Source organism: Peromyscus leucopus, chromosome 2 (assembly GCF_004664715.2).
Source record: "Peromyscus leucopus breed LL Stock chromosome 2, UCI_PerLeu_2.1, whole genome shotgun sequence".
Lineage (NCBI taxonomy): Eukaryota > Metazoa > Chordata > Mammalia > Rodentia > Cricetidae > Peromyscus > Peromyscus leucopus.
In genome coordinates this window covers 41,738,329-41,810,417 of record NC_051064.1, presented here as the reverse complement: position 1 = coordinate 41,810,417, position 72,089 = coordinate 41,738,329, and positions in this window count along the sequence as shown.

The window sequence follows — 72,089 nt, the reverse complement described above, 5'->3', positions numbered from 1 at the left end:
GTACATTTTCCCAATGTGATCTCGATGTCCCTTGCTTATTGAATCCCTCCTCTCTTTCATCGATTGGATTTCTGGAGCTCAGCCTGGTGCCAAGCCGTGAATCTCTGCAGCTGCTTCCATCAATAACTGGATGAAGGCTCTATGGTGACAGTTAGGGTATTCGCCAACCTGATTACTAGAGTAGGACAGTTCAGGTACACTCTCAACTACTGCCAATAGTCTAAGGTGGGGTCATCCTTGTGGATTCCTGGGAACTTTCCTAGCACTGTTTCTCCCTATTCCCATTATGTCTTCATTTATCATGGTATCTCTTTCCTTGCTCTCCCACTCTGTCCTTGTTCCAGCTCAAACCTCCCTTTTCCTTATGTTCTCATCCCCCATTCTTTGTCATCTTTCAAAATGTCCAATCTTTAGAAACCAGAACAAGCATGTAGGTTGGAGCCTGAATGTCATATCAGAAAGGCATAAGGCATATTTTAGATTGTATACTATTATATCACAGAGTAATAACACTGAATAACTTTCATTTTCAGTAAAACAAAATAATTTAAAATATCGGGGTTATACTTTTCTATTACTACTAAAGGAAAAGTATAAATATCCCTCGGTTTTTGGGCTCAGTTTTCAGTCTCTAGCAAAAAGTATATGGACCTTTCTCCAGAATGAGCTGTGCTCTTTCTAGGTATCTAACTATGACTATTAGCATTAGATCTTCCTTTTCCATTGTTCACAAGCACTGACTGTTCTCAAAGGTGGGAAAACCTTAGGGGAGCTTTCTGTACTTTCTCAAGAAAATGAAATTATTTAGCTTTCTGCACCATGATATAAGGTTTGTCTAGGAAAGTTTAATTTTATTTTCTTCTAGTAAAATTCATATATATATATATATATATATGTGTGTGTGTGTGTGTGTGTGTGTGTGTGCATTTGATTTATAACTCAGATAAAGTTAAAATATGCCTTAATCATGTATGTATTACCCCAAATTGTCAAGCTTATTGTGAAAAATACAAAGTGAGTAATAACTTCTTTCAGTGGATATATGAATGAAGTTTGAAAATAACTGTTTTTCTTTCAATAAGTGTGTCACCTTTTATAGAACATAATGACATGTAATGGATTCATGTTTCTCTGCTTGTCACTTCACATACAGCATCCCCAAATGACACCACCCAGTTACCAGTGTTTGGTTTGTATAGGAAGCAACGTGATACTTTTCCTGAGGCTTAAAAGGCAGCCTAATTTTATGTTTTCCACATGCAATTTTAATACAAAAATAGAGTTTGAATAGAAAAAGGTGGAATAATAGACACTGATTATTTCTGACACTGGGCCAAAGCTTGAGAACCCTCTTAGGTGGACCTTTATTCTCACCTGCAGCCCCAACACATAATTGAATTGCCTGCTCAAGATGTCACACACATGCAATAAGGGGTGAATGAACAATTGAATTCATATTTTACCAGGTGTGCCTAGAAGCCCTGTGAATATAATAAATAAATTTATAACTAACTATTAAAAGTCAGATATTAGGCCAGTGTTTTATGTAGATGAATGTGACATACAAAGAAAACTAACATATTTTGTAAATTATTTCATTCTAATAAAATATGAATAGCTTCTAGTTAGAAAAAAATCTTAAAATAACAATTTTATTTTACTTAGAAATGTTCTTTATTGTCTATCTTTATTCATAATGAAAACTGCTCAATTTATCATTAATTTTAAAGTCACAAATTTTTTTTATAAAATGTCAGTTATGTGTATTGTATATATAAGCATTTCTCCTGTTATATCGTGCAGAAATTTCTCATAAATTAAAATGATTTAATGATGCTGAATGGAATGCAGAGTATCTAATAGCTGCTTACAACAATATGTTTGTTCCAGTGCAAGGATGAATAAATAAAAAGATAGTTACATAAACATTTCATCAAAATGTATGGAACAACCACCCCTTATTACAGTGATATTGTGTAAATTATTCTTTTACCCCAACCCATTTGTTATGATATATTTATCTATTGAATGTTTCAAGGAACAACTTATTGTTAACTCATATTTTAATAAATCTGTATCTAACTGCTGCACTTAAAGCCATGTTCAGCACAAGACTCATGACAGCATTTAACTGGCAAATGTTGGCCTATGGGGAAACAGCACTCTAGAATAAATGGAGGTATATTAGAGTTTCTGTTGCTGTGATAAAATACCATGACCAAATACAACTTGCAGAGGTGTTCTCTAGTTTCCATTGTCCAAATAAGATAACATAAAGAAGTCAACTTATAAAGGAAAGTGTTTATTTGGGTTTACAGTTCAAGAAGACTAAAGAATCATGACTATTATGGTAGGGAGCGTGGCAGTAGGCAGGCAGGCATGGCACTGGAGCAGTAGCTGAGAGCTCATATATTGAGAAATAATAAATAACCACGAGGCAGAGCATGCTGTGTGGAATAGCATGCTTTGAAACATCAAAGCAAGCCACCATCACACACCTCTTCCAAATAGGCCGGCCATACCTCTTAATATTTCCTGAAGAGTTCCATTTACTGGGGACCAAGTATTCACACATGTAAGTCTATGAGGGTCATTCCCATTCAAAGCACAATAGAAAGAAAAGGATTATTTAACCTAAGGACTCTCAAGTCAAATTATGTCCTGTTCATGGAAAGTCAGGGCACAACTCAAGCAGTGAAAAATCCTGGATTGAGGAACTGAAGCAGAGTCCATGGAGTAATGGTGCTAACTGGTTTGTTACCTGTGGCTTGCTCACCCTGCTTCCTGATAACAGCCAGGACCAACATCCCTGGGATGGCACTACCCATTGGAATCTGGGCTCTCCCATATAAATTATCAATCAAAAAAATGCACCACAGACTTACAGGGCAACCTCATAGAGATGTTTTCTTAATCAAGGCTCCCTCTTCCTAAATGACTTCAACTTGTGTTAAGTTGATGTAAAACTGGCCAGCATAAGAGTTTTATTTTCATTGTTCCCTTTATTTATTTATTTTTAATTTTTATTTATTTACTTATTTATTTTGGTCCTGGATCTTTATCTACTATCTTAATCATAGCAATCTTAATTCTGAGCCTGCTCAAAATAAAGCAAAAAATAAAGCTTGCTTCAATTTGTTTTAACTTGTTTAATTTGTTTATTTTACAATGGCATATCATTATCATGATAGAAAATTATATATAAAGTCTATTGAAATTAAACCCATGTTTTCATGGTTAGACACTATTGTGTTACAAGGTGCTCCAAGAACTATGAATTAATGTCCTGTAGATACAGCTTAAGACAGAAGTGTAGATACATTTCTAAACAGTCTTATTAAATAAGAAGCACAAAGCCAAATACAGTGCCAAAGAGATCAGAGAAATAGCTAGTAGTCATGACTAGCCTTAGCTTACCCAGAGAAAGCTTCTTCCTGTCTAACCTGTGCTTTTATTGCTTTCTTGTTCTGCCTTCTCATTGGCTCTAAGCCCAGTCACATGACTTCCTCGTCACTGCCTGTACATACAGACCTCCAGGTCTCTATGGTTGGTCCTGGGATTAAAGGCCTGTGTCACCACACTTGACCTTGTCCTTGACCACACAGAGACTCTGCCTGCCATGTGATCAGATTAAGGGTGTGTGCTACTACCACTTGACTACTGTTTATGGCTGGCTATATGACCTCTGATCTCCAGACAAACTTTAATTATTAACATACAAATAAAATATCACATTTCAGTACAAATGAAATATCACCACACAGAAGGAAGTACAGGGCATAGAAACTATCCCTAACCTTTAGCTCTGTGGTGACAGACTTTTCATATTCAGAATTGTTGAGTACAAGCTAGACACACACATGTAAGAATCCCGGTGTCTGGAAACATTTCCTAAGTGATTTGGAATTACTAACAAACTTTCCTAAAATAAATAAACAAGTAAAACAAACCTGGGAACACTGAGGAAGTACATAGAAGTCAGAACAGGCAGGTCTGGTTTCCAAATTAGAAGAGCTGACTCAGCTTAATGAGGTGCTAGCTGTGTGGCCACACAGTGTTCCTAGACATGGGACAAAAGAAATATATTTTGTTTGTTTTATTTTTCCAAATGTAAATTAAGTCTGCATGAGTTCCGTTGGGAGAGCTGGCAAGGGTCTACCATCAGTACTGTTTGCTCCTCTTTCCTTCCTGACTTTGTTCATCCCTAATACAGGTGGTTTCCATTCCTCCTGCTCAAGAGAGCAACTGTCTCTGATGGTCCTTTATAGTACTGCAGGCCCTGCTGCTCCAGAGAGCCTTAATACTTTCTGTAGATTGTGCTGAAGAATTGTGAGGCCCTGCTTTCCCCTGAATCAGTGTTCTGGCTTGTACAAGTCCATAAAATATAGGCCAAAGGCCATGTTACAGAAATACAGGAATTTGCCAATCTGAATCACAGGAAAATTGAATGAATGAACACACACACACACACACACACACACACACACACACACACACACACACACACACGGAAGGAGAGAGAGAGAGAGAGAGAGAGAGAGAGAGAGAGAGAGAGAGAGAGAGAGAGAGAGAGAGAGAGAGAGAGAGAGAGATGAACCCTAGATGGGCTTCCTGTGAGCCTGTGGGGAAAAGATCTTTCCATTTCTGCTGAGAGACACAACATTAATTTCTTCTATGCTGACTCCAGGAAGTGAATTTCTTCTACGCTGACTTCTTGCATCAAGAGAAAGCACCCATTCTCATTTTCTTATGGAGCAGGGTCTATTTAGGTAAAAAAAAAAAAAAAAAAAAAAAAAAAAAAAAAAAAAAAAAAAAAAAACATGTAGTCTCTTTGCATCTTTAACAGCCTCTACTCTTCTTTGTGTTTTTATCTTCTTGTTAGTTCATTGAGTCCATGAGTAAATGTGCTGTTAATGAACTTACATATGAAGGTTGCATTTAAGCTAAACATATGATTCTCTCTCTTGGCATTATTTATAACTTACATATGAAGGTTGCATTTAAGTTAAACATATGATTCTCTCTCTTGGCATTATTTATAAAGGAAAAACAAGCACCAGTATTTAACTGAACTCCAAAATGGTGTGGTCTTGAATTATTTCTTTTTCTTTTTATGTTTTATCTGCTTATTTATCAAAATTTCAGACTGCAAAATGAGGAAGCCAGAGCAAAGATACCTTGAGTAGCTAGTCAAAGGTACTATGTTAGATGACTAAATAGAATTAACAGTCTATCAGAAGTGCTCCGTCCACCACAGCTCTGGGGAAGAATTAGACAGGAGCAACATGGGAGTGAAGAAAAGACAAATACACAAACTCATACAAAAGGTAGGACAGGTGGATTGGAGTCTCAGTTGGAGAAACAGCAGTACCCTGGAATCTCAAATTATTTACTCGATAGAGCTAAACAGATAAATAGAGTTATTGCATACAGCTGAACAAGGAGGCAGTTATTACATACTGGCAAATAAGGAGGAAGAGTTATTATACACAGCTAGATCAAGGAGACTAGAGACAGGATTGGCTAATCTCAATACAAGAAATCTCTGTAGGGGAGCAGACTTCAGGTCATAAATATCTGGGAGGAGGTGGGATTATGATGGATACTCTACACACATTATCAATATCTACAGATAATCCACAGAAGTGTTTACTTTACCTCCAGCTCTCACCATAGTGGGAAGGCTTTGCCATTTTTCTCATTAGTCTGAGGCTACAAGTTCTTGTGATACAGCCACATCCATGTTAACAACATTCAGAACTCCATTCATTCAGGGTTTTTCCTGGCTCCACACATGGAAGGATTTTGTCAACCAGGCAGAAGACAAAAATGTAAGAACTAGAATAGAAAATCTTCATTTTATTTTATTTTGCAGCTATTTCCCAGTGGATTACAGTAAATAAAAATAGCATTAAAATACGCATAGTAGTGGAGTTATATATGATGTTTGAACATTTACATGTATCAGCTAATGTTTAAATAAGGCCAAACAAATTTATCTTCTCAAATATTTACTTGTGATAAAAATAATGTCAAAATCATTTTTTTTTAGATTTTCCAGGTGCAGGATAACCAATCATTATATATTCATCTTGCTCTTAAGTATACAATATAATATTGCACTGAAAATTTTTATAGTTGCCTGAAAATAATACCCTTTCCCTCAAAGACATGATCTCCATCCATTGATGATAAGCATTTTACATTTAATTCTATGATATCATGCTGTAGATGCTACATAACTGAGATTGTCTTGTGCCTATCATCTTTCATTCCACATCACAAACTCCAGTTCCTTTCAGATGGTTCCAAATGACTGAGATCATTCATGTTTTATTGCTGAATTTTCCACTATGAATATGTGCATATTTTCTCTATAAATTCATCAGTTGACAAACATTTAGGTTGTGTTCTTTCTTGGCTGTTTTGTTGAGGTCTGTAATGAGTACAGCTGTCTCTCTGATGAAGAAGGTGGCATTGACAGACTGATGTCAAAGGCAGGTTTGTACTAGGTGATACAGGGTAATGAGTCCCAAATTATTAATCTGACATTGAGTATTAAAAATGGACAATTATACCATTCTTATATTCTTTGTCAAGTACAAAGATATAAATTTGAATATGAACATGAAGATAGAAATTAATGAATTGAGTGCCTTGATAAACCTTTTATTTGATTGTCCTAGTAAATTTTTTATAAAACTAGATTTTTGAGACTAACAGTAAAAATAACTATTTCTTTTTTACGAATACTAAATATAATTTAAAAAGGAGAGCAATTCTAATATTAAATGTGCAATTTAAAATCCTGCAAAACTTAGGAAGATATTCATGAATGTTAACCGATAAATGCCTATACTGCCTCTCTCTAAGTAGCAGTCACCTTTCCAAGAACAATTCTACATTTTTTATGTTTGCCCTAAATTCGAGAGCAGAATAATCTGAGTTTTCAAGATTTGAAAACATTATCACATAAAACAAATATATTAAGACATCCAAATCAGTATCTCTGATTTAATTCCATTGAGGACACAAATTTCCCTTTAAATGCTGCTTCCTGTGTCTGACACAATTGCCACAGCTACACTATAGAAATCTGAAACCACGGAAACAGGTCAGAAAAGAATGAGTAACAGGGCACTCCTGACTTCAGGCATATCAAAAATGAAGTGCTCACAGATTGAGCCTTGAAGATTACAAGTACTGGTGATAAATTTCTATTTCATAAGAAGGATTGATGATGTCTTAATGAATAAAGAAAATATCTTCTTTCTGAAGATGAAGATTTGTCCCTATATAATACTCAAGTAAAAAAAAAATGACTGAGACTCAGGTATAAAAAAAAACCTGATTTATAGCTAGCTCATAAGGCAAGAGATTAGTACAAAATGTGGCAATATAATAAATGGTTGAGCCTGGATGGAATGCAGACTAACCAAATAGGATTTGAAATGAAACTGTTGATAAATTGAGATAAATAGTTGAGGCTGGTTTCACTATTAGTAGAGAAGATGGGATTCATAACAGTAAGGTTGGTTTTAATGAAGTTTTTTTCCATTTTATTTTATTTTATTTTTATCATTGTGTTCTAAGAGAATGCCTCAAACCAAGGATCCTCAAATATCCCCAATGTTTGGTTGATCCCTCTTTTCTCATGAAGGCTATTTTAAATTTACTTATCAGTCTTCCCCTAGTGACCTAGGACTGTTAGACTTGCTGATCTCAAGGCAGAAACTCTAACCTAACACAAGAACTGCCTAATTTCCTCCTAAGGAAATTTTGCTTCACCAATACTACAAAATGCTGGGTTATAGTTCTACTATTTACTTAACTAGCTACAGCAAACTAAGACTACACATCTCCACGGCTGTTTCTCATAAGAGAGTATGATTCAACATGTTCTCACAAGAAGGGTGGCAGTGTCTTAGAATGCCCATTCACATCCCCTGGAGTTCAGTGTCTTTTGGCAAGTCTTAATGATCAATGATTTCCCATCTTTGGCTTCATGTCAGCAGTCTTAGACTGAGCATAAAATGTAACTTTTCTAGTCAAACTGTATTTCATAGTTTAGGCGAACCTGAAATATTTAGAGCTTAATGACAGAAAAGAAGAAGTAAATGTGCACAGAACCATAGTTTTGTATGTTGCCTAGTGCTAGTTACTATTGCAATGTGGAGCCCTCTCCTGAGATGCGCTGGCATTAACCGTAGCTAGCTCCATGAGAACTCAATGAGGGTTTTTCCCTTCCACAACTGCAAAGAATTCCAGTAAACCCACAGAAACCACTAAAAATCCAGACTACAAAGAAAGCCAAGAGAAGCAAAGGGGGTCACATGACACACCCTTTGTCTCCCAGTGCTTCATTTGCTTCACATAGAAAATGACTTGAGGCTAAACAAACACACTCCACAGAAGGAAAAAGGGAAAGAGAGAGAGAGAGGAGAGAGAGAGAGAGAGAGAGAGAGAGGAAGAAGAAATCAAGGAAAGACATCATGAAAAATGAAGGTTGGGATTTATGTAAATATATTCTATTAAACATTGAAAAATTTTGCCAGATTCATTAATGAAAATAATGCAGATTAATGTGACTAAATTAAAAATACATGAATATTCTTTAATTTCAAAATTATATACACATAGAAATTCATCATTGCAAAAATGTATCAAATAAACACCCAATGTCCATTTTTTGTACACTCAATGGCAAAGGTATCCATAGACACCTGAAACTGTATATCAAATAAGTGACATAGTCGAAGGAAATATGATACAGTTGGACTCTGAAAGAATAATAAGCATTTCCACATGAAAGACAGAAGGTTAAATGGCTATAAGTGGTCAGCCACTCTAGGAGGGCCAGTTTGTGTAAACTGTATGTCAGTCAGGGGTATGGCCACAGTTCCTTTGAATCGCTGCTCATAGGCAATGTCCTGTTTCTCTGGTTGGGAATTCTATGTGGAGTTGAACCAGATGAAGGAAAAAACGCTTATTTAGATTTGCTGCTTACTTGGACTAACTTCCATCATTTTCACCCAGTCTCCATTGCGTCACTTACATGAAAACTGTTATAAAACATTCCTAGAACCTATGAATGAAAGTCATTCCCTGCACTTCCCAACACTTCTTTCAAGCATCATGAGTATTCTGCAAAACTCACTGCTTGCCACAAAGGAAGACATGCTGGGCAATTCTTGTTCCAATGTCTACATTTTTCCCTCTCAGGTTCAACTCAGAAAGCACTGATATGGCAAATATGGTCAACTAGGTTTGAGAAAACAAAGCTCTCAGCAGCTTTTTGTTGCTGCTTTTTCACTACAAGCACCTTATACCCACCCTACGCCATCTCTTATCCTTTCTGGTCTACGTTTCATGACCTGAGAATAGTGATGATGGCAGTATCTAGCTGGCAATATAGTGGAGATGAAATGATGCTATGGTGTATGTATGCACTATGTTATATAAGCAGGCATTAAATCAATTCTTGGAAGTGTACACATCAGAGAGTAATTTCCCAGTAAGTGGTAACAGAAAGCAGAAAACTTTTAGCAGAATTGAAATGTCTACCTTGCTGGTTCTGTGTGTTACATTCTATCTTTGATCTTCTCCTTCAATCTAATGATCTGTGTGCATATGGTTTTATGTTTTGTGCCATAGTTGGAAAAATAAAGCAATGATTATATTCATTATCTAGCTTCAAGATATTATGTTGGGGATTTCCCTTGAAAATAATGTTAATTGTTATACATGTCTCTCAAAGCAGGCACATACCATTTTTTCCACTAAAAGAAAACATAATCCAGACACAGAGCCTGTCTGGAGATTTTCAAACGTATAAACATGTGTTTACTGTTGTGCCATGCCTGGCACTGACTAATTTTGATTATGTTTGGTTTATGTCCTTTAGGGGCAATCAGAAAGATTTTATTTGCTTTTACATGTTTTTTAAAAATTATCTCCAGGAAGCCTTTACTTCTGGAATTCTTTTCCTTCCTTTTCGTTTCATTATTGTTTAGCAGAGCAATCATGTCATTCAGAATGGCTACAAACCCTACAATCTATGAAATCATAGGATGATATTATAATGTGTTGAAACTCAGAAGGAGATGAACTGTTTTGAGTCATAATTTTAAAGCTATTTTGGCACATTTATAAGGGAGTGCTGATGCTTCTGGTGCTATAAATGTATAATGTGACAAATACTACTTCAAGTTTACAGAGAAAACATAAGGAGTTAGTAAATCAGAATGAGACACTAGAGAATGCTAAGCAAAGATGTGTGTAACCTTATATAAGGTGCTTTTAAACAACAACTATGTTTTTCCTAACACTTTCAATGTTCACTGACTTATTACATACTTTTATTTATCCCTTTCTTTTTTATCATCCTCATAGACCATTTGTTTCTGAATTAAAAGTAATTTCTCATTTATAAATATTGAGAACAATTTGAATGTACATGGACGGGACCTTATTTTCACAGAGTTGTTTATTTTCTGAAAGAGAGAACTGTTTCCAAAGAAAAACTAATAATGTGGGTGTTGCTTCTGGAGAGCTCCTGACTGAGAAAGCAGCCCAGAAGTGAAGAGAGAGCATAACGGTGGTCCAAGGTCCATTCTGTTGTATGCCACCCTCCAGGGAGGGATGTAAGTCCTAACTGTTTTCCTATTCATGAAAGGAAGACTCTGACAGTAATACTTTAACATTAATATGCTGATGCAGAGTTTTGGGCATAATGAGAGCATCTTTCATGTGTCCTACTCAATTTTGATTATAACTAAATAAGTGAATGTGCAGATACATTGGAAAGATGAACTTTGTCATAAAGTTTCAGATTAATTGCCTAAAGTAGTTCTAGAGAAGACAACAGTTCAGTAGAAAAAGGCATGTCAATTAGAGGGTAACTTGGATACATAGTTCTGATACTAGCAATATTTGCTTCAGAATGTAAACAATAATTTCAAAACTCAAATTGACAGAAGTCCACTAAAATGACATACTATTCATATTTGTCTCTTAACCCCACACTAAGTGTAATCTTGATTATCATCTGACTAAGAAATTCCTTTGTTTATTATTAATTTTTTGAAAATACAAACTGTACATTAAAATTACTAAAAATCTATTGCTGTGGCTGTGACATGGAAAACATTATTTTATTGATCTTTACTGATACCCTTGCCTTTATGGAATTGCTATTTTAAAAGTGTATAACTAGCACCAGGTGAGAGACCTGCAGCCAGGATCACCTCTCCACCCCTGCCACCCCCTGGACAATGTTCCCCCATGACCAACTCCTCTGCCCATTCCTACCTACCACAACATCTTCCCCATGGATGGCCATTCCCTGCAACATCAGCAGACCCTATAGGAACAAGCACCCCTATACCAGTTGGAAGAACAGGTGATGACTGGACTCTCACCTTAAACTGCACCTGCTTCCAGGTCCTAAGACCCAGGGCACATCCTGTGGTCCTCACCCTCCCATCTTAGACCCAGCAAGGCAGCTTGGTCCTGCCCCCAACTCTGGTGGAACTCCACTGTTTTGGTGCAGCCACCAGCAGCTAGCCATCAGGTGAGATACCTGAGGGCAGGCTACACCACCACAGCTGCCACCACTGAATTCTGCTTCCTCAAGACCCACTCTGCTCCACAAAGATGCACTGTACTGCTCAACCCCATCTACCCCAGCACTGTCCCCATGGACAGCCTTTCCCATAACATCAGCAGACCCCAGAAGCACAAGCACCACCTGCACCAGTTGGAAAAACAGGCTGGAGAACAGGCACAGGTACACCCACACCAGTTGGAAGATCAGACTCCATAGGCACAAGTAAAGCCCATAGCAGCCAGAAGAACTGGAGGAAATGCAGGGATGAATCAATACACGAAAATCTGTCAATGTAATCCAACATATAAACAAACTGAAAGAAAAAAACTGATCATATTATTAGATGGACACAAAGCATTTGACAAAATCTAAGACCCCTTCATGATAAAGGTCCTGGAAACATAAGGGACACAAGGAGCATATGTAAACATAAGAAAAGTAATATACACCAAGCCCACAGTCAACATCAAATTAAATGGAGAGAAACTCAATATTCCACTAAAACCAGGAACAAGACAAGGCTGTGCACTCTCTTCATGTCCATTCAATATAGTATTTGAAGTTCTAGCTGGAACAATAAGACAAAAAATGAGATCAAGGGGATACAAACTGGAAAGGGAGAAGTCAAACCTTGGTTATTTGCAGATGATATGATAGTATACCTAAGTGACACCAAAAATTCTAACAGGGGACTCCTACAGTAGCTCGCAGCAGCTCTCCTATGTAGAAATGGACAGAAAAAAGAAATCAGGGAAACAACATCCTTTAAAATAGCCACAAATAATATAAAATATAGTTGGATAACTCTAACCAAACAAGTGAAAAACCTATATGACAAGAACATTAAGTATTTGAAGAAAGAAATTGAAGAAGGTGTCAGAAAATGAAAAGATCTCCCACCCTCCTAGATCAGTGGGATAAACATAGTAAAAATGGCAGCATTACCAAAAGCAATTTACAGATTCAATACAATATCCATCAATCCCAACACAATTCTTCATGGATGTTGAAAGAACAATATTCAACTTCATTTGGAAAAAGGAAAAAAAAAAAAAACATAAGAGCTAAAAACAATCCAGTACAATAAGAGAACTTAAAGAGGCATCACCATCCCTTACATCAAGCTATACCACATAACTATAGTAATAAAAATAACTTGGTATTGGCATAAACACAGATATGTGGATCAATGGAATTGAATAAAAGTCCCTAACATAAATCCATGTACTTATGAACACCTGATTTTTGACAACAAAGCCAAAATTATACAATGGAAACGAAGAAAACATCTTCAACAAATGGTGCTGGCACAACCAGAAGTCAGCATGTAGAAGAATGGGAGTAGATCCATATCTATTGCCCTGCACAAAACTCAAGTCCAAGTGCATCGAGGACCTCACCATAAATCCAGTTACACTGGATGTGATAGAATAGAAAGTGGGATGTAGCCTTTGACGCATTGGCACAGGAGACTGAGAGAAACAATAAATGGGACCTTCTAAAACTGAAAAGCTTCTGTAAGGCATATGACACTGGCAATAAGACAAGACAGCAGCCTACAGAATGGGAAAACATCTTCACCAGCCCCACACCTGACCAAAATATATAAAGAACTGAAGAAACTTGACATCAAAATACCAAATAATCCACTTAAAACTTGGGGTACATATCTAAACAGATAATTCTCAACAAAAGAATCTCAAATGAGCAAAATACACTTAAAGAATTGTTCAGCATCCTTAGTCATCAGGAAAATGCAAATCATAATTACTCTGAAATACCATCTTACACCTGATGACAGCTTATGTTGGAGAGGATGTGGTATAGGGGAACATACCTCTACTTCTGGTGGGAGTGAAAATTTGTACAGTCATTTTGGAAATCAGTATGTTGTTTTCTCAGAAAATTGGGAATTAATCAATCTTGGGCATATACCCAAGTAATGTTCAATCATGCCACAAGAATACTTGCTCAACTATGTTCATAGCAGCATTATTTATAATAGCCAGAACCTAGAAACAACTTAGATGCCCTTCAACCAAATTATAGATCAATAAAATGTGGTACATACACACAGTGGAGTATTACTCTGCTGTTAAAAAAACAATGATTTCATGAAATTTGCAGGAAAATGAATGGAACAAAAAAAAAATCATTGAATTAGGTAACCCAGACTCAGAAAGACAAAGATGGTATGTACTCGCTCATAAATGGATATTAAGAGTAAAGTATAGGGTAATCAATCTTCTATCCACAGTCCCAGAGAGGTAAAGTAACAAGGAAGGTCCAAAGAGGGATGAATGGACTTTCTTGGGAAGTAGAAATAGAGCAGATCTCATATGTAAACTGGGGTTTGGAGTGGGGGAGATGGCGGGATGGGAACTTGAACAAGAGGTTTGGGCCAGTTGTGAGTGGAGGGGCTGAGTATTCTTGGTAAGGAGGGCCATTTGGTGTTAGAGAGAAAGCTGGTGCCAGAGAAACAGCCAGGAATCTGCAAGGATGACCCCAGCTAAGACTCCTAGCAATAGTGAAGAAGATGCCTGAACTGGCCTTCCCCTGTAATCAGATTAGTAAATACTATATTTGTCACTGAATTGTCTTTATCCTGTAACTGAACAAAGAAGATGCAGAGATCCACTACCAATCACTGGGCCTAGCTCCTGGAGTCCTGCTGCAGAAAGGGAGGAGGGATTATAAGAGCCAGGGGAGTCAAGGTCATGACAGAGGAACCCCAAGAAACAGCTGACCTGAGCTTCTGAGAGCTCATGGACTCAGGACCAATAGTTAAGGAGCCTGCATGGGACTGACCTTTGCAGGTATGTGACAGTTGTGTAGCTTGGTCTGTTTGTAAGACTCCTAGCAGTGAGACCAGGACTTGTCCCTGGTGATTAGTTGGTTTTTTTGGAACCTATTTCTCATGCTGCATTACCTTCACCAGACTTGATGGAGGACGAGCTTGGTCCTGCCTCAACTTGATGCACCATGTTTTGTTCCAGCCCATTGGAGGCCTGCCCCTTTCTGAATGGAGACATGGGGGAGGAGGGGGAATGGATGGGGAGGAGTGTAGATGGGAGGCAGGGGCAGGAGCAGGATAGAGGAGGGAAAGGAAACTGTGTCCAGTATGTAAAATAAATGAAAACAGTTAATAAAATAAAACAACACTAAAGTTTATCACTATATTTTCCAGATCCAATATACATGTATCAATATATTTTGTTGGAATTTTAGATAGTACATTCTGTTTGACCATCATATATAAAGTAGGGTATTTTCAAAAAAGAAAAAGTCTAGTACATATGGTAGCCAGTAGAGAAGAAAATGTTTCTAAAAATCTCTAATGACAATAATATATTTGAGGCTCCTTATATGTATATTAATGAATTTGATTTTGTAAATAATATGCATTTTAGCATTAACAAGTATGTCTCTTTCTCATCTATAGTTTTTCTTATATTTTGATATTTTTCTGCTATGATTTCTACAACTATCATCTCAACATTTCTCTCCTGTTTTCCAAATTCCTTTATTTTTTAAGAACAGAGTCCAGTGTTATCACTATTTTATTTCAACCTGTTATGTATGGTTATGCTTACTTCTTTTCTATGTCCTTTCAGGGAAATCATATGACTTATCTCTTGATAAAATTATTAAGGCCACTCCACATAGTTAAAAGGAAGATTTATTTAGTGGGTAACTTACAAATGAAGGGATAGGTAGGTGGCGGGTTCTGGAAAAGACACAGCATAGTCCCATGTGTTCTCTGGAGAACTCCACTTGGTCTACCTCTATCATCCAGGTCCAGGAAACAAGAGAGCTTGGTGAGTTCCTATGTCGGGTCTTCAGGGCCCACCCTTGACCCCGCCTTGTAGGCATGATAGTTACCAAAGCCTCAATGGGGGATGGAACTTCCAGACCAAAGCTGGAATGGCTACACACTACACTTATCCAACTTTTCCAAAACTACAGTGCATTATCAGGGAGAAAATGAGGATCTGCAACTAGCATATGGTAGGAACTTAGTAAATGCTCCTCCTAGAAGTATTGACTTCACATACATAGTCTTATGTGTAGCAATAAGTTAACAGCACAACACTCTATCTATGTGTATTTACTAATGCAAATAGATACAATTCTCAAATTTGAATTCAGTATCAGCTAGAAATTACTTAATTCATCCTTGGAATTGATAAAATTACTATTTCTTGGTCATATTTGTCTGTTTTATTCATAAATATGCCAACACTTTCTTTAAGCCAAACTTTCTTTAAAAGGGTAAAGACACTCAAATTCCAAGATAATAATCTAAAACCTATGAAAAATTAAATGGTCATCAAGCAGGAAATAGTTTGTGTCTCACACATAGTAACATAGTATTCTATTTGGCCTAACCCATATTTCCAAAGGTTTCTCTCTCTCTCTCTCTCTCTCTCTCTCTCTCTCTCTCTCTCTCTCTCTCTCTCTCACACACACACACACACACACACACACACACACACACACACACACACACACACACACACACACACACACACACACACACACATACACAAATGCTAATAGAACCAGAAAACAAAATAGAAAATATAACTTTACTTCATGGAAGTTAACAGTATACAGTGAACATCCCCTCTTTAACAACTGATTGTGTGATCCCAATCTCTAGTCTTTACCAGAATCCACATCTGAAATATATCTATGTCTAAAGTACAGGAAACTTCACAAAAGAGAACAAGATTGTAAAACATCAGAATACCAGAAAATCTACTGTGAGACAGTATCTCCTAGAAATGATAGGTAAATTGCACCCATGATGCTTGAACAAGATAGGTGCTCTTAAACAAGATTAAAACATGGACAATTCCAATAGACATTACACAGAAAGGGGAAATCTCAAGGAGCTCTACCTCAGACCAAAAAAAAAAAAAAAAAAAAAAAAAAAAAAAAAAAAAAAAAAAACTAGTCTTCTCTAGTAATCAGCCCCATAATTACTTAACTAACCATAACTACCTAACTAATAACATGTAAGTGCTCAACTCTGAAATCATATGAATACAAGCAACACTGAGTGGACTCAGCGGGTTGTACACACACACACACACACACACACACACACACACACACACACACACAAATACACATATATGCATGTAACATTAACCATAAAAGAAAAAGAGGCCATAAATTTAAGAGGGAGTTATGAGGGTGGGGGGGTCATAGTAGGAGTTGGAGGGAGAAAAAATAAAGGGTAAATGTAGTTGAAGTTTTCCTGTGTCCAACCTGGCCGGTGGTCAGGACAAATCTCTCTCACCTGCTAGCCCTGCAGCTGGTTGAACCCAAGTAAACACACAGAGGCTTATATTAATTAAAACTGTTTGGCCTAATGGCTCAGGCTTCTTGCTAGCTAGATCTTACACTTAAATTAACCCATAATTCTTACTTATGTTTAGCCACGTGGCTTGGTACCTTTTCCAAGTTCTACCTTCACATCTTGTTTCCTCTGTGTCTGACTGGCAACTCCTGACTCAGCCTTCCTGTTCCCAGAATTATCCTCTCTGCTTGTCCTGCCTATGCTATACTTCCTGCCTGGCTACTGGTCTATCAGTGTTTTATTTATCAACCAAATCAGAGCACACATTCACAGCATACAGAGCGATATCCACAGCAGGTAAATGGTAAAATTATATTTAATTTTAAAAAAACATATACAAAAGTATGAAAAATTATGAGCTGAGTCTTCAAGTATATGGACAAAATATTCAGATTGTTTGGCTTAATGTTTCAATACCACTGCAATATTTTAATCACATAGTCAGTGGCAAAATAGAACTTTTATTTCTGTTAACACATGATACATTCTCCATTATTTCTAAGTAGTCAAGAGTGCTACAGCCATAATGAGAAAATGTTAAAGAAAGATCATCATTCAAGAACTTGGCTCTTATCTCTTCAGGATTCTAATCTTTATGTGAAGTCACAGTCATGTATATTGTGCAATATGCAGAAACTGAATGCCACTGAGAATGTTTCATGTTACCAATAGAAATGAGAAAATAAAAAGCAGCAGATGAACTTCCTCTAAATCATCTGCATTCAATAAATACTGAGGAAAATTCTTGTGTTATTTCTTCCTTATGACAAATATACTTAAGTAATTGGAAGTTTCCATTTGTGGAACTAGAATCTTCAGTCATAATGAAATCAGCAAGTGAGTCTTTTCATATGGAAATTTCTTTCTCAAGTACACCAGCATAGAAGTTTAGCCATTATTACTCTAGTCTTTGTAAGAAGGACCAGATCATGCTGTTACATAACTTATAATGCATCAATTAAACTACGGACATTTCAGATTAGAAAACTTTATTTACCACAAATATGGTGTCAATCCTTTAGAAAAAAAGTGAATTATTTAAAAATTGAATAAGAGAATCAATGCTAATATTTATAAAATATACTTAAGTACTATGCTCACTATATAATATTACTATTAATTATCTGCCTTTTATCTCTTACATATAACTGCCCATGTTGTCCAGGGCAAAACTTTGGTTACACTATGTCACAACTCCGTTAACTATGTTTTAGTAGTGAGTTATTTGAGAAAATGGCCAATCTTCTAAATATTTTCTTATCTTTGTGTTTTCACACAAATGAGAATTACTTGAGGTTTTACTTTCCCAGGTTTTAATATAAAGTGTCTAGAATTCAGGAAATCAGATAAATATTAAAAATCATATTAATTTTCACACTTGCTATTAGAATATTAGTAAATCCTTGCATGTTTGTGACTGCTGTTAAGAGGAATGTGCATATACTTGTGATGTTCAATGGTTTGTTGGAAAAGTACTTCAATGAGGATAACTACTGGAAAAATGATGGGAAGAGATAAAAGGATTTGGCTATAAGAGTATTGTCATGTAAAAATGAAGCCACATAAAGAGGGAAATTAGAATAAATAAAATTGATATCTTACGGGATGTATTGAAATTTTAATACAGCCTCACAGTGTATTTAGATGAATTTGGAAGAAAAATAAGCTAGGAATTTACAGTAAAATTATAGCAAACAAAAGCCAATAAGATATTTTGTTTTAAAATATTTAACATTGACAAGATCATTTCAAAATACACTATCACAATATTTGTGGATCAGTATTGTTTTCTGCTATTGTAGAAACACTATAATTTTGTGGCTTATAAAATTCATATTATATGTGAACTATGTCCCTGCTCTTATAAACAGGATGGTTATGTTTTGTATGCAGGACAAAGTAGATATTATGTAGGATGAGCAACAGGAATCATACAGGTGCATATAACTTTATTTTATTCCTTGAAATTCACATTCCATTGGCCAAATGTATGATATTTAGACAATCTTGAAGACCATAGATTAGAAGTACACACATTCTAGTGATGACAAATGGCACAGGAAAAATAAAATTCATGAAAATGTGTATTCTTACTTGTACATACCAAAACTTATGCTAATCTCTACACACACACACACACACACACACACACACACACACACCATATGAACACACACTATGACAATGGAGATAATATACATGGCAATGAGTAACATGTGTCTATGAGAATACAGATATTCATGTATGAAGATTTAGCATAATTTAGGGATACATTAAGATATTGTCCATGATATTCATACCTCAGTTAACTAAATTGTGTCATTGAGATGTGAATCTATAATCTTTAAATTTAGTATTGTAAAATATTTATAGTAATATAAAAAATTACATAGTGTGGCTGTGGGTGTGTCTGTATTGTTTATAAAGCACAGAGCTTTCAATATTCATTAATGTTTAGTTATGTTTTGAGTGATTCTTGTTTTCTGATAGTTTATATTCCTAATATGCAGGCATAGTCTATAATAATTTAAATGAGTGAGTAAAGATACCATGTTAGTCATTCAGGAAATACTCGAAAAAATAAAGACATAGACAAATAAGTGAAAATATATCGGAACTATGTTGAAAAATCATCTGTATCATATTTTTTGCCACAATATAGTATGAAATGAAATACAATTAAGGCAGCTAGTAGTGGAACTATATTGAAGTAATGAGTTAGCATTAGGCAGTGAAATGTGACACATTCCTATGTTTTCTGTTAACTGCTTCAGTAGTTAATCTTGTCAATTTGACTAGATTTTTAATCATATGGAAGGCTTGGCATGTCTGAGAAATTTTCTAGACTGTAAACTGAGATGGAAAACCCACTCTAAATGGGGCAGTAGTATTCTACTAGGTATACTGAACAAAAAGGAGAAGCCAGCTGGGTAGCAACATTTCTGTCTCTGTGTTTCCTGACTGCGGCGGTGATGAGACATGCAACAGCCATGATGCCCAGCCATGAGGGATTGTACCTTCCAACAGCAAGCCAAGATAAGCATTCCTTCTGTAAGCTGCTTTTTGTCAGACATTTTATTTAATTTACACATATTTTACACAATTTACACCCAGTACTTTCCATTTCCCATTACAGGCAACAACATATTTGAGTTTCTCTTTAATCCTACAGGGTCCAAATTAGAATCCTCAAAGCAGGACAACTAAGCAAGCCCATTGAGATGAAACAGTTTTCAAACACGGCATATTCAATCAGCAAGAGAGCAGTGATAACTCAGGTGCTCTAACTCAGAGTCCACTTTCAACGACTGTGGAAATCACTGAATTTGGGTATCATTTAAAATACTGTACCATTATCATGTGGTAGCATTCCATATGTGAACAATCTCACTAATAAAATATAGTTTTCTGGGAGTCCTGTTGAAGTGGGGCAGGAGGGATTGTATGAGCCAGGGGATCAAGGTCATGCTAGAAGAACCCACAGAGAAAGGTGACTTGAGCTCTTGTGAGCTCCTGGACTTTAGACTGACAGCCTATGGAGCCTACATGGGACCAACCTAGGCCCTCTGAGTGTGTGTGACAGTAGTGTGACTTAGTCTATTTGTCAGGCTCCCAGCAATAGGATCAGGACCTGTTCCTGGTACTTGAGCTGGCTTTTAGGAACCTATTCCCCATGCTGGTTTGCCTTACCCAGCCTTGATGCAGGGAAGGAGCTTGGTCCTGCCTCAACTTGCTGTGTCATGCTTTGTTGATGCTCATGGAAAGCCTGTCCCTTTCTGAACTGAGAGGGAGAAGTAGATAGAGAGAGGTATGTGGAAGGGGGAGAGGAGAGGAGAGGCAGGAGGGGTAACTGTGGTTGGTATGTAAAATAAATTTAAAAAAATAATTAATAAATAAAACAAATAAAAATCATACTTTAAAGATATTTCACAATTTAAAAATGTTGGAGTAGTTAAGACTAGACAACCATGCAGCCCACAAATTTACTTAATACTTTTCACCTCTCATATTTTACCTGCAACTACTCATATCTCTGACTTAAATTTAAAGATCTTCTTCAAAATTACTGAGAAGTCAAAATATTCATATAATTGATATAATGTTGAAGATGAAATAAGTGTTCTTATACTTAAACCTCACTTTCTGTATCTTTGCTCTCATAGATTCCATGCCTATGGTTGATAAGTGAAGGACAGGTTGGGATTTCATTAACCAGATCTTTGTCTGGGTGTAATTTAAAGTTTTAACAACTTTATTACTTCTGGATGGTTTAACTTGATATAGGAACAATTCCACTATGATTTGAAAAAAATTAGTTGTAAAACCATGTTCAGTTTACTGTCCAGTGGAAATGTTATACAAACTTCATATGAATGATTAAAGGCCAGTGGTGGCATCAGTCAATCACAATTGTCGCTCAGGGTCATGGAGATTAAACAAATATTCAGCAGCTGTTCAATTCCCTTTCATCTGCTACTTATGGTACTGTGAAGTCAGAGCCTTGACCTTCAAAAGGAATATATGCCTTGGTATGTTACAAATAAATGTTTATCATTCAAGTTAGAAACACTATCATCATAAACAAAGTAAAATACATTTATTTCTGGCCAGTCTCTTATTGGTCACTGATTTTAGCACAGTAAAAAATGAGCTGCCTCTAGAATAAACAATCTTTTTTTCTTTATTAAATATTTTATTCATTTACATACCGACAACAGATCCCCCTCTCTTCCCTCTTCCTGCTTCCTGCCCTCAGCCTGCTCCCCCTCAAACCACACCCCATTCCCTCCTCCAAAAAGGTAAGGCCTCCCATTGGGAGTCAGCAAAGCCTGGTACATTCAGTAGAGGCAGGTCCAAGCCCTTCCCCCTGCAGGCATCAAGGCTGCGCAAGGCCGCCCACCATAGGTAATGGACTCCAAAAAGCCAGTTCATGCACCAGGGATAGATCCTGATCCCACTGCCAGGAGTCCCTCAAACAGACCAAGCTACACAACTGTCTCCCATATGCAGAGGGCCTAGTCCAATCCTATGCAAGCTCCCCAGCTGTTGGTCTAAAGTTCATGAATTCCCACTAGTTTGGCTTGGTTGTCTCTGTAGATTTCTTCATCATGATCTTGATAACCCTTGCTCATAGAATCCCTCTTCTCTCTCTTTGACTGGACTCTTGGAGCATGGCCTCATGCTTGCCTGTGGATCTCTGTGTTGCTGGAGGGCTTCTCTCCAGGTTCCATCAAGCCCCGCAGTCCCACAATCCAAGTATAAAATAATCACTCAGATGCTTATATTACTTATAAACTGTATGGCCGTGGCAGGCTTCTTGTTAACTGTTCTTATATCTTAAATTAACCCATTTCTATAAATCTATACCTTGCCGTGTGGCTGGTGGCTTACCGGCATCTTTACATGCTGCTTGTCCTGGCATTGGCCACAGTGTGTCTCCCTCCTTCTTCCTGTTTCCCCAATTCTCCTCTCTCCTTGTCCCGCCTATACTTCCTGTCTGGTCACTGGCCATCGGTGTTTTATTTATATAGAACTATATCCATAGCACTTCCCCTTTTCTTCTTTTTTTAAAAAGGAAGGTTTTAACTTTAACATGGTAAAATTGCATATAACAAAACAATTATCAAGCAAGAATTACAGTTACAATATTAAAGAAGATGTCCTGTCTACCTTATATTTGTGAGTTTAAGGTTTTATATCTAACTTATCTTTTATCATAACTGAGGAAATTACAACTATCTAGTCTTTAACCACATCAAAGACCTGAGAAGGAACATAATGGTACCTGAGAAATGGTAGATGGATGCAAGCAACTTTCAGGAATCTTGCAAAAGTAGACCAAGACAGCTGGCAGCCTGGACAGTCACCTAATGTTTCTCAGCATTGTTGGTGCATTCAAATTGGCTACAGGCCTAGAGTATCTGACAGACCATTTTCATAAGCAGGAATTCTGAAAGACCATCTTACCCTGTCTTGGCAGAGTACAGTGGTCGCTTTCCTTGTGTCCCACTTGTCCAGAAAGGACAGCATTGCATTTGTACTGTCAGCCATCAAGGCAAGGGCAGTTCTTTGCACAGCAGGCCATTTTGTACCAAGAAGACAAACTTCCAAATGGAAATATCTTAGAAGCCCAACATTCTCTCCGGATCAAATTGGTGGAGCCAGGAGCAATTGTGTCTCATGTCAACAGAATTCTAAGTTATTTAAATGCCATATTCTCTAGGTCTATGAAGTGTTTGAAGATTACCTATATATCTGAAATATATCTATGAATACCTAGAAGACTTAACTAACATGGCTACAAATATGATTATCATAGATGACTAATTATTAATCTATTTTTAATTATCCATTACAATTTTACAATTTTAAATGAGTTACATAAACATAATACCTCAAACAAGAAAAGAAATATATATACATATATATATAGTATAACAAAATTAACTTCAAGTTTGTATCAATAAACTAAAATTTATACAAATGTAAAACATTGTAAACATAAAATAAAATCTATACCAATGTAAAGCATTTTAAACACGTTGTTCTTTAAAAGTAGGTTCATTAATCTACCCTTTTATCTTATCTCTATATCCTCCTATATATCTATATCATATCCCCTTTTCTTTTTTAGAAAGAGATCATATTTATAATCAACCTGGATGGAGGCTCTATAGTAACAGTTAGGGTATTCACCAATCTGAATACCAGAGTAAGCCAGCTCAGGTACCCTCTCCACTATTGTTAGTAGTCTAAGGTGGGGTCATCCTTGTGGATTCCTGGGAACTTCCCTAGCACCAGGTTTCTCCCTATCCCCATGATGTCTCCCTCTATTAAGATATCTCTTTCATTGCTCTCCCATTCCATCCCTGTTCCAGTTTGACCATCCTATTTGCCTATGTTCTTTCCCCCCATCCCTTACCCTCTATTGCCCCACTCACCCCCAGTTTACTAAGGAGAGTTCACCTGTTTCTCCTCATGGCAACCCATGTGTCCCTCTTAGAGTCCTCCTTGTTAGTTAGCTTCTCTGGAGTTAAAAAAATATCTTTGTGAGTGAGGTAATTCAGACTCAGAAAGATAAACATCGTATGTACTCACTCATAAGTGAATACTAGATGTAAAACAAAGGATAACTAGACTAGAATGAATAATCTTAATCTTGGGAAAATGCATTGTGGCAATACATCAGTTCCTCTGTCTTGTTCCTCATTTGACTAAACAAAAAAATGATTATATTTACAACAAATTAAGTATCATAATTTCTTCATTTTCATTCCTGGTGTTATTTTACATTCATCTATTATTGGTAATAAGTCTGTCTGGACTTCATTACCATCATCAGAAAAGACACATTTATTTTTAAATTTAGATGTACTATGTTCATCATTTGACTTCCTAAGTGAAATCAAAAAATATATCCTGTGAAGAAAAGGCTGCACAAATAATTTAAAGACAAATTATTAAATATTAATAATTAATGATTTGGAGCTAAGCTTTAAATATGGAAACCTTCAATGAATATATTGTACATTGCAGTTGGATTAATTAAATGTGGCAAAATTATTTTATAGTCATCAAACATTAGTATGGAACTCAACTGAATATATTCTGGATAATTAGTACAATACAATTTATGCCAGTAGAAATTTATAAAAAACTCAAATGTGTGTTTTTCATTTACAACCTGTAGGCAAAATTCATGAATCTGGATGTTAAACTTTAAATATTCAAATCTTATCAGTGATTTCCTACTGATATTCTCTTCTCATTTTAGTGTAGATGATCAAACACTGCAACTTTCTACATTAATCATAACTTTGAATTAAATTCTGAGTTCAAACATCTTTTTCTTATATTTATGAGGAGACAGAACTAGAGTGGCCAAGACATCTCAGTGGGTTAAAGCCCTTGCCACACGAATTTATTACCTCAATTTGATCTTTGAACCTACAAATGTCAGTTCTCTTTAAGGATGTGGCTGCTGGTTATTGATATCACTCCAATGAGTAGTCCCACACCCAACAGTAATACAAATTAGACTCATGTTTAACAAAACACAAAATTTGGTGTGTTAGATACATAGGGATGGGTCTGAAGGAGTTGAAGGATGGATATCATTGTTGATAACCCAACACGCCTATGGAAATGGAAAGCAATGGCAGGAGATCTACTTAGAAGATGATAAACTCCTGTTGGTCTGAATTATGAATCACATTAGAGAGAAACCCTGCTTCAATGACAAGGTGGATTGAGGCTTCCTGGGCATCCCCTTCAACTTCATCATGTCTATTGTTGCCCTAGTTGGGCTCTTTTTCAGGAAGTCATGTTGGTGAGACTTTATTGGTATAGATTCTGACATTCCTAGAAGACACAATCTCACATCAACCTTGCTCCTTTCCTGGCTCAATCTTTCTGACCTTCTACCCATGTTCCCTGAACCTTGGATGCTGAAGTTGCATTGTAGATGTATCCATTTGAACTGGGTTCAACAACTCTGCATTTTATTGGTTGTGGTCTTCTGTAATGATTTCTAATTGCTGCAAAGAGAAGTTTTCTAGATAAGGGGTGAGGAATACAATTATCTGAAAGTGTAAGAACAAATATTCAGATTGTAATTAGGAATTATCTAATATCTGATTTAATTAATTAGGCTTCATAATTTTCATAATTTGTTGGTTGTATGTTTTCTCCAATATTGAAGCTTTTACCAGCACTGGTATGTGGCTATTTCCAATACCAAGCACGATTTCCCTCTTGTTGTGCAGTCTTAAGTCTAATTAGAGGGCTGTTCATTTCCACTGAGGTATGAGTGATACTACTGCACCATTAAGGTTATCATGCCATGCTGATCAATGTGTAGTTTATAGGCATCATAGCTAGGTAGGAGTGTTGGTTCCTTATATCCTCTGGAAACTTGCTTGGTGCCTTCTGGTACAATGAAAGCTACTCTTCAGGAAGGAGGCATACAAGTCAGTCCTAGCTCTGGGCTCTCTGGGCCCTGTGTCTGAAGTGCATGAAGTCTTTGGCAATGGATTTACTTTCTACCACTGGAAAGGAAGCAATGGCAATAACAATAGGCTGTAATGTTTTGGGAGGCAACTTGGGAGTGCTGACAGTAGAAGAAATCGTCTTCCCCAGGACAGGCCACAAATTATTATTATTATTATTATTATTATTATTATTATTATTATTAAACACTAAACGGTCAGCCCTGAAAGCTTATATATTTATATAAACATAATACAGACTGAGAAGTTAATATTTATATATTGGTATTATATATGTATATACATATATGTGTGCTACAACAACTAGTAAAAATGGAGACCATAGACTTGAAAAAGGGCAAGAAGTACTATAAATGTGAGTTTGGAGGAGGGAATGGAAATTATATAATTATTATATAATTTAATACAAACAAATACAAACCAAGGAGGTGAGGACTGAGTTTTGAAGATTTTTCCTATGATCTACACATCTCTGTAACTAAGAGACCTTAGTCCATAGTCACTTGCTTCTCTGATGATAGCATAGGGTGAAGCAAGTAATCATGGCAAGGAGAACATGACCAAGAAAAGCACGTGGTAATCAGGAAAGAAATGTTCAGAAAGACTCTGGGGTCCCCACAGTGACCTCCATCCTGTACCATGCACAACTCCCTGCATTTCAGTTTTGCACATCCCCACATGATACTGAGTGAGACTGCAAACAGGTACCTCTGGAGTACACCCACTTTCAAGGTGAGAAGTCCTCTTTCAAGTAACTATTATAAATATTTATTATTAACTATCATGCAAATAAAACAATGATCACATAGCAAGCAACCATTGAAGAAGTGATAATTCTCTTCTCTCTCCAGATAACACTTTTCCCCATACTTTATTTTACCTATTTTTTTCAAAACTTATCCTTCTTTGAGAAATTCAATAATAATGTATACTTTGAACCTTGTATAGTGCAGCTAATGTCAGCTTTTACCACTGAATCCATCAATAACATGGATACGGTCTTTGAGCACTGTCCTAACCATGGCAGGCCTTGAATTAGTCTTCTGTGCAGGCATCTACAGGGCTATGAGATCACAGTTGAAATGGCTGTGTCATGCCAAGAGGATAATATTACATAATGCTCTCCTAAGATTCCATCTCTTACATTCTTTCTGTTCCCATCTTAGCAGTGTCCGCAGAGCCTTATAGGGGGTGGTATGAATGTTTTAAGTGGGCTGATAACACAACTATCACTTACTCTAAGCACTTTGATTAGCCAGGATTCTTTTAATTTTCTGCAGTTCACTGCATGTAGATGCCTCAGTGACTAAAGCTGAGTGTAACAATCATCTATCAGTACAAGCACAAATACCTGAGAAGCAGTTTGGTGCCATATCATTTTATATAAACAGTGATAGAAAGATCTACCTTCATCCTCAGATCTCAGCCATAGATTTATTTTTTAACTGTGTTTATAGTACTAAAAAGTTAAGTAAGGGAATACTATTCAGCTGTTATGAAAAATTAGATTACAAAATCTACACATAAATGGATGGAATTCAAGCCAATCATCCGGAGTGAGATAACACAAACTAAGAAAGGCATTGCATCTTTTCTTCTTTTTTCTTTTTTTCTGAGACAGGGCTTCTCTGTTTAGCTTTGTGCCTGTCCTGAACCTTGCTCTGTAGACCAGTCTGGCCTCAAACTCACAAAGATCCACCTGCCTCTGCCCCCCAAGTGCTGGAATTAAAGGTGTGCACTACCTCCACCCGGCTGCATCTTTTCTCTTAATTGTGGATATTATATTTATGCTTCAGATATGTGGTTTGTTTAGAACAGCCAGAGTAAAAATACTGTAAAAAACAGAGGTGGGAAAAAATGTCAGGAAATAGCATTTTCCAGGCAAAATACAACAGGCATACATATGAGTTCACGGTGATTATGACAGTATGCACAAGCTCTGCAGAAGATCAAGCCAGGCAAAAATCAGAGAATAGTGAAGGGTAGATGGGAACAAATTTTTACCCCTAGTCAGGAATGTATTTATAATTGATTCCTGCTGTAAAAGAGAATACTAATTTTCTACAATGGAGTGACACTGTGGATATACATCTACTTCTGGGCTAGACTCCTGCTAAAGAATGATTGACCAACGTAGTTAGAAATGGTGGCATTTAGAAGATGAGGCTTCAGTTCTAAGTGGGGAGCTACTGCCAACTGATAGTTGCTGAGAAAGAAAGAGGCAGTTTTCTTTACGGGTATGGCTCCTAGGAAGTCTGCAATACTATAATGGAAGGTCATAGAGTCAAGAATATAAACAGCAAGGATTGCCCTTGATGGGTGAAGCAAATAGACACAAAACTGCATAAGTTGAGAAGGGAGAGGAATCTGGAAGTAATTAGGGAAGAGTGAGTATGATCAGAACACATTGGAAAAAAAATCTCAAAGAACTAAAAAAAAAATCTTCGATGAAATCCTTGTACACCAACTTTAATATACATAATAACAAAGGTATTTTCATAAGAGAACTGGAAGGTTATTTCAACTTGTGACTATTAACTAATGAAATATGTGGTCTAAATACAATGAAGAAATAATCCATGCAGTCATTTTAATAGTTGCACTAATATTCTTTGTTCAAATTGAACAGCACTTCATAACTGTCTTGGTCAGTGTTCTATTGCTGGGAAGAGACACCATGACCACAGAAATTCTCATAAAGGAAAGCATTTAATTGGAGTTTGCTTACAGTTTCAGAGGTTAAGTCCATTGCCATCATGGAGGAGAGCATGGCAGCATTCAGGCAGACATGGTGTTGGAGAAGTAGCTGAGAGTGCTCCATCCTGATCTGCAGACATCAGAAAGAGATAGAGCCACTGGACCTGGCTTGGGCTCCTGAAAATCCAAAGCCCACCCCCAGTGACACACTGTCTCCAACAAGGCCACATCTACTCCAAGGTCTTATCTCATAATCCCTCTCAGTAGTGCCAGTTCCTGATGATCAACTATTCAAATATATAAGTGTAGGGGCAACATTATTTTCAACTACCACAATAATCAAACTTCAAAAAACAAAAAAGAAAGAGAAATATTGCACCATACATAAGTTAAGACAATGAATGACAAACTGATGGTCAACATAATACTGGATATAGAAAAGCTGAAATAATCAACAAAGCAGGGGTATTGGATATGTTTTTACTTGGTCCTTATTCTTCTTGAGTTTTCCAGAATAAGAAAGAGAGAGAGAGAGAGAGAGAGAGAGAGAGAGAGAGAGAGAGAGAGAGAGAGAATAAATAAAGTGCTATAAATATGTGAGGAAGACGCTAACTTCTCTTTCTACAAGGATATGATCTTATACTAAAAAGACCTCCACAATTTGGCAAAAGAGTTTGTATTCATAAAGAGTTTTAGAAAAGTCACTGGATATAAAATAAACATGTGGAAACTATTAGAATTTCTGTATAGTGACAATGAAGTTTCTGAAGAAATCCAGAAAGTCTCCTGTTTACTGCTTTAATTGGTGGTGAAACCTGGGAGAATGGAGCCTAAAAATAAAGTAAACTAAGTTTAATACAATAGACAATTTCATTCAGAGCATCAGACAATTTATACTCTGAGGGTGAAGAAAGACCATGAGTAATTTCACATAAGTCCAAGCTGTATATAATCGCAAGGATAGGCTGCACTTTTAAAATGATGTTTTTCCATAGAACATCTAAACAAACAACAGTAGCCAGTTATAATAAATAGACATGTGGTGATGTCTCAGGCCTTTAATCCCAGCAGTCTGGAACTCACTCTGTAGACCAGGTGAATTTCTGTGAGTTCAAGGTCATCCTGGGATACAGAAGAATTCCAAGACTGTCCAGGCAATGCAGAGAAACCCTGTCTTGAAAAACTAAAATAATAATAATAATGATAATAATAATAATAATAATAATAATAATAATAGCCAGCTGTGGTGAATAATCTAAAGTAAACTCACTCCTATTGGTCCTATTGGCTGTACCTGGGAGAGTCACAAAAACACATTCCAAGAACAATTCCATGTTTTTGAAGAAACAGGGGTCACAAGACTCTTGTCTTGTTTTCTCACCAACAATCAGAATTCTGCTTGCATAACTCCATCCTTAGACTGTGCTCTGACATTCTCTGTTTTAAAAATAAGTATGAGTTCACCCACGTATTTTAAATGTCTCTATAATGAAAAACATACAACACTGAGGAAGGAAACTTTAGAAAACAAAGAAAAATCTACTGTGTTTGTGGACTAGTAGAGTTAAAATTGTTCCTATAAGGACCAATTCAGTGAAAACTATGTGCAGAATCCATAAAATTCTTATAGCAATTATAAGGCCTTTTCACAGGAATACCAAAACAAATTAAGATGCATAAGGAATCACAATACCTCCACACTTAAAAAGAAGAAGAAGAAGAAGAAGAAGAAGAAGAAGAAGAAGAAGAAGAAGAAGAAGAAGAAGAAGAAGAAGAAGAAGAAGAAGAAGAAGAAGAAGAAGAAGAAGAAAAGAAGAAGAAGAAGAAGAAGAAGAAGAAGAAGAAGAAGAAGAAGAAGAAGAAGAAGAAGAAAAGGTCAAAGTCATCCTTAGCCAAAAATGTAATCTGCAATGTATTTTAATACCTGACTTCCAAAAACATTATAGAAAAAGAGTTTCTAAGAGAGCATATCTGCAAAACCATATTTAAACCAATGGAAATTGAATAGAAGGTATAAATACAATATAGGGGTACCTTCTAATTGTTAACAAAGTTACCAAGAACACACACTGGAGAAAAGAATGCCTCTTTAACAAGTGTTATCAGAAAAACTAGATACCCAACTATAGAAGACAAGAATTTGGTCCTTTTCTCCCACCTAGAATAATAAATAATGTAATACTAAAGTATTTGAAAATAATATTGAAATACACAGGGAAAGTACTTCAAGATATTGGCATGGCAATAACTTTATGAACAAGAATCCAAAACCTCAAGACATAGCTTCAGGGATTTATGAATGGTATTACATCCATCTAAAGCTTCCAAAAAAATCAAATGAACAAAGAGGCAGCATATAAAATGGTAGAAAACTGTAGTGAGTTTTTCATCCAATAGGAAACTACAATCCAGAATATATGTAACCTCCAAATTAAGAACACATTAATACAAGGTGAAATGATCTAAATATACACATTTCAAATAAATAAATATACATAGCCAATAAATAGATAAGTTTAACATCTTTGCTATCCAAAAATATAAAACTACATTGAAACTCCATCTTACCACAGTCAGAATGCCTATCATCAGGGAATCAAACAATAGCTCACAAAGTTTACATCAGAGGGACAATATTGATTTTTCTTTCTCAGCAGCATATACACAGTCTTTCAGAACTGTGAAATATAACCAGAAAGTGAAGATTTCTGATTGGCAACAGCTTGATTTCTTCATGTCCTATGGCTCAGGTATATTGTGTCTTCAGCCATTTAGTCTTGCCATCAAGTTCTAGATGATAAGTAAGAGTAATGACAATAGGCTGTTTCAAACAACTTAGAAGAGTTGTCTCATACAATAGCACTGAGTTTTTTATTTTATATAATATGCCTGGGTTTCTCAAAGAGACAATGCCCCCTTGTTATAGAGTATGGCCAATTAAAACCCCTGTATCCCATACATTATGACATTTCTACAATAGTAGGTGTTTGTATGGCATTTTCTAAGATCTTTAGTCTTAGTTACCCCTATTTTATGGTTAAATTTATAGGTCACTCTGCAAGATGGAAAAAAACTTTGTAAAATTAACTAGGTCAAAAAATTATGGCTGACTAAGTTCTAGGTCCTAAGGGATAATATAGTACAAAAATGGATATATTAATAATCAGCCTTCTAAGTTTTTGCTTTTTAGCCACATGTGAGGGTTAGTGTATCTCTCAAACCTCATCAGAGAATCTCCTTTTTGCAGTAGACAGTGGTTAATATAGACACAAAACCATTCAACATACAAAGAATAAGAGACCTCTGCAATAAAACTAGGGAGCTTAGAGTGTGCCCAAGTGTGAGTCTATTGCTGGAAATAATCTTACAACCTAAGCAGAATCTGAAATGATAGTTGAGGGTTTATGAATCAACTGTAATAGATGAATCAAAACAACCAGTTATACTTGTATCTGCTTGTGAAATGGGAGAAAGTTGGAGAACTTTTGGAATCATAAATTCCATTCATATGAGGAAATCGCATTGTTTTCCAGCTGGATAATCATTTCCTACCCTTTGTAGCAATCTGTGAATGAAATTTGAAAATTCATAGAATTTTAGAACACAAGATAATATGTGAGGACTATGCAATGCTGATTTCCTTCTAGAGTTTTAAATTCTTTGGTTAGTACATAATTAGGCATAAACAAATTCCTTTTTCCTGTCATGTCCTAACTTCCATAGGTTGTAAAGTTCAAATGTATAGGCTCTCACAGATCCTAATCAAGAAGGGGAAGAATTTAAGATTAGATTGTTTATCAAACTCTTTGATAAAAAGAAAAGTATCTGCTCAGTTCCCCCTAAGACCAAGCTCTCAATACAAAGGAGATTTATTTGCCCCAGAGGGATGGGGGCAGGAGTGGGGCAGGGAATAAGAGACAAAGACAGAAGGTAGAAGACAAGGGAGATGGGGGAGGGGACATGAGAAAGGAGGCAGGGATAGGGAGGAGACAGATGCAGTCCATAGGAAAATCGCAATTTATGAAGGAGAAAGGAGCAATCCCGTGTTAGGATGAGAGGTTTAATTTTAATTGGGCATGTTTTTTTTAGGTGAGCCAAAGGGGGCTTTTGATTATATTTTCATACTTTGATAGTTGGACCCTTGTAGTTGGCCTCAAGAGGAGGAAGTGGTCAAATAAGGGAATAGTCTTTGGGGGCTAGCTTTAAGAATGTAATCTAAGGGTTTTTAAGCAAGGCAGAGAAAATAGAAAGAAGAGCAGGGCCTAGTAGAGCCATGTGTGCCAGGCCCATGCTGGCCAGAGTCCCTTCAATCATCTCATGTTTCAGGATCATCTTCAGGCACCATAGGAGATGTATATAAAGGAGGCTCCAGGATGGGAGCTGAGGAAGTAGATAATAACATAGTTGTCTACTGTGGATATTGCTTTGTATAAATAAAATGCTGATTGGCCAGGAGCCAGGCAGGAGTATAGGCAGGACAAGCAGAGAAGAGAATTCTGGGAAGTGGAAGGCTGAGTCAGAGAGACACTGCCAGCCTCCGCCATGACAAGGAAGATGTAAGATACCGGTAATCCATGAGCCATGTGGCAAAGTATAGATTAATAGAAATGGGTTAATTTAAGATAGAAAAAGTAGATAACAAGAAGCCTGCCATGGCCATACAGTTTGTAAATAATTAACCGTCTTTGTTTATTTTATAAGTGGGCTGACAGACTGCCGGGGCTTGTCAGGACCTGGAGAGAAAACTAGAGCTACAGTTGTCTCTGCTGCTGGTTTTACTTTTTATTTGGCCTGAATCACAAAAATCTTTTTCACTTTTTTTAAACAATTTTAAGGGTTGATCATCCTGTTTATATTCAAGAAACTAGCCACCTTTTCCTTGTAATTAATATCCTCTTTATCTTCCTTAAGTACATTGATAATTAATGCCTGTGCGACCCAAAATTGAACAGAAATCTTTTCTCCACATTTATATGCCTTTTCAGTATTCTTTTGGACTTCATCCTAAACTTCTTCATCTAACGTTCCTTCTTCTGAAAGTCAGAGATGATAAAAATCAACAACTTGGAAATAACCTAAAAATTATGATAATAGAACTTGTATTCTTACTTTCTTTAAAAATTGATGCACAAGCTTGACATAAGGCAAAGCCTTCCCTGGTTTCAGTTCCATTATTCTAACTCATCTCCTTCTATGAGGGTACCCACTCCCTTATCTTATTGCTGACTTCAGATCTCTGCCTTATTTCTACTTGTTCAGTGCTTTAAAGGTAATGAAACCTAGGAGAATGGAGCCTAACAAAAGTTTCATGCAATAGTCAATTTTACTCAGAGACTCAAGACAATTAATATTCTGAAGGTTAAGAAAAGTCACATGAGCAAAGTGTATAATCATAAGGACAGGCTGTACCTGGCAAAAACATGTACTTCAATAGAGGCATAAAAACAAATATCAGTGGCCAGTTGTAATAAATAATCTAGTAATCTCACTCTTACCTGCTATACATGGGAGGGACACAAAATCACATGCCAAGAACAATTATGAGTTTTAAAGAAACTGAGATCACAGGCTCTAATCTTATTTTGTTGGAGTTTTCTCACATGACTCCATTCTTAGACTCTGTTTCAATGAGAGAGAGAAAGAGAGAGGGATAGAGGGAGAGGAAGAGAAAGAGAGACTGAGAAAACAAGAAGGAGCATAAAGTTTAAAGGAAAGGTGGGGAAGGATGAGGAAGAGCTGGAGGGAATCAGATGATTTAGACCCAAAGACATTGTATGAATTATTAACATTAAATAAAATGCTTAAAAGATAATATAATATAGCAACTTTATAATTTCTATGCAAAAACAATAAAAGAAAATATGACAAAATAGTAAATTCTGGCAAAAATGTGGTGAAAATAAAGCTTTATAGGCTGTTGGTGGGGATGAAATTCAATCTATCCACTATAGAAATCTATATGAAGGTTTCTGAATGAACTAAAGGTAGACTGTAGCTGGAGTTTTCTCTCCAGGTCCCACCAAGTCCTGGCAATACCTTAGCCCACTTATAAAATAAACATAGACATTTATATTATTTAAACTGCTTGACCATTAGCTCAGGCCTATCATTGTCTAGCTCTTACTCTTATATTCAGCCCATTTCTACTAACTATACTTTGCCACATGGCTCATGGCTTACTGGTACCTTACATCTTTCTTGTCCTGGCGGTGGCTTCAGGCAGTCTTTCCCTTCCCTTTCTCTTATCTCAATTCTACTCTCTGTTAGTCCCGCCTATACTTCCTGCTTGGCCACTGGCCAATCAGGGTTTTATATTTTAACACATTTGCCATACAGAACATCCCATAGCACTTCCCCTTTTCTTTTTTTTAAGGAAGGTTTTAACTTTTACATAGTAAAATTACAGATAACAAAACAATTATCAAGCAAGAATTACAGTTATAATATCTAGTCTATTTATAAAAACTAGTCTATTTGGCAAAATTAAAGAAGATATCATATCTATCTTACATTTGTGAGTCTTAGGTTTTATATCTAACTTATCTTTTATCATAACTAAGGAAAATTGTATCTAGCTTCAACTACATCAAAGACCTCAGAAGGATATTATTACCTGAGAAATAGGGGAAGGATGCAAGCAAATTTCGGGAGTCTTGCATGGTAGATAGTGACAGCTGGCAGTCTGGACAATCATCCAAAGTTCTCTAATAAAGTTGGGGCATGGGTCTTCAGCCCACAGGGCTAGAGTCTCTCAGTCATTTTTCTCTGTGTCCTGTGCAATGTCTGGCAGTTTCCTCTATGAAGGAGGAACCTAAAGTACCATTTTGCCAAGCAAAGTTCAGTTGTCATCTTTCCATGGGTCCTGTATGTCCAGTCAATCAAGCAGTCCAGGCAAGAACAGTTTCTTGCCCAAATGGCTATTTTTGTCAAGGCAAAGATAAACTCCTTATGAAATATCTTTGATGTCCATCCTCCTCTCTGAAGTAAATTGGTGCTGCCAGGAGCAGACATGTCTCACTGTCCAGAAAGTCTAAATTTTTAAAAATATTTTAAATGCCATATTCTGTAGGTCTTTGAAGTGTTTGAAGATTACCTATCTATCTGAAATATATCTATGTATACCTAGAAAACCTAAATAACAGGCTACAAGTTTGACTATCAAAGAAGACTAGTTATTAATCTGTATTTCTTAATTATTCATTACAATTTAAATGAGTTACATAAACATAATACCTCACATGAGAATAGAAATATATATACAGTATAACAAAATTAAGGTTAAGGTTGTATCGATAAACTAAAATCTATACCAATATAAAACTTTTTAAACATAAACTATAATCTATGCCACTGTAAGATATTTTATGCAAGTTGTTTTTTAAAAGTAGGCTCATTAATCTACCCTTTTATCCTATCATATCTATATGCTGTATATCTATATCATATCCCCTTTTCTTCTTTGGAAAGAGATCACATTTATAATCAATCTGTTTTAAATAAAAATATTGGTTTTTTTCTCTGTCCCACACCAGAGGACTCTTCTGATTTGGGACACAAGAATCTCTTAACCATTTTTTAAAGCAATATGCCTGGGTTTAGAGAAGGAATGAGCCAAATCCATCTCTAAAGCCAGCTTGGTGTATTTGGGAATTTGGGCGTAGCTTGTCTTACTACTTCCTGCTGGAGGTGGGTGCTGTATCTTATGGGGACACAAAGAAAATTTTAGGAGTATGGAGTAGTCCGTGAGGCTGTATTGTCTGAGCCAGTTGCCTTGAAACTGTTTTGGATGTTGGATCATCTGGGCCATCATGTCATCGGAGACCTTTCAGGTGGTCTTGGCTGATCAAACCTGATGTATCTTAATCTGGAACAAATCCATAGTCTCTGGCTTTCTGTGGAAACAAAAGCAGAGCCTCTTTTCCAAAGCAACATAGCCTTATATCCAAATTTTGAAGTCAAGGTACTTTTAAAATTTACATTTTGGCATAACTCAACAGCTTTTACAATCAAATGTTTTTTCTTCAGTTACAAATATCAAAGAGAACATAATCCAGATTATTTGTGTGGTAGCTATCTTTTTTTCTCTCTCTTTTCTTCTCTCTCTCAAGCCTACATACATTTTTGCATACATTGAAACTATTTAATCTGAATCTGTCTTATTGTGAACCTATTGTTTTAAACTGCTGTGGCTGCTGGCTCTGCCCACTTCAGCTTCCCAACATGGTGGTGGTAAGTTTTCCGCAAGCTCTGGGAGCTGTCAACTCTCAGAAATAGTAGGTCTATGCTTCTTTCAATGGGTATTAGCATGTAGCCCAGAAACTGCTCTTTTTTTTAAACTAGCAAAAATGATATCCAACAAACAGCATAATGCACAGCTTGGAGACTCCTCTGTGTAACATAGCATAGGTCAAGACCACAGGAATACCAGGAACCCACCATATAGTAACTCAAACCTATCATTGTCTAGCTCTTACTCTTATATTCAGCCCATTTCTATAAATCTATACTTTGCCACATGGCTCGTGGCTTACTGGTACCTTACATCTTCTTTTTCCTGGCGGCGGCTTCAGGTAGTCTCTCCCTTCCCTTCCTCTTCCCTCAATTCTCCTCTCTGTTAGTCCCACCTATACTTCCTGCCTGGCTATTGGCCAATCAGTGTTTTATTTATTAACACATTTGCCATACAGAACATCCCACAGCAGTAGACTTGCCACAAGTCATCACTTTCAAATTGATATCCTATTTTTCTTTATTATAGTTACATATTTGTGTGTCTAAGTATGCGTGAACATGTAATTTCAATCTATGGAATTTGTTTGTATATATGGTTTCAGGGATGATCACTGTTTATTGGATAACCACTTACATAGCTCATATCCTCTCAACAGCCACTACTTCCCTATAGCTTTTCATGACAGAATGGTGCCTCATAAGATTTTTCTCTTCTGCATTAGCATGGCTAATGATTTGACACTGTTTCAATCTTATTTATGCAGTCATTTCTAGAATGCACCATTTAAGAAATTTCTCATCATCTTTAGAAGTCAGGGAAATACAAATTAAAACTTTTTGGTCCCTTCCTACGGTAGAAAGAATGTATAAAGTCAACAAAGCAACTAACAAAAAATGCTAGAGAAGTTGTTGAGAAAGAGGAACCCACATTCACTGTGGATAGAATACAAATTGATTCAACTACTCTGGAAATCAACATAGATCATCCTCAAAAAAACTAAAAATGATTCTTTCATATAACCACCAGTGACACCACTCTTGATGTATTCCACAAGGAATTGACATCTTACCTTTCAAACACTTGGTCAGCAATGTTAATTGATTCCATATACTTAATACTCTGGAAGTGGAATCAATCTAAATGCCTTTCAAAAATTAGCGGGTAGTAAACCATGGTGCATATAAACAATAAAATATTGTTCAACTATAAAAAAAAGTGAAATCACAAATTTCTAAACAGAAAAATCCAGAAAACATTACATTGAGGGAGGTAACCCAGACCTAGATAGACAGACAATTCATGTTCTCTCTAATCTGCAGTTCCTAGCTCCAAATCTTCAGATGTGAGTATATTACAAGAAGTAACTACAAAAATCAGGAAAGTAAAAAGGAATCACAGATAGGGTGAGGGTCTTAGGAGAAGAATAGTAAGATATAGGTGATATGAAGTAGGAAATGGAAAAGGGTTCTAACTAGGGAGGAGGGAAATAAGTCAATGTTGAAAATGAAGGATGGAGGAGAAACAAGTAAGACTAAGATTGTTTCATAAACCCTCAAGGAATTATAGTATGATGTGTTTACTTAAAATCACAAGCAATACGTGTGTTTGTGTGTGTGTGTGTGTGTGTGTGTGTGTGTGTGTGTGTGTGTGTACAGGGTCTTCTCAGTATGTAGCATTGCCTGACTTGGAAATTGCTATGTAGACCAGGTTGGCCTTGAACTCATAGAGATTTAACTGCTTTTGTCTCCTAAGTGTTAGGATTAAAGGTGGACTATACAAAGACTGGCCTATATTGTAGCAGGATTCGTAAAAGTTCTTATTAATAAAATCAAACCCGAGGCCAGTTATTGGGGTCCATGCTGGTAGATCAGAGAGACAGAACAAGCCACAGCTATCTCACCTCACCGGATCCTCAGCTGGTCTTGTTTCCTCAGACTGGAAGCCTCTGAGTCCTCATCCAGAATGAATCTCAGCTGAACTGTGTTGCTCCATAGCCTGAAGCTTATCCAGCCACATGCTTAACCAGCCAAATGCTTAACCAGCCAAATGCTTCTAGTTTCTATATATCTTTCTGTTTTCTACCACCACTCCCTGGGATCAAAGGCTGGCTTTCTGGGATTAAAGGTGTGTGTCACCATGCTTGGCTATTTCCAATGTGGCCTTGAACTCACAGAGATCCAGAGGGATTTCTATCTCTGGAATGCTAGGATTAAAGGTGTGAGTGCCACCATTTTCTAGCCTTTGTATCTAGTGGCTGTCTGTTCTCTGACCCCAGATAAATTTATTAGAGTACACAATATTTTGGGGAACACAATACCACCACATCTCCTCTCTTTTTGTCTAAAATTAAAGAAGCTTATAACTAATACAAGAAAAACTATCTTCAATAAGTATATGCAATATACAGTCAAGATTACATTAACAATGTCTAGTCCATTAACATTTGACAGATCCAGACAATAAATTCCATTACATATATTAACAATGTCCAGTAACATCTGATAAACTCAGACCAAAAAATTTTCATTACTTATCTTATTTAAAACAAGTAGTTCCTTTTTAAAAGTAGATTCCATAATCTCCCTTTTTATCTTATCATATCCATATTCTTTTTTCTTTCATAATACATTCATTAGTCTACCTTTTGTCATTTTTATATCTTCCCCTTTTCTTCAGTGTAGATTCAGTGATCTACTTATTTATCCTATTATTTCTTTATCTTTTTTCTCAGAGTAGATTCGATGATCTATCTCATATGTATATTCTCTTTTTCTTTTTGCTTTCTAGGGGTGAAGATATCTTTAGGGAATCTTGAAAAGAAAATTTTGGGGTTAATTGTCAAGTCCTGTATCATTTGTCCAGTCTTTGCATAAAAGGAAAGTTCAGGGCTTGTTTCAAGTCTTTGTTCAAGTAGTCTGTCAGGCTGGATCATCTCAGCTAGCCATCTCAAAATTGTCCTAAGCAGTTTGTAGTCCAAAGCAGATCTTTCTGTGGTGTTAATCAGCTTAATGGCTTTACCATAGTCCTTTTGAAGATTTCAGAGTTGCTGTTAGGTGTGGTCATAGTTCCATGCAGACATTTTTTTTTTTTTTTTTTTTTTTTTTTTTTTGCCTCCTCTGTGGTTTGGAGCAATCATAGTCTGATAAATGTCTGTCTCTCGGAACCATGAACATTCTTCCCTAGAACAGAAAATCTTCACAGGAATTTTTCCCCACCATTTTTCTTGCCAAACTTTTCTAAACTGACCTTTATCGATGCTTTCTTGTAACACGATGGTACTGGCAATTCTTCTCTGAACCAGCAGCAGTAAACCCTTCATTCCAGGTAGCAGCATCACCGAAGTCACCAACATGATGAGGAGCTGGCAAAGTGGAGCAGTAGCCACTGCTTCCATGGTCCCACCACTGTTTGTGGTTCAGTCCGGGCCAAAGCTTCTCCCAATCCTCCTAGGCCGACCTCAAACTCAGGATTCTACTGCCTCTGTCTCCTTCAGCAAATCCTACCGGCGTGCGCCACCACAACCGGCTAAGTGTAGCTTAGGCCTGAGCTCAGGCTCACAAGGCCACACTCAAACAGCTTTTTCATGAATTCATAACACGAACGTTGGGCGCCAGATGTAGCAGGATTCTTAAGAGTTCTTATTAATAAAATCAAACCCGAGGCCAGTTATTGGGGTCCATGCTGGTAGATCAGAGAGACAGAACAAGCCACAGCTATCTCACCTCACCGGATCCTCAGCTGGTCTTGTTTCCTCTGAGTCCTCATCCAGAATGAATCTCAGCTGAACTGTGTTGCTCCATAGCCTGAAGCTTATCCAGCCACATGCTTAACCAGCCAAATGCTTAACCAGCCAAATGCTTCTAGTTTCTGTTTTCTACCACCACTCCCTGGGATCAAAGGCTGGCTTTCTGGGATTAAAGGTATGTGTCACCATGCTTGGCTATTTCCAATGTAGCCTTGAACTCACAGAGATCCAGAGGGATTTCTATCTCTGGAATGCTAGGATTAAAGGTGTGAGTGCCACCATTTTCTAGCCTTTGTATCTAGTGGCTGTCTGTTCTCTGACCCCAGATAAATTTATTAGAGCACACAATATTTTGGGGAACACAATACCACCACACTATATATCAAAGGGTTTATGTCAATTACACTGGTGATGCTCCTAACCAGAAAAAAACATGACTGTCCTGAGGAGATGAGCTCAGTAGTTGGTTATCCAGTACAAAGTATTAATCCCTGAAAGCATATAGACTCAGACAGCAAAAACAAATTCACCAGATAGAATTTATATATTTGTACACACCTTTACACACAAATAAATATTTAGCAATAATGAAAAATAGGATATCAATTTGAAAATGAAAAGCATGGAAGGAATTTGGGAGAGAGGACTCTGGAAGGTTTTGAGGGAGAAAAAAACGGTAGAAAGTGACATAATCACATTTTAATGAAAATGTATCAAAGAGTGACATGAAATCAAAAGGGAGATTGAATGAACCAGTTACATTATATGTAAGCATAGAAATGCTATAAAAATTATTTTACAAGGAACATAAACTAATAAAAAATCAACTAGCTGTGAGCTTCAGGGTTTGCTGTGGGCTACCTGGCCATTTCCATTGTTTTGTTTTCTCTTTTAATGCTAATATCAGAATATCCTGATTGTCCTAGTGCTGTATTAGAAAGCGTTACAAGGTAGATGCTGGGAATAGAACCCAGGTCCTCTGAAAAAGCCAAATATTGTAGTTTGATGAGATGTGCGAAGTCTGTTCACTGCTTGGATAGTAAAACATTTTAACACTGTAGATGCTTCCAAATATCCAAAAAGTTCAAACGGATACTTCTCTAAGGAGAGAACAGAAATAACCAAGACATAAAAAAAACTACTAAAATGTTGCTAATCATTGGGTGAAATGCAAATTATACAACATGGTGTTACTATTTCTTCATACTTAAAGTGGCTATTAACAAAAATGGAAAAATAACAAATGATGGTCAGAATATGGAGAAAGAAGAACTCATATATTGTGAAAATGGACACTACTGTAATCATTATCAAAAACACTGTCAGTGTTTTTGCAAAAAAAAAAAAAAAACATAGGAGAACCATGTTATTCATTTAGTGATTCAATTTAGGTAACTTGATAATGTTATGACCTAATTTTAAATAATAGGGTCAGAGTAATGATAATAAGAGTTAATTTACTCCTCAGCATGTGTATTTTCTGGCCTAAGAATAGAGCCTTATTAAGGGAAGAATTGCTGCTTTGCTTTACTTTTTTTAGGACTATAAGACTGCATTGTCTATTTTTTTCAAATCCAAAGATAAGGTTTTATTTATAACTACAGCAGAGTTTGAGCAGGATTTCCTAAACTTCATTTGTATCCTTCTGAAAGACATAAAATAAATAAAGCCACAAAATTCCTATTAATAAGTATACACCACTAAAAACTATAGTTATATACAAGAGTAGAACTCATTAAATCTGCTATATATTAATACACTATCTGTATGTGAATTAGTAAAAGCTACACATTAAGATACCAATATGTGAGCATCAAGAATTAGTATCTGATGTTGCTTTTATTTATTTAAATTAAACTGATCTTTGACAGTTTTCAGTTAAAGTGATCTTTGACAATTACATACATGTATGTAATGCATTCTTACTTCTTTTACTCTATATGCATCCTATCTCCATTCCTACCAGCTTCTATCAACTTCCCAACAACTTCCTTTCCTACATTCATGTCTTTGTGTGTGTGTGTGCGCGCGCGCGCGTGCGTGTGTGTGTGTGTGTGTGTGTGTGTGTGTGTGTGTGACAGATTTTTTAAACAGATGTATCAGTAAAATCATGGATTTCGAACTATTAAGAGCCTTCTTTCTTCATTAATCTAATAGTTACACAAATGAAGATGACTGCCCATGCTCTTTTTAACCTAGTTAAGCATTATTTAATGTTTTGGACCAGGGTAAATACATCTATCTCATCAAAAATGTACCACTTCTTTATGGTGAAATCTTCTAAAGGCCCTTATTCTAGACCTCTTGTGTGGACAGTGCATTTACAGTCATTATACTCTACAGAAGCAAATCAGAATCAACTGATCCTCTGGGTGTACTTTCATCAACCTGTCTGCATCTCTCCTTTCCCCTACTCTCCAGTGAATCTATGGTCAAAACAAATTAAACTAAAAGATGCACAGAGTTTATAATTTCCTCACATTGGTTATATACATCAATCATAACTAAATGCATTCTGTGAACTCTAAGGAAAAAAACCAAAGATTTACATATTTTGGCACATCCTAGTAAACTTCAAATAAAAACATGAAAGATGTAGCAAAGATTTAAAAAATATCTTTAGGAAATAACATTACATTGATGACCAACTTCAATAGTGCACTATAAAAGCCAAATTATGACATGGCTTCTTTAGAATGTTGGATAAAATGATAACCAAATCCCTTCTTCTTTAGACTCTCATACTTAATTGAAAATTCTTCAAAGTGAAAGAATTATAAAGATGTTTTCAGACCAATTCAGTCTCTACTAATTAATATCCAGTGGGCATATTATGTCACAAATAGTATTCCCATTAAAAGAAAATAATAATAAATGGAAGTCAAGAGTCAATGGAAATAATTGAACAATAAATGGATAAGATATCTTCAACTAAATAAGCTTGATTTTCAAATAACAGTAGTAGGATTTATGTGCACAGTTTGGTGAGAGAGTCATTTTTCTACCTATTAGGGTCAAGACCTTGTGTTTAAAAATCTGGCACCACAAAAAATGAACAACTAAATATAAATAATAATATGATTGTGAATTTACTATATATGAAATACATTAAGAAAGTACAAAGGTAGCATATAATCAAATGCCTGTGAAGTACTTATTGCAAGAAAGTATTTAAAGAACTAATTTAGTGTAGACTGTAATAAGTCAAGGATACACCCTGTAATCTCTAGGGTAACCATTAAAAGAATAACATAAATGAGAGTCAAACAGCTGGTAGTGGGAAAAAGCAGAATAATTATTCATCCTTGATAGCTTTTCAATTTACAGAGGTGAGCAATGGAGTACTTCATTGATTTAATGAGTAATAAATAAAATATAGTTTATTTTTTCTAATAATGAAACCATAACTTGAGTAAAATTATGTATAAAAACTTTAACTGAGACTATTTAAACCTTTTAAATTAATTGGTTTAAAATACTTTATTTTCCCTTAGTGAAAAGTTAGCACTAATAATTACAAATACTTTTATAGTTCAATTTTTCAATTACACATTAAATTCATATATGAAATTGCCTACATGTCAAAAAATATCAAAGCCATGTAGAAAACCATGGCCCTAATTATTTATATGTCTCTGGAAGTAAAAATTAATTATGAAATTTTAAAAGCTATCGGATATAATTTCCAAAGGAGTTAAGTTGCAATTGGATATAGAAAAAAATGAGAAATTTATGTTTTCCATCAAGATAGGAAAATCAGTAATTCATTAATTACAAGGGATCTATTTTATTCTTATAGTATCAATAATATGAAGTCATCATAAAACATTTAGTAATAATTTCCAAATATTACAAAATATTAACACAAATTAGGAAAGGCAAAAAGAACTACAAATCCCATTAATTGAAATGGGCTCATCAATATGCAAAGCTTATTATCCTAACTCCAAAGATTACTAACTACTATATTTTTTACATTACCCAAAATACTTCCTAAAATGATACTTATTTTCAATTTTGTATGGTTACATATGTCCACAATTACCACATGTAGGAAGCAGGGAGTGAGAGGGATATCGGTACAACTTTGAGACCAGCCTGATATGTACAATGTTTTCATGACTGCATAGTAAGATTCTGCTACCATTTTTTTTAAATACATGCAAAGTAAATGATAGAAAACTTCCTATGTCCAGATTAAATATGAATTAGGCCTTAGAGTTTTAACTCTAAACAACTCTGTTTATGTAATAAATTATATATATTAACAGGCCACAAGCCGTTCTTTCCAAAAACAAGGGAACAAGACTATTTTAACTGAAATGTTGCAGTTTTCCTATTATGTAACCACAGCTTATACACACAACAGTCAGAAATCATGCAAAGTCCATGTCTATGCAGAAATTGAATGAGAACCTCATTCACAAATATTTGGATCCTCATATAGTAAAAATACCTAAATACGTGGGTCCACTGAATCATTGATTTTAATGCTGTGAACATTCAGCCTCTGTGACTGGGCATTGCTTCCTTCTTTCTTTCTGTATTGACTGTGTGACTGTGGCTTCCATTTCAGCTGTGGCTGGAAGGTAGGGTGGGATCCAGGCTGCCTTGCCTTCCTCAGTGTGGCTCCTGGCTTCCTTTTCTTGCATTCATGTATAGCACCACTAATTTCATCTTATTAGGAAAATCTTGATGCTCTTATTTAATCTTCCTGTGATAGTGTTTGGATTCTTTGGAAGAAATACCTTTCCATGATCAAGGAGAAAAATACTAGAATAAAAGTAATTCCATTTTCTTATGGTACTACCTCTTTTGGAAGTTTTCTGTTTGTATCTGAGAGCAGGGACTTCCTGAGCCTGCACTGGCCTGTTCCTCAGAGCCATTTTCCTCTTATGCTTCTATAATTTATAAGCCCAGTCTAGTTCGCATGTCTTTTGGGGATAATAAATGCATTGAGAAAAACATGATCATTCCAGGATATTATGTAATTCTACATAAATACTCTCTCATGAACCTCCATGGCACTTCCAATGGTCATATTTGACATTCCTCATTGCATTGCCAAGAAAATGCGATTGGTATTGTTATAAATAGATATTTAACTGTAGCTCACAATTACATCATGTACAAAAAGGCATTGTAACTACTTTTACATTATTTATTTTCTACTGTATTCTCTTCTTGAAACTGTAATCTGTGTAGGGTAGGTTATATTTATTCATGTTGGTAATGCAGCAGATGCCAGGAGGGAGCAACCTGGCTCAGGGGTCTCTGACATAAGTACCATTACAGAATAGCATGAAACACTGTAAGCTAAACATAAGCTAACCTCTGCCAACAAGAACAGGGAAACAAATGAAAGACAATTAAAGCAATGCTTTTAGTGAACTATGATAAGAAATGTTAGTTAATTGAGTACTAACTAATTGGACAGTAATGAATTCATAAGTAAAATTCAATTGTGGCAATGAGGGAAAATATTACAGTGAAAACAAAACCCACTCAGATGTTAGCATCACTTAAAATCTCAAGATAATTAAACCAAAAAATGCAAAAATAATATTAGAACAAACGTGTTGTAATCAATGCAACAGAATCTAAAATATATCCTTTAGAGTGTTACTTACCCAACGGGACACTGACTAGAGACTTTCTTTTTTATACCTTTAATTATCAGAACAATGAGTGATGTATGAAGTGCAATATGACCTTTTCTTATGCCACCTGCAATAGTCTCTCATTATCAGCTCTCACTTCACATCTGTGTCATTCATAAACTGACATTAATGAACTGACATTGACATATCATTATTCAAAATCTATGGGGTATGGGAGATCAGCCTTGTTGTGTATTCTATGAATTTGCCCAAGTATACACTGGCATGTAGCCATCAATAGAGAAACACAAAGAACATAGCCATAAAGCTGTCTGTTCTGCCTACTCATACTTTCCTACCTGATAACCCTGAAACCACTGATTCTTTTATATTGCCATAATTTTACTCTTGCCAGTATGTCATAGGATAAAAACAGTGTATATTTTTCATATCACCAATTACTTAATATTTCACTCAGTATCTCCCCACCCCTACCCTGGAGCTGAGGACTGAACTCAGGGCCTTGTGCTAGCTATGCAGAGGCAGGTGAATCTCTGAGTTCAAGGTCAGCCTAATTCAGTATATTTTCTGTATGTGTCATCCCATTGTTATTTAGTGTGGAATAGCATTCATTGCATCTACTAAACCTTATATTTCCCTTCATCTATTGAGTTTGTTCCTGAGGACTGCAATTATGAATAAACACTCTCGGAATAGTTCTGTTGTTGTGTCAACATGAGTTTTCCTATCCATTGGCATATGTTTAGTTTGAAAGGAACTTTCAAACTGTTTTTTTCAACTTTGCATTCCTGCAAGTAATGAAGGAAAGTTCTGCAGCTTCACACCTTCACCTGCTTCTGCTATCCATGCTTTGGATTTTAAGCATTATGATAGGTATATGGTTGTTTCCCTGTTTTTCAATTTGCACATCCCTGATAATATATAATGTAGGATATTTTTCAAATGATTATTTATTTTCTATATATCATCTTTTTTAAAACATGAATTAAGGTATTTGTCCCATTTTTAACCATTGGGGATTTTAATTCTTAACAGTTCTTCATATGTTTTAAGTGCAGTTCTTTACCATACAGGCCTGTTCTAATATTTTATTTCACTTTGTGCCTTATTGTTGCATTCTGTTTATTGTATATGGCACAAATATTTATACCTTTTGAAATAAGATTTGTTCTTAAACAGTTTTCCACATGTACAGAAGGAGGCATACTGACTACTCTTTTTTCTCTCTGCCTCCCACTCTCCCATTTGTCTACCTCCCTATCCATGCCTGCTCCTTCCTATGAATCTCACTCTATCATGTTCATATCTATTCTTTGTTTTGTGACCCATTGAGTTTAAGTAGGGCTGTCTGTGTAGCTATATGTTTGAAGCTAGCTTTTAGAGCCTTGTGGGCTTATCAGTGGGCACCAGCTGAAGACAATCATTTCTCCTCTTCAAGAATCTGTTAATAACCTATAGTTCATTAGTAGATGGTAAGACCATATGACCTCTCCTTCTTGAACATTTCTATGACTTGTTGTTTATAGAACCAGTGTTCTGTGGACCTACAATATACAATCATATTTTTCTCAGTTTATGATTTTAATGATTATATAGATTCTATAAGGTGGCTTTTTATAGCCTTTCATGCTTCATGCTACATAGATTCTAGAAGATGGCTTTTTATAAACCCTTCATGGCTATAGCCATCATGGATCTTACATACATCGCCAACTTTTTTCAACAATATTCCATGAGTATAAGAGGGATAGTGTAAATGTTCATTTTAGAGACAAGCTTACCACTATCACCTCTTTTTCTCAACATCCTGAGTAGCCAAGAGTCTCTGGGTTCACCAACAGCCATCATTAGTAAAAAGGTGTAAAAAATACCCTGTGACACTTTAAAAGCTAGTAAAGAGGGAAGTTTCCAGCTTGTTTCAACTTGATTTCTCTGTACTTTGCATCCAAATGTGTGGTATCTTCCTTACCATTGTTCGATTATCCATTTATGAATAATGTCTCTGATATTGTATCTAAAAAGTCATTGTCAAACCCAAGATCTTCTGAAGCTCAATCGTAATTAGTCTTAACAATAAAAACCCAGATTCAGATATTGAGGGTGAAAGCTGAAAGATAACAGAGGCAGAGCAGCAGCCTCTAGAATCTTCTTACCTCTATAAATCCTCAGAGCAAATGGGAGGTCGAGATCCTGTCTCCACCCACCTTATATGTCTGTCTCCACCTCCTTAGTACTAGGATTAAAGGTGTGCACCACCACCACTCAGCTCTGTTTCCCTTTTAGACTGCTTCAATCTCATGTATCCCAGGGTGGCTTTAAACTCCTGATCTTCTTGCTTCCTCCTTCCAAGTGCTGGGATTAAAGGTGTGTGCCACCACTGCCTGGCCTCTATGGTTACCTAGTGGCTAGCTCCACCCTCTGGTATCCAGGCAAGGTTTATTTGTCAGGACACAAACAAAATATCACACAATAATTTTTTATATTTTTTCTACTTTATTTCTTAGAAACTTTATTTTTTTCTTTTATTTAAAAATATGGAATAAAGTCCTGGATATAAAAGTATATTTTATTCACTAAAATTACACAGTGTATGAAGGAATACTCTTTCTGTCCATCCACAGACATAATTGTGCCCAATAAGTGGAAAACACTCTACCAAAAGTCTGTGGGAATAATCACATAGCTGTTTTAAGGGAGAATTATGGTAGCACACAAGAAAATTACAGACAGAAACATTCATAGTCTGTCACCCCCAAACTTTGCTCAATGAGGTCACTTCATCAGAGAGTTATTCATCTCGTGGGTTGATCTTATGAATATCAGTTGTCATCTGCTGTATATTCTTATAGTGTCTAGCAATTCTCTGTATTTCTTCAGAGTCCATTGTTATGTTCCCCGTTTTGTTTCTGGTTTTACTCATTTGGAAATTCTCTCTCTGCCTTTTAGTTAGTTTTAGATAGGAATTATCTATGTGGTGATTTTTCTCAAATAACAAACTCTTTTCATTGATTCTTTCTATTGTTCTCTTTGTTTCTACTTTATTGATATCAGGCCTCAGTTTCATTATTTCCTACCATAGTCTACTCCTCTTAGGTGTATCTGCTTCTTTTTGTTCTAGAGCATTCACATGTGCAATTAAGTCGCTAATATGAGATCTCTCCAAATTCCTCATGCAGTGTCAGTAATCCACAGCAATGCAGGCACTTAGTGCTATGAACTTTTCTCTTAACACTGCTTTAACTATGTTCCATAAGGTTGGATATGTTCTACATTCATTTTCATTGATTTCTAGGAACTCATTAACTGCTTTCTTTATTTCATTCTTGTCCCAGTGGTAACTCATCAGAAAGCTATTCAGTTTCTATGGATTTGTAGGCTTTCTCCTGTTTCTGTTGATTTGAAATCCAGCATTAATCCATGGTGGACTGATAAGATATAAGGGGTTATTTAAAAAAAATTTTTGTATCTCTTGAGATTTTCTTTGTTGCCGAGTATGTGATCAATTTTGGAGAAGGTTCCATGGGGTTCTGAGAACAAGGTATACTCTTTTGTGTTAGGGTGAAATGTTCTGTACATATCTGTTAGGTACATGAGTCATAAATGTTTGTCAGTTCTGTTATTTCTGTGTATAGTTCATGTCTGGATGACCTGTCTATTCATGAGAGTATGGTGTTAAAGTCTTTTCCTATTGTCATACAGGGGTTCTATGGGTGAATTAAGCTTTTGTAATGTTTCTTTGACAAATGTGAGTTCACATATATTTGGGAAAATGTTCAGATTGAGACATCATCTTGGTGGACTTTTCCTTTGATGAATATGTAATGCCGTACTTCATAGCTTTCAATTAATTTTGGTAAGAAGTCTGTTTTATTAGATAGTAGGATAGCTATACCAGCTTGCTTCTTAGGTCCATTTGATTGGAAAACCTTTTTTTTTCAACCCTTTATTCTGTGGAAATGTCTATCTTTGATGTTGAGGTGGGTTTCTTGTATGCAGCAGAATGTTGGATGCTGTTTTTGTATCCAATCCATTAGCTTATGTCTTTTTATTTGTCAGTTGGTTCCATTGATATTGAGGGACATTAACAATGATTGTTAATTCCTGTTATTTTGTTGGTGGTGGTGATAGTGTGTGTGTGTGTGTGTGTGTGTGTGTGTGTGTGTGTGTGTGTGTGTGTTTTCCTTTTCGAGGTTTTCTTGGTGTGAGAGTACCTATTACCTGTGTTTTCATAGGTATAGTTATCTTCCTGGTATTGGAGTTTTCCTTCTAGTACCTTCTATGGGGCTAGGTTTGTAGATAGATATTGTTTGAATTTGACTTTGTCATGAAACATCTTGTTTTCTCCATCTATGGTGTTTGACAGTTTTACTGGATATAGTAGTCTGTGCTGACATTTGTGTTCTCATAAAGTCTATAAGGTCTTGTTTGAGAAGTCAGGTTTAATTCTAATACACCTATCTTTATATGTTACTTGACCTTTTCCCTTTGCCACTTTTAATGTTTTTCTTTGTTATGTATCTTTAGTGTTTTGATTATTATGTGGTGAGGGAATTTTCTTTTCTGATGCAATCTATTTTGTTGACCTATAAGCTTCTTTTACCTTTACAGGCATGTCCATATTTAGGCTAGGAAATTTTTCTTCTATGATTTGGTTAAACATATTATCTGGGTTTTCAAGGATTCTTCTCCTCGTTGTTTTCCTATTACTCTTATGTTTGTTCTTTTCATAGTGTCACAGATTTCCTGGGAGTTTTGTGCTAGGGATTTTTTAGATTTAACATTTTTTTGACCAATGAATCTATTTCCTCTATCATGTCTTCAATGCATGAGATTCTCTCTTCCATCTCTTTTATTCTGTTTGTGATTCTGTGGTTCCTGTGTGTTTACCCAGATTTTCTGTTTCCGGGATTCCCTTTGTTTGTGTTTTCTTTATTACTTCAATTTCCATTTTCAGGTCTTGAATAGTTTCCTTTATCTGTTTGTTTTTGTTTTGTTTTCTTTTAAAGATTTATTGATTTCTTCCATTTTTTGTTTGTCTTTTTCTGATTTTTTAAAGGAATTTATTCATGTTATCTTTAACAACCTCTATCATCTTCATAAAGTAATTTAATGTGATTCAACTGTGTTGGATTGTTCAGATCTTGCTGTTGTAGGATAGCTGTGCTCCAGTGATACTACATTACCTTTTCTATTATTGATTGTGTTCTTACACTGGCATTTAGGCATCTGGATTGGGAATGATTTTCTATCTAGTTGTTGATTCCTGAATTTGCCTTTGTCAGGTGTGTGTTTTGCTCCTTGGTTTCTCTTTTCTCTCTGGTCTTCTGGCCTACATTGCCAAGGATTCTTGTCACTATTGTGTCTTTAGGTTCAGTAGGGGGTCCCCTCTGGGTTTTGGGGTGCTATGGGTTCTTAGATTCTGTCTGACATCTGGTGAGGTTAAAGTCCTCTTCCAAAGTTGTAGGCCAGGATTTGGAGCCTAGGAGAAGGGGTTCAGACTGTAATCCCTATATCTGGTCTGGCCTCTGGTGTCCTTAGGACCAGCCTGGCCTTCAGTACACCTGTCGGCACTGGGGTCCTTAAATCAGTCCTGTGCTCCAGTAAAGCTGAATTCTCCTGAAGTTATAGACCAGGATATGGAGCCAGTTGTTTATGGTTGGAGGGTTAGGGAGTTTTCGGTCATGGGTTGTTCAGCAGGCTTTAATGACATTTTGCAGATGGTGGACATTGTAGTACCTGGCTTTCCTAGGACCAGCCTGGCCTCCTGTAAGTCTCCTAGGACTGTGAGCCCTAGTATGGAGTCCAAGGGAGGGGGTGCAGTCTGGAGTTATTAGGCAGATTTTAAGGGGTGTTATCTGGCTATGGGCGCTATTTTGCTTGGTGTTCCTTGATCCTGCCTGGCCTCTGGTAAACGCAAAGACGTCTTCCAAAGTAGTATGCCAGAATGGGCCCCAAGGGAGGGAGTGCAGTCTGAGGTTGCTGGACAGGCTTAAAGGTGTTTAGCAGGTGGTTGGCTCCCTGGGGTCCCTAACTGCTCTGGCCTCCAGTCATGAACATTTTTCTTAAGCAGTATACAAAATATATTTTTTCTTTTACAACGTAAGTATTGTTTTTAAACACAATCTATTTATGAAACTCAAATGGAATATTTTATGCAAATTGTATTCATATATTCAGATGGAATACTTTTGTGATTGTGTCTATGCTCCATATGCCTATTTTATTGCATTAAGACAAATGTTACATGTATAAAATAATAAAACTATCAGTTTTTATTTATGAAGTTTTAAGGCCTAATTAATTTGATATTGTAGTCTTACCTTGAGAATTTTTCTCCTTTCTTCTAAATATTTACTTGTAGCAAAATATTTTAATTCCTCAATTTTTATCCAAATTATTGTTGTTGTTATTGTTGTTAACTGCAGTGTCAAAATAGCTGAATAAGACATTTCTAGGGACACCGTCAGTGAACCTCAACAAGCCTTATTACCTATATTTGGCTTTGTACCCTCAGGGATCATATAAACCACATGAACAGATGATTGAGCAGGAAAAATTTGCATTAAGAAAAAAATTGAGATTTCAGTTTCAACTGCCTGTCCATTAATGACACAAAGTGCTGACAAGCAGAACGAGTAGTGAGCAGTGCCATGTCAGGGCCGCTATCAGGCGAAGTCTCATCACTTCACTGTTGGTTGATGGATGAGTACTAACATTGTCGAGTGAAGAAATGCATGGTATTAGGAAAATCATGCAGATTTTCTGCATAAAGTAGTTGTTACAGCATGATTACCCTAGAAAGACGATTCTATGGAGTTAGAAAACAGTCATTGCTTATGACTACTTAATCAAGTAAATATACTATTTTTATCATAAAAGAGAACATCACATATTAAGAGTGTACTGGTTTAGAATAGAATTCTCTTGGGTAGTGAAAAGATGGTAACAGGTACTACAATATCCAAATGCTCAAATATTTGACATCAATGAGTGCAACCGATTCATGAACAGTTTATCAATTTACAGGGAAACTACAAATAATATTACTGAGGTTGTTACCTGAATAGCAAATAATCTTATACACTTTTGAAAACTGTGCTCTCCCATATGCTTTAGAGATTAAATCATAAGTTTGGCTCTCATGTTTCAAGTGCCCAACTGAGAAGGAACAAGGCTTCCCTAAGTTATATCTCATCCTTTTAAACCTTTTTATACTAAAATGATGAATGATGTCAGGTATTTTAAAATAATCACAGGTTTGCAGATATGATATAAAACTAGGGAATTCATTTCATATCAAACTCAACAGAAGTTAATAAAACAATGATTTAAAAAAATATTTCCTAAAAGCATAGAATACCTTTCAAATGTACTTGATTCTGAGAACACCCTCAAATTGCAAAACATATTAAAGGCATTTATAACCCTAGAATGAAAAAAAAAAAGCATTGATACGGGATTTTTATTACAAATCTAAATCTTAACATTTAAGCAAAATTGTTTGTTTCACTTTAATTTTAGCACTCAGTATTATGCAAAATATTTTACTAAAAAACCAAAGTATGTCAGTAACCCATTAGAGATTAACATTTCTAACTCCTGAGCTTCTTTGACTAAACAATTTTATGACGTGTAAATTTTAAATTCGAGTGTTTTCCAGGAGGGAGATTGTGTAACCAATTTACTTATAGAGGAAAAATGAAACAACAATTTCCTAAGAATACTCAAATCATTTTATCCTGTCTCTTCTCCTGGACTCATCTTCTTTCCTTACTCCTTTTTTTGCTAATTTTTCCATTCTACTGTGAATACAAAGTTTATTTGATAGTACCTCTAATGAGCTCATTACATTTGCAATGAGAGAGCAAAAAATCCTCTCAATGAAGCCTTCACGTTTTAAAAGTCTTATTCTGTTCTGCACCCATGAATGTTAGTTTCCTATTGAGGTTAATATTAAAGTGTGGGATCTTCTGTGTTTTTACTTCATATTATATATTGATCCAGTGGTTCTGTGTGGCATTTGCTTCTGTTTATCTGTATTGTAGAACATGTCGACAATACAGCACTTCTCAATAGGAACAGTATTCTCAGAAGGAATTTGAGGCTGAATTGCCTGGAGTGTTGCAGGCACACTTTCATTGAGAGGGAAATGAAGCAAAAAACAATGGCATTGCCTAAATAAATTAATTGATTTGAGACATGGTTTTAGGGGAGGAAAATTCCATTACTATCTACTGTTTAACTAAATTAAAGAGTGGGCTGTGGTAGCAAATGTTTTATGCTCCATCATATATATTCTTCATTCTACCCAGGGCGATTATTGCAGGGGATGAGCTGATTTCCCTTTACCCAGGCTACTATATGTTTTTATCAGCAATTATTGTAGAATTTCACAGTCTTATTTCCATAGCAGGTTCCCTGAACTAATTTCTCAGCAATACTTCTTAGAGGTACTTTTACAAAAACAGCAATTTTGATCTAAAGTTGGTTTTTAGTAGGACATGAAATCACAAAGTATGCCTTGGGGAAATCAATCTTCTAAAAATCTGCTGGTATTGACCCATGTCAACAAATGCCTCTTAGACTATCAGCTGCTTCTCAGATATCAACTATGAAACACCTGAAAACACTTTAAGAATATTTTAGAAGTATATGTTGAAATATCAGAACATTCTGCTGTGCTCTAAAAATACCCATTTTGTAAAAAGCTGGCCATAAATTATTCCAAAGCTATTATATGTGTTTGTATGTGTATGTGTGTTTGTGTGTGTATATACATATATATGTGTGTCTCTCTCTATATATATGTAATTGTATATTTTTCAAATATATAGCATTAAATATATATTATTAAAAATACTTTGACACAAGCCATTCTTACATCTAGCTCCAATGAAAATGATTCCAAAAATCATTTTTAATATGTATAAACCTGATACAAGAAAATGACAGATTATACAAATCCTTGCACATGGAAATGACCTCTATGTCTATTAAAACTATGTTGCATTAAAAGAAAGCAAATTCAAGCTAGCACAACAAAAAAATTAGGCACAGATGATTTAATAACTGATCTCAGGACTGAGGATCTGGCTTCAAGATCAGATGACTCAAGGGCTGCTATGAACCTTTTTTTAGCTTTCTGCCTGTTTCAGATTTATTCCAGGACTCACAGATGTTATTTGTTGACTGCTTAACAGTTAATTATCAGTGTTTATTACAGCACATGCTAAGACATATGTGTTCTCTCATGTGGAGCATCTAAGTCTAAAAGGAGAAAGTGTGTAGAACCACTTTAAGAATGATCACTTCCTCATCTGCATCTAGGCACAATACTACTCAGTTGTTCTCTTATATTCACACATTCACATATTTTTATCTGTTTCTTTTAGTTTTACAAATTATCCTTTTGCTAGCATGAAGTACACCAACACACTGGAGGCATTATATGAAGCTAAATTCTCATTCATTTGAAAATGAAATTTTCTATTAAAAATTTTTTTTTGGTTCTCTGTTATCTAGAGTTAAAAGAGATTCAGAGAGGATTGAGTTGGATTAAGGTTCAATCAGTGATTAAAATAGCAGTAAAAAATAAATAAAGTGGGCATAGTCACAATTTCTTCAGAATTATTTGGGCCAGAGATTATTTCTATAACAAGAAGCTGATGAAAAAAAGGAAAATAATTGGAACAAGTTAGATCATGCTACAGCTTTGTCAACTGTGGAAAATAAAAGAAGAGAGAGAGAGAGAGAGAGAGAGAGAGAGAGAGAGAGAGAGAGAGAGAGAATTTGTATGTGTGAGAAGATGACATCTTTGTAATCTGAGATCATTAAGCTTCACAAAGAAACCCAAATGAGTTTGTTGGTTCTATGTCAAAATATGAGATCAGTAGTGTACGTAAAGCCAGGTGTTTGGGTAGAGGAAAGTAAAGATTAAAATTATTAATCAAGAAAAAGCATTACAGAAAATACAAATAAAACTAAGTGTGTGTTTTGTTTTGTTTTCGACTGATAATCCAGTCAATGAACTCAGACACACCAAGTAGCTTGTGCTGAACTGGATCTCACCAAGAAGTGTGTAGGACTTGGAGTCCCTGGGGTGTCAAGACATACAAATTGGATGGGGAGTATGAAAATCTGAAGTCCATGGATTTGTAATGCCTACTTTCACTTTTCCAAGTGCAAGCAATTGGAACACAGGAAAATCTTTGTGAGGCTGAACTCATCATGCCTTAACAAATTGGCAGAAGAATGAAGTTAGCATCTCATAATTTCAAGAGAGGAATGATAAGATTCTAGAGCTGAGAAATTGGCAACACTCATAATCATCCACCAACACCCATTCTTGCCCCATAAAGAGACAATCATATTCTGGAAGACTACGATGGATGAATGTGGAAATGGTGCATCTAGATAGGTACCAAGTCTGTACCAGGCTTACAGACTAGAAATAGCTAGCAGGGTGGGGAATGGGGCAGGCTCTTTACTAAAGGGAAAGAAATAGCAGCTCAGAAAATGCCACCTCTTCATGTTATTGCTCATTTATATTGCATTTTATTTATTGGAATTTTCATTGTTTCGTACTATATGATTTTGTAGTGGTATTGTATTCCCTAAATATTGTGCACCCTAATAAACTTATCTGGGGTCAGAGACAGAACAGCCACTAGATACAAAGGCTAGAAAATAGTGGCACTCACACCTTTAATACCAGCATTCCAGGGGTAGAAATCCCTCTGGATCTCTGTGAGTTCAAGGTCACATTGGAAACAGCCAGGCATGGTGACTCATGCCTTTAATCCAAGAAGTGAGCCTTTAATCTCAGGGAGTAATGGCAAAAATAGAAATATATATAAGGTGTGAAGACCAGAAACAAGCAGCATTTGGCTGGTTAAGCATTTAGCTGGTTAAGCTTTTAGGCTTTTGAGCAGCAGTTCAGCTGAGACCCATTTGGATGATGACTCAGTGGCTTCCACCTGAGGAAACAGGATCAGCTGAGGAACTGGCAAGGTGAGGTAGCTGTGGCTTGTTCTGCTTCTCTGATCTTCTAGAATTCATCCCAATACCTGGCTCCAGGTTTGATTTTATTAATAAGACCTTCTAAGATTCATCTACATGATTTGATCATATTCTTCCTCCTCCTTCAACTGCTCTCAGATCCTTCCCACCTCTCTACACACCCAACTTCATGGTTTTTTTTTCCTTTCTCAAAAAAAAAAACACCATGAAGAAAAAAATTAATAAAATAAAAATACAGAAAAACATGTAATCTGTTTCATGTTGGCCAACTATTCCTGAGCATGACATTTTTCCTACGGTATTGTTGATGTACTCAGTGTAACTCCATTGTACAAAATTAATTTTTCCCTATTCCAGTGGATATCAATTACAAATAGCTTATTGGTTAAGCATAGGATTGTGTGTCCACTCCCCTTCCTCTGTACTAGGATTTTATCTGGCTTGAACTTGTGCAGATATTGTTTTTGATGTCAGTCTCTGTGAGTTAATATGTGTATCAGGCCTGTTTTGTCAGGAAGATGTTGTTTCTCTGGAATAATCCATCTAATCTTTCTGCCTCCTCTTCAGGATAGATACCTCAACCTTGAGCGGAGAAGTTTAATATAGACATTTCTTGTGATTGCTTCAAAATATAGGAACAGGTAGTGACTATGGGGCCCCAGCAGCTCAATAAGTAAATCTAAACAATTAGCAAAAGAGATCTTCTTAAACTAACAAGCTTCTGTACAGCAAAGGAAACTGTCAGCCAAGTAAATAATTAGGAGAAAATCATTCCCAGATCCACATCTGACAGGAAATATATCCAGAACCCACTAAAACCTCCAAAAAGTAAACACCCAGGAAAAACAAATTAAGAAATGGGTTATAAAGCTGAAGAGAGTTCTCCAAAGGGGGTGGGAAAGCAAAGACAAATGGCTAATAAACACTTTAATGTTTGGTCATCATGATTACCCAAACATAAGCAGAATGAGGATAACACCAATAGACATCCCAAAATGGATGGGGGAAGTCCATAATGTCTCACCCCTACCCAAAGAAATGGAGGCAACGAAAGAATACCAAGAGCAGAAGAAATAGCCTTCTCTGGGGAAGAGCTGACCAATTGGTTATTCAATACCAAAATAGTCAGCCCTGAAGACATACATATGGGTGACATTATACAGACAGAACAGGTTACATTCGGGAGTATATATGAATATGCATATATGCATGTAAAAACAATTAATGAAAAAGGAATCCACAAAATTCAAAGTCAGTAAGGAGGAGTATATGGGGATATTTGGAGGGAGGAAAGGAACAGAAGAAATGTATGTGTATTAAACTCAACAATTTAAAGAGTGAGTGCATAAAAATGTTCAATATCCTTAGTCATGAAAATACAAATTAAAATTATTTTAATATTTCATTTCACCCCTGTAAGAATGGCCTCCATTAAGAATACAAAGGTCATCAACCATTGTTTTAGAGCACTTACACATTTTTGTTGTGAATTTGCCCTAGTGTGGCCACATTGGAAATAAGTGTTGTGATTTCTCAGGTAGTTGGAAAAGTAACTTCATATGACCTAGTAATACCATTCCTGGGTATATACTCTAATAATTCCATAACCTATTACAGGGATACTTGATTATTCATGCTTGTTTTCTTTTATATTCACAATTGTTAGAAAACCAAATCATTCTAGGTATCTATGCACTGATAAGAAGGCAAGGAAAATGTTGTGCATATAGACCATAAAATTTTATTCAGCTATAAAGAAAAATTATACTAGGATATTTGAAAGTAGATGCTAGAACTGAAAAAAAAAAAAACATACTCAGTGAAGTAATTTGGACACAGAAACACAAAATCTGCATGTTTTCTGTATTATGTGAAACCTAGCTTCTAATCCTTGGATGTGTTGACTTGGAATATCAGTAAGAGCCAGGAAATTAGGAATCATTGGGCAGCAGATTTCTTAAGGCCCTAGGGATAGAAAAACATAGGTAAAATGGAAGTAGAGAGTAGTAGTAATTCTGGTGCAGAAATTGGTGGAGAAATAAATGAGATAAGTGGTATTGGGTAGAGATTTAACTAAAATCATCTATGTATGAAAATGTACTATCTTTTAAATTAAATATTTTAATTTTTAATAAATACCTGTAATGTGCTTAGATACAATCCATTTCCTTTTCTCTCCCCTCTAATTCCTTTCCTATAACCCTCATGCATTTTCCCTCTTAATTTCATGTGCTCTTTCTTAAAAAAATATATTGATACCTACGAAGTTCATTCAGTGCTGTTTGTATGTGCATGTGTGGGGGATCATATATTAGAACATGCACTGCACTATACTTTAAACAAATTAAAATATAATTTAAATAAAATAATTAAAAGGTAAATAACATACATGAATAAATAATTATATTCCTAGCAAAAGTGAGTTAGTTAATAAAACCTCTTTGTCAAGTGTGGCATATTTCTATAGGAGTTGTTGGTTGGGGAGCCCACATAAGCATGCAAAATAATATAGGATATTGGGGTTCCTATAAGATGAATCTTAAAAGTCTTATTAATAAAAACCTGGAGCCAGATATTAGGGTGAAAGCTGAGAGATCAGAGGAATAAGACAAGCCACAGCCAACCTCACCTCAACAACTCCTCAGCCTCCAAAGAGAGCTACTTCCTGTATACCCATGCCCATATGCCTTTGTGTCCCTGCCCAATTACTTCCTCTCTCTGCCCAGCTACATCACTTTCCTCTTCCCGCCCAGCTCTATCACTTTCTGTTTGTCTGTACAAAATTCCAAACATCTATGGTTAGCTCGTACTGGGATTAATGGTGTGTGCCACTATGCCTGGCTCTGTTCCCAATGTAGCCTTGAACTCACAGAGGTCCAGATGAATCTCTGCCTCCCAAATGCGAGGATTAAGGGCATGTACTACCACTGCCTGACCTCTATGTTTAATATAGTGGCTGGCTTTTTCCTCTGGTCCTCAGATAAGCTTTATTGGGGTGCACAAATAAAACATCACTACTGGTTCCACTTGATTGCTCATCAGAACAAGATAAAACAATCCTATTGCTGATGACACCACTAGCTTGATTGCAAGGCATGGGAACATCAAGCTTGAACTGGGCTGCAAAATTCCTCTCTGCTGACTGATTTTCTTAGTACCTGGGCTGTTATCCTGGTTGTTGGGAGAGGAATGGCATCGATTGTCTCACCCAGTTTTGAACCCAGTAAACTATCATATGTACCTTCCTGGAAAGATGTACCCACTTTTTAAATAGTAGCACAACTATTGTGTAGTAAGCAATTCCATTTAAGGTTCACTCTATGGGAGAGACTCTATTATTTTAAATTATGTGAGAGTCATAGCCCCTTGGTGTGATGGGGATTTGCTACTGTTATTCAGCTAAATCAGATTGCATCAAACTGCTTTCTAAATATCTGTTTATACTTATAAATAAAATTTATATTTTATTCTTAGCCTATCAGCGAAGCTTCTCTTTGCACTGAATAAAAAAAAATGGGGCTGCTCCAGGTGCTGTGAGTAAGTGACAGCTGAATGCTTGGCATACATGTCTGTAGCACGAATTGTTAGAAGGTCTTATTAATAAAATCAGACCTGAAGCTGGGGCCCACAAGGCTACAGGCAAGTGGCTTTTTCAAAAATTCATACTACAAACGTTGGGCGCCAGATGTAGCAGGAATCTTAACAGGTCTTATTAATAAAATCAAACCCGGAGCCAGGTATTGGGATGAATGCTGGAAGATCAGAGAAGTAGAACAAGCCACAGCCACCTCTTCTCACCAGCTCCTCAGCTGATCCTGTTTCCTCAGACTGGAAGCCTCTGAGGCCTCATCCAAATGGATCTGAGCTGAACTGCTTCTCAAAAGCCTGAAGCTTAACCAGCTTATTTCCTGGCCCTCACACCGTATATACCTTTCTGCTTTCTGACATCACTTCCTGGGATTAAAGGTGTGAGTCACCATGCCTGACTGTTTCCAGTGTGGCTTTAAACTCACAGAGATCTGGATGGATCTCTGCCCCCCCATGTGATAAGATTAAAGGCATGTGTGCCACCATTTTCTGGCCTCTGTATCTAGTGGCTGTTCTCTTCTGTGACCCCAGATAAGTTTATTAGGGTACACAATATTTTGGGGAAGACAATATCACTACACATGACCCCTCCCCACTAAATTTTGGAGAACAGCTTAGAAAAGGGAAAGAGAGAATGTAAGAACTAGAATATAAGAACAGTTGTGAAATTGTATCTTTCAAGTATTGCACAGCCATTTCATTCTTGAACTCACAGCCTCTGAGGTCACTTGCAGTGAGTATACATAAGAATGGACCTGTTGATAATCAGTCACAGATGCAGAAGGGGTTGATCGAGCCATACTCGTCAGTGTTGAATTGCGAACTACTGAAAAATTCTGGTAGAGAGGGAGTCATTTTCTTCAGTTGTATTCCAACCAGGGAGTCACTCACACTCCCAGGGATAGGTACAAATCCATAGTCACAAAGTTGCTTTGGTTAAACATAGTAGGTTACAGAACAAATCAAAGCCATGGACAAGAAAGGGATTTTTTTTAGTAAGCAGAGAGGTTGATGGGAATAATAGAGAGATAGGAGTCTGTAGGGGTTAATAGTAATCATAATGTATTATATAAATGTATGAAACTATCAAATAATACATTTAATTAAAAATAAAATCAACAAATTCAGATAATGATGTAATTATTTACCTGTAGGCCTTATAAGACTGAATTGAAGCTAAACACAAATTCAGGATATGACTAGAGATAATAAAAATTAGTGCAGAAATTAGTAAAGTAAACTAAGAACATACATATAACTACTCAAAATGACCATTCTTTGAAAAGATTAAGGAGATAAATAAATCCCCACTCAAACTAAAACAGAGAGAAAAGAAATTATTAAATGAGAGGTGAAATGGGAATTTTTATTATAGACTCAAATGAAATGCTAAATACCATTATGCAATACATTCATACTTTCAAAGTTTACATTTAAGAGTTCTACAAAAACTTCTACTACAGGGTTAATTTTTGAAGACATGTGACCCAATGAAATTAAACCCAAAACATATAAATAATTTAAAAAGACAAGCAGTGAGATAGACACCATATTTAAAATTTTTCCCTCTGAAATCCAAAAACATATATCCCAGAAATAGATGGAGTTACTGCAAAGTTCCACCTAGTATTTAGGGAAATCTAATACTTCCAAACTTATTCCATGAAGTCAGTATTACTTTCATGATGGATCCAGATAAAGAGATAACAACAACAAAAGAAAAAAAAAAAATTTCACAGTGAATTCAGTTGCAAAAATTCTCAAAAAAAACCCCCACAAAACAAACAAACAACAAAAAAAGGACATGCAAAGTCAATTTAATACCACATTACGAATAATGTGGGTTTCATCCAGACACTATGGGTTAGATATATGCTAAGCAATAAATATGATAAACTGCATTATTAGACTTACACATAGAAATCATATGATCATTTCCATTGATTATAAAAATGGTATCCTATAAAATTCAATATTCCTTCATGACTACAGTTGTGAAGAAACACAAAGCTAGACAGACATAGTAGCCAACATTGTCTTTAATGGGAAAATAGAGCATTTGTGATCAAGAAACACAGGAGTGAATGCTTGTGCTTAGATAGCATTATCCTATTATAGTCTATGACACAAGCCCAGGTAAAAGTGCTGCTCACTTTTACCATCTTCCCATATTAATTAGCCATATTAACATAACCCATCACAGGCATGCCTGGATCCCTAACAATCCCTTACAAGTTGATGTGAAAGCTTGTCTTATAGGTGATTTGAGACCATGTCAAGTTGACAATGATCACTAAACATCACAACTCAGCCCTTGTCAACTTGATATCCACAGGCCAATTCTAAACCATTACCTTACCCTAATTCACATGGGCTCATGACCAACTAATGCAGAGAAAAAGGCCAGTCCTCATTTAAAAATCCCAACACCATCTAAAATTCAAAGTAAGTATATCATCTAAGGCCTACATCAATCTCTTACTTGTGAGTTCTTATAAAATTAAAATACATCTAAAATGTAGTAACACAGATTTAACATTTCTATTCCACAAGGGAAGAATTAAGACATAACATGCAATGATCTGATATGACCAAAGAAAGACCAAAGTCTAGCAGAGGAATCACCAAATCCCTCAGCTCAGTATCCAGCATCTGTGACTAGTGGGAACAGCTCGGGCAAATGACTTGGCTGTCCCTGATCTGTAGCACTGCTGCTCACAACATGAAAACTTTCTTCCTAACATTGAATCCACTAGGTGCCCAAAGCTTTTATTGACAGAATTTTCATGGATCTGGCATCTCCGAATCTTGAGCTTTCTAGTGCAACCCAGATTTCATGTTTACAAAGTCAGGAATCTGACCCTGCCTTACAAGTATAGGCCTAAGCTGCTCTATGGAACCATGGAACAAGACTCTACAACTTTTCAATCTTCTATTTTAATATGCACAAATCTAATGGATGCAGCTGCCAAGCTCTGTCTCTAGCTCTGGATAAAACTTCTTATGGGGTGCATATACTTAATTTTTGTGATACGTTTAGTTGCTATTTCAAATATCCCTTTCATACTATACTGCTTCTATTTTTTCAACTTTTTCTTCATTGGTTTTGATTTTGTTCTTGAAAAAGGGTTTCAGACCGGCACAGGCTCTCTTCAAACTCACAATCATCCTGCTTCAATTTCACAAGTGCTAGGGTTACAGGTGTGAGCAACCATGCTAAGATTTCTAATTTTGTTTTCTTTATTAATATATCTAGTATGTTGTCATTTTGTTGATTTTCAAAGAACCAAATTTGAACTTTTGTATTCATTTTGTTATTTATGTTAATATCTGTCACTAAGATTTTTAATCCAACATCTGCTTATTTCACATGCTTTGTACTTCTCAATATATTGGGTTTGAATTTTATCTTTAGTAATTATCATTACCAAAACTTAAGTGTTTTTATCTGCATTGCTTTCAGTATTCCATGATTATTTTCATATATGGCAAATAAATACATGGTTTAGGAAGGGAAGATTGCAATTTATCTTCTTAAGGTGAGGTACATGAACGCTAGTTTCTGAACAGGAACTTGAATCCTGAAAGCACATATTGAAAGTCTGATGTTTGCCTGATTGAGCTTTCCAGTCCCCTGTGCATATATAGCTATTTTAAAATAGAAATCTTAAACCTACTTTGTATTTCCTCTTTCAAGTAAAAGCTGTTTACCATTGTTGTAGTTTTTAAATTCCCAGAAAAATGTTGTCTTTTATAATTTCATTTTGTTTTTAATTTTCAACTTTTCAGTTTTTTATGACAGATATTATTAAAATAGTTTTCATGACCTAATGACCATGTAGGTAAACTAACTAGAATTTATTTTCACAAATATTATATAAGCACTGTGGTGGTTTGAAAAACAATGCCCCCCCCCCCAAAGAAGTGTCATTATTAGGAGGAGTTGCCTTCTTTAAGTAGATGTGGCCTTGTTAGAGGAAGTGTGTCACTGTGGGCATAGGCTTTGAGGTCTCTGTTGCTCAAGCTTTGCTCAGTGTGACATTCAGTCTACTTCCTGTTGCCTTCTGATCAAGATGTAGCCAGCACCATGTCTACCTGCATGCCACCATGTCCAACCATGATGATAATGGACTAAACCTCTGAAACTGTAAGTGAGCCACCCCAATTAAATGTTTTTCTATTAAGAGTTGGTGTCTCTTCACAACAATAGAAACTGTAACTAAGACAAGCACTTTTAAGATATAGTATAATGTTTTTAATGCTACATTCATATGTATATAATTCCACATATAATCCTTATAAGTCTTATAACACTACTGTTTATACTCTTCAGTTTGTTTCTCTTTAACGAACTACATGATTTGAGTTTCACTATGTGGTTAACATCTGTACTTGAGTATTATTTTTAAAAATATATTTAATTATGTTTTAATTTTTTGCTAAGTTTATTTTTAAAATACCTATATATACTTCCTACATTTTCATGATTTAATAAATATTCATAATGTACCTTGATCCCCACTTTCACTTCCTCAGACACTCCAGGATATATCCCTCCCACCTTTTTGCCATCATTAACTTTTTTAATAATTCACTGAACGCCAGTAGTGTTGAATACATGTGCTTAGGAATCATACCCATATACTCTCTGTCACATAAATTATGCTTCCTACCCCAGCAACCATCAGATGCCAATAGTAATTGCCAACAGCTCCATAGCAAAATGTGGAGCCTCATGAGCTCCTCCAAAAAGCCAAGATGGAATTATTGAGTAACCCACAAAAACACAAATATATGACTGAATGCAATGACAAATTAATCTGAGATTTGAAAATTGAATTTAGTAAGGAAAAACTCTAATGGGAATATAAGCTGAAATGAAACTCAACAACACAGTTAGAAAACTCATGAAAATCCTTCCAAGAATAAGTCAGACAGGAGAAAGACTATCAGAATTGATCGGGGAATGTCTTTTCGTATGCTGTGAAAATATGTTGATCTGATTGGTTGATAAATAAATCTGTTTGACCAATGGTGAGACAGAATAGGGTTAGGTGGGACATTATAACTAGAGAGGAGGAAGAAGAAAGGTAGAATAGAGGAGACGCTGCCAGCTGCCATCATGAGAAGCACGATATAAAGATACTGGTAACCCACGAGCCGCATGGCAAAGTATGGATTATAGAAATTGGTTCATTTAAGATGTAAGATCTAGCTAGCTAGAAGCCTGAGCCAGTAGGCCATACAGTTCATAATTAATATAAGCCTCTAAGTGTTCATTTGAGTCTGAGCAGCTGTGGGACCTCGAGGCTGTGTGAGCCAGGCGGGCACAGGAAAACTTTCAGTTACAAATGGTGCCAAAATGTGGGGTAAGAGCTTCCACCTAAAACCTGAGAAAGCTTTGTAAAAAAGATTCTAAAATGAAGCTAAATGAGCTTTCTAGTTGTCTCTCTCAGGCCAGTTGCATCCTGTAAGCTTGAGCTACTCTCTATGGCAGGTTTGCCGCATGTTGGCTTGATATGCAGCATGGTGGATTTCCACTGAGTTACACAGAGGTGTCTGCAAGCTGTACAACATGGTGCTTGGTGGATATAGCTTTTGCTAGTTAAAAATTAAAAAAAAAAAAAGAGGTTTCTGGGCTATGCGTTGCTGGATAGAAGCATAGATGATAGATCCACTGTTTCCCAGAATCTGTGCTGAGCTTAGTTCCCAGAGCTGGCTGTAAACGTACCACCTCCATGTTGGAAAATTGAGGTGAGCGAAGCCAGCAACCAAAGCTGCCATTTCAGTCCTAGTAATGCTGTAGTTTAAGGCAATAGATTCACAATAAGACAGATTCAGATAGAGTAAGACTTTAAATAGTTTACAATATGTCTAAAAATGTCCGTAGGCTTGGAAGAGAGAAAAAATAAATATAGACAGTTACATAAAAAAATAGTTTAAAAATAAACTCTTTAAAGAGACAATAAGGGTAATATAAAAAATAAGCCATGTAAAGATGGATATCACACAGAGAGTCTGGATTATATTGTCTTTGGGATTTTTAACTGAAGAAAGATATTTGATTGTAAAAGCTGTTGATATATATATGTATCTGGACTTCAAAGTTTATGTCTAAGGATATGTTACTTTGGAAAAGAGGTTCTGCTTTTGTTTCCACAGAAGATGAGAACTTGTGTGCTGTGGGATGTTCTGTATGTCCTGTGGGAGCCCTTCTTGGGTTCCTCGTGGCTTTACCCAGCAGGTCCACATAAAGGATGATTAGGACCATGGGCCTGAGTGCAGGTGTTTGAGATGGTCTGCACTTGGCTGTGCTGGGGGATGGTCTGTATGTCAAGTTGCTCTGATTGGTCAATAAATAAAACCTGATCGGCCGTGGCTAGGCAGGAAAGATAGGCGGGATTAGCAGAGAGGAGAAATAAAAGGACATAAAGGCAGAAGGAGATGCTGCAGCCGCCGCCATGACCAGCAGCCTGTGAAGACGCGGATAAGCCACCAGCCACATGGCGAGGTATAGATTTGTAGAAATGGATTAATTTAAGATAAAGGAACAGTTAGCAAGAAGCCTGCCACGGCCATACAGTTTGAAAGCAAAATAAGTCTCTGTGTTTACTTGGTTGGGTCTGAGCGGCTGTGGGACTGGCAGGTGGCAGAGATTTGTCCTGACTGTAAGCAAGGCAGGAAAACTCCAGCTACACTTGTGGATTGCTTCCAGGCTAATATGGTTTGAACAAGGAAGACCCCTTGAGAGGCCCAGATGATCCAACATCCAAAACCAGCTTCAAGGCAACTGGCTCAGAGAATACAGCATCATAGACTACTCCAGTCAGGACTTGACCATAATTTTTAATTTTCTCAGGATCCCCATTAGATTGCCAGTGCCCTCATCCAGCAGGAAGTAGTGTGAGAAGTTACACCCAAATTCCCAAAATAATTTTTATGAATGTTTATTTTTATTTAAAGCAGGTTGATTATAAATGCAGTCTCTTTCTAAAGAAGAAAAGGGGATTGTATAGATATGATAGAATGAGAGAGTAAACTGATGAACCTACTTTATAGAGCAACAACATGTTTAAAAATATTTTACATTGCTATGGATTTTACTTTAGTGAAACAAATTTAGATGTTGATTTTGTTATTATATATATATATTTCTACTCTTGTTTAGGTTATTATGTTTATGTCACTTGTTTAAATTGTAATGGATAATTAAGAAATACAGATTAGCTAAGACGGTTGATTAGCTTGATCTGCTTGGGAGGCATCCAGACAGTGGGACCGGGTCCTGTCCTCAGTGCATGAACTGGCAGTTTGGAACCTGGGGTTTATACAGGGACACTTGGCTCAGCCTGGGAGGAGGGGACTGAACCTGCCTGGACTGAATCTACCAGATTGAACTCAATCCTCAGGGGAGTCTTTGCCCTGGAGGAGATGGAAATGGGGGGTGGGCTGGGGGAAAGCAGGGAGAGGGTGAGGTGGGAGGGGGGAGAACAAGGGAATCCATGGCTGATATGTAAAATTAAATTTAATAAATAAATTTTAAAAATGAGAAAAAAAAAGAAATACAGACTAACAATGCCTTCCATGGAAGGCCTTCCATTAACAATGCCTTCAAACTTATAGCCATGTTAAGTTTTCTAGGTATAAATAAATATAATTCAATTAATTAGGTAATCTTCAAACACTTCAAAGACCTACAGAATATGGCATTTAAAATGTTTTTAAAAACTTAGACTTTCTGGACAGTACGACACATCTGTTAGTGGCAACACCAATTTACTTCAAAGAGAAAGATGGGCATTGAAGACATTTCATATGGAGTTTAATTCTTTGGGCCAGAAACTGCTCTTGCCTGGACTGCTTCACAAAATGTTGTATTGACTGAACATGCAGGACCCATAGAAAGGTGATCACTGAACTTCACAGGGCAAAATGGTCCTTCAGGTTCTTGCTTCACAGAAGAAACTGCCAGACCTTCTACAGGACACAGAAAAAAATGACTGAGAGACTCTAAGCCTATGTGCTAAAAATTGATGCCCCAATTTTGCAGAACTTTAGGTGACTGTCCAGGCAGCTATCTGTCTCTGTCATTCTAGAATTTTTGGAAATTACTTACAATGCATTTCCTGTTTACTTAGATATTATTATATCCTTCTGAGGTCTTTGATATAGTTGAAGACTAGATAGCTATAATTTTCTTTGGTTATGATAAAAGATAAATTAGACATGAAACTTTAGACTCACAAATATAGGATAAATAAAATATTTTCTTTAATTTTACAAAATACAAATAGACTAGATATTGTAACTGTAATTCTTGCTTGATATATGTAATTTTTCTAGGTTAAAGTTAAAACCATCCTTTTGTTTAGAAAGAAAAGGGAAATGATGGGAGAATGTCTTTCTGTATGTTGTGAAAATATATTGCTGTGATTGGTTGATAAATAACGCTGTTTGGCCAATGGTGAGGCAAAATAGGGTTAGGTGTAAGGTTCTAACTAGAGAGGAGGAAGAAGAAAGAACAGAAGAGACTCTGCCAGCTGCAACCATGGGAAGCAAGATATAAAGATACTGGTAAGCCACAAGCCACATGGCAAAGTATGGATTTATAGAAATGGGTTAATTTAAGATGTAAGATCTAGCTATCTAGAAGCCTGAACCAGTAGGTCATACAGTTCATAATTAATATAAGCCTCTGTGTAGTGGGTAGCCATTCCAGCTTGGATCTGGAAGTTCCAACCCCCATTGAGACTCTGGCAACTGTCACGCCTACGAGGCAGGGCCAGGGAAGGCGCCTGGAGACCCGAGAGCTGGATGGGCCAGCGCTCTCTCTGTGCGACTGTCCAGGCTGCCAGCTGCTGTGGATATCACTCTATGTAAATAAAACACTGATGCCAGACAGGCAGGAGGTAGGGGACAGGAGAGAGGAGATTCTGGAAGGGGGGGGGAGAGACACTGCAGCACGCCAGGAGAAACAGCATGTGAAGACGCCGGGAAGCACCAGCCACGTGCAAGTATAGATTTATAGAAATGGGTTAATTAAGATAAAAAACAGACGAGAAGCCTGCCACGGCCATACAGTTATAAGTGATATAAGCGTCTGAGTGATATTTTAAGTGGATTGTGCTGCGGGGCTTGGGACCTGGAGAGAAGCCTCCACTACAGCCAGCTGTCTTGGTCTACTCTTGCAAGATTCCCGAAAGTTGCTTGCATCCATCTACCATTTCTCAGGTACCATTATGTTCCTTCTCAGGTCTTTGATGGGATTGAAGACTAGCAGTTATAGTTACAACTTAGTATATATAATATCTTAGATAGAAAATATTAAGTATTAGATTCAGGTTCTTTAGGATAGGACACCTTTGAATGATCTTTATAACATGCCATTTACCTATGCTCTATACTTCTCTGGATTTTAGTATGTGTTTCTTGCTTGATATTGTTTGCATTGGTTGTAGTTACATCTTATCTAGGTCATTATCCCTCATTATTTCTGGACAATATTTGATAACCATTCCTTTGTATATAGTCTTGTATTAGTTTAGAACTTTCTTATTTAGACAAAAAGGGGGAGATGTAGTGGGTAGCCATTCCAGCTTGGATCTGGAAGTTCCAACCCCCATTGAGACTCTGGCAACTGTCATGCCTACAAGGCCGTGCCAGGGAAGGCGCCTGGAGACCTGAGAACTGGATGGGCCAGCGCTCTCTCTGTGTGTTCTCTCTGTGCACTCTCTCTGTACTGGGACGCTGAACGGTGAAGGTAGACTGTGCAGAGCTCCGGAGAACACTGCTGGACTGCGATACACCTTCCCCAGACCATGTGACCTACCTTTCACTTAATTTGTGAGTTATGCCATTAAATAAATATCCTTTTAACTACGTAGAGTGGCCAAAATAATTTCTCCAATACCTCTGTGTGTTCATTTAGGTCTGAGCGGCTGAGTGATCATGAGGCCATGGGAGCTGGGCAGGCACAGGAAAACTTTCAGTTATATAGAATTAGATCACAAACACAGAACAAATCAAAATTAAAAAGAAAACATTAAAAGAATGTGCAATAACATGTTATACTCTAAAAAAGAACAAATCTTCAAATTACAGTCAGAGAAGAAAGAGTCAAATCCCAGGTAATAGCTGGATCTTCAACAGTATCATACCAGCAAACTTCCTCTAATTAAGGATAGAAAAACTAATACATACACAAGAAGTACACAGAATATTAAGTAGACAAGACAAGAAAATAAATTTTGTTGTCATAGTATTAAAAAAAGACTGAGGTATTTATGTGTGAACGTTTTGGCAAGCTCTGCTTCCAGGTGCCATGTCATTTTCTGGTTGGCTCTGGGTCTTACATGGGCAGTTGCCATCTTGGGGTTCCAGTTTCAGGCTCCTCTAGGTCAGGAAACTACTGTGCATGTCAGAGCTCTCTGTTTCCTTAAGGCATGGCCCAGGGATTTTTGCCTTACCTGCCTCATATAACCCTTTTTATTTTATTTTGTGGCCACTACTGGGAATTAGAGTTTTTTGCTCTAATCTTGTTGTCCCCACCTCAGGTGTCCCCTAACATGATGACTGTGCCTGTCTTAGGTTGATGTGCCTAACAGGCTGTTACCTGTCTCTGGCTACCAGCCCTCGGAGGGTGGTTCCACTGGAAAGCACCTAGGGTTCAAGAGCATTAGACTGAGGCATCAGAGTCATCAAGAATTTCTGTGAGCCAAGTTCTTATTACTTCCTTAGGGGGCCGATTATCAGGGTGCTCCAGAGCCACTAGTAGTTGCAGGGTCATTTTGCTGACAGGGCAATATCGGGAAACATGCTGTAGGAAACAATTAAGCAACAAAATTATTAAAGAGTATCATTCCTCATATCATTCCCCATGCTATAAACATTGAAGGATTTAGAACTGATTTTATATGATCCCAAATTTATGTAAAGAATGTTGTAGACATCTCCAGTGGTTTCACATTCCTGAAATTGAGGCTTAAGATTTCAATAGAGTGTTGTACTGAAAGGTTTAAGAACTCTTTGCTCCACGATCCCAATATGATTTCTCTTAATTTACTCCTGGATTGTGTCATATTTGAGACTAAGTAAGAGGTTAAAAAAAAAAAGAAGGAGAATCGAGGATCACAGTTTCCTCTTACCAGCCATCTTAATGTCTGGATTTATTTTATGGCCTTATTAAGTGTAGAAGTGGTGGCT